At 32.8% G+C, this 72,089-nt stretch overlaps 4 protein-coding genes across 4 annotated transcripts; all 4 read right to left on the reverse strand.

Annotated features, from left to right (window-relative positions):
- Nucleotides 1-13,149: 13,149 nt before the first annotated feature.
- Nucleotides 13,150-13,700, reverse strand: LOC110637728 (S-protein homolog 74-like). Its single transcript, XM_021788031.2, has one exon. The coding sequence runs from the start codon at nucleotides 13,695-13,697 to the stop codon at nucleotides 13,236-13,238; it is 462 nt and encodes a 153-aa protein (XP_021643723.1). The 5' UTR covers nucleotides 13,698-13,700; the 3' UTR covers nucleotides 13,150-13,235.
- Nucleotides 13,701-27,565: 13,865 nt separating this feature from the next.
- On the reverse strand, nucleotides 27,566-28,027 carry LOC131169312 (S-protein homolog 74-like). Its single transcript, XM_058128520.1, has one exon. It carries the CDS (start codon nucleotides 28,025-28,027, stop codon nucleotides 27,566-27,568), a length of 462 nt encoding a protein of 153 aa, XP_057984503.1.
- Nucleotides 28,028-46,141: 18,114 nt separating this feature from the next.
- LOC110637730 (S-protein homolog 74-like) lies at nucleotides 46,142-46,603 on the reverse strand. Its single transcript, XM_021788033.2, has one exon. It carries the CDS (start codon nucleotides 46,601-46,603, stop codon nucleotides 46,142-46,144), a length of 462 nt encoding a protein of 153 aa, XP_021643725.1.
- Nucleotides 46,604-57,234: 10,631 nt separating this feature from the next.
- Nucleotides 57,235-57,696, reverse strand: LOC110637729 (S-protein homolog 74-like). Its single transcript, XM_021788032.2, has one exon. The coding sequence runs from the start codon at nucleotides 57,694-57,696 to the stop codon at nucleotides 57,235-57,237; it is 462 nt and encodes a 153-aa protein (XP_021643724.2).
- Nucleotides 57,697-72,089: the final 14,393 nt, after the last annotated feature.

Here is a 72,089-nt window from a genome sequence, read left to right on the forward strand (position 1 = left end):
TTTGACCCTGAGACTCCTTGGGCCTCTTACTACCCGTGTCTGCTGAACCGGACTGACCAGACCCAGAACCCCTCTTACGTTGCCTATCCTTTCTGGACTGCTCTTCATTTCTGACTCTCTCCACATCAAGGGCTGATGCTACCAACAGAGAGAAATCAGTGAAGTGGTGGGATGTCACTATCAACCTGATGTTGTCATTCAGTCTGTCTTCAAACCTTCTACACTTATTAGTCTCTGTGGGCATCAACTCCAATGCATATCCGCTGAGTCTCACGAATTCTTGCTCATACTCGGAAACTGTAAGTTGCCTTTGTCTTAGTGCCAGGAATTCTCTCTTTCTGGCCTCCATGTACACATGACTGATATATTTCTTTCTGAATTCAACCAGAAAGAACTCCCAGGTGATCTGTGTAGGCTATGCCACTCTCGATACTATCACCCACCATCTATATGCATCCTCCTGTAGCAGTGACAGAGCACACTTCAACTGCTGCTCTGGGGTGCAGTGCAATTGCTGCAATTTCCTCTTTATCCTCTCCAACCAATACTTTACTGCGGCTGGATCATCATCCCTCTTACCTCTGAAGTCAACTGCCCCATACTTCCGCAGTTTCTCTATTGGGGATCTGTGTACAGGTTGCGGCTGTGGGGGTAGAAGTGGCTGTACAAGTGGTGGTGGCTATGGCTGTGGCTATTGTCGACACCATATTTTGTCCGATCCCCAGAATTAATAAACTTTGAAACCGATCCCCAGTACTAAGTCTCCCTTTGACAGCTAACCACATTTCCGATCTCTCTTTGCTAGATAACCACATTTTCGATCTCTCAAACCCATTGTCGAATCTCCTGACCAGTCAAGTATATTCCTGATCTCTGTTGACAAACAAAATTGAACTGACACATCTCACGAATATTCCAAAATTCCATAAAGAGGGACCGGATAGTTAGGGATCGGCTAATTAAAAACAATGTTTGGAAGTATGGATCGGATAAAGACTTGATTGGGAACGATCGGACAAACACTTCAGAGATCGGAAGCAACAATAATAAAATGATAACTGTCAAAATAAAATTTTATTTCCAAAAGCCAGATTACATCATTTGGGCGATCCCAAGAGATCGGATTACATTTCCAAAAGTCAGATTACATCATTTGGGCGATTCAAGAGATCGGATTACATTTAAGGACCTGACTACATCAAAAGCCGATCTCTAGCGATCAGCGGAACATCCCATCTAAAGGGCCTATGTCAAAGCCAGTGTGGATCGATCCAAAGGATGTGTTCAACCAGAAGACCGGCCGACGACATCGGATAGATGTACAGCTTAGATGGCGGTAACAACGACTCTCATGAGAATAAGAGAGATCGTCACCGGTATTATCGCTCGGAATCGAGCCGCTGTCGGAACACCCAGTATGGAGGAAAGTCGCTGTCGGAACACCCAATGCGGTGAGAAGCCGAATAAACTTGGAAGGGCAACCGCCAAGGGTCAGCGGAACATTAGCAGTTTTCTCGGCCAAAATCGGTTCGCTGGTTATACCGATCAAACAACTCGAGATCGGCACGATCAAGGTCCTCGACCCGGATCGGTTAGTTAGTCCAGTTCTCTCACCATCATCAGATAAGGTCATCATAATTCCTCGATTACCGGGATCGTAAATTTTCAGTCGGGGAATAAAGGATCAAAAGCCACAATTGTGGCGGAACTATTTGGAGCAAATGAAGCTGAAAGTAAGAAGGAAGAGAGGAAAATCGAATGAGGAAAGTCTCTTCCATCAGGGGTATATATAGGGGAAAATCGGGCATTTATTGCTAAGCAGAAAATGAAGCGACGCCGAATCGAGGAATTAATGCTTTGACCGGACCGGGCCTGATTAAGGGAAATATTGGAATAATAGAGATCGGAAGAGGGAAGACCGGTATGAAAGATCGGAGAAGGATCATGTTAAGAAGATCGGAAAGGAAGAGAGAGCAGAAAACAAAAGGAATAAGGCGCCTACCGCCGTCGCCATGATCAGAGCCGAGGTAGTTAAAGCGTTGCAGGTAAAATCTCAACCGCACGCCCCAGAATCGCCCGTGACATCGGTGCGAATATGTCATGACAGCGCTGTACCTCCCAATCTCCACCATTGATCCAACTTGTAAGGACGAACCCAGGGCCCTTGGATCAAAGAAGAAGACGACAAAACCAGCGCCTTTCACTCCTAGCCCTTGGATCACCCCGGACAAGAGAATTTGGGACCGTCGGATTAGAGAAGGAAAAAGACAAATATTCTGAAGTGGATCTCGGCCGTCTATTCTGATTCTCTTTAATTCTTGAGCTTAGGATTATGTCCTTTGAAATCTTGACCCTCCATCTCCCTCAAGATAGATCCTGACCCTTCAAGGGGAACACCCGGTCCCTATAAATACCTGCATGAAAAACTGTTTAAAGGACGGACAAAAAAGGAGGAAGTTACTATAGCGGAAGAACTCTGAAATTTAATTCAGATCGTTACTCTGCTTTCATAAGAAGAACTTTTGGAACCAGTTTTCTGAAGTGTTTTCTTAAAAGATTTTGAACACTGAAACTCTCCATTTTCAGCTCGTTCATTATCCCGTAGCGTTCACATTTTTTTTTTCAGTTCCTTGTTATCTTTATTTTCACTTTCATCGCCCATGCTCAATCTCATTTAAACTCGGGTATAATTCTGACTCGATTGCATTTAGTGAAGCACTCTTTGTTCCAAGGCGAACCTTGGTCTCCCGGCTATCAACTTGCAATCTTATTGCGTTTTGTGATTCTCAGTTAGTTCACTAGAATCGACTCCTTACAGGTCAGTATTCATGTTGCCATTTTATTAAGTTTAGTTCTTGTTTTACGCATTTCCATTCTTCTTTCTTTACGTATGTTATTTTCTTTAAGTTCATATCACGCTAGAAAGATACAGAGAAAGGTTATGCTCTAGTTTATTCCCGTGTTGATACCTTTGTTAGTCTTTATCATTTCTGAGCGTAAGTCATCTAGTTCCAAGCGATACATAAGTGGTTGGATGAGATGTGGGTAACGGCAACTTAAGAGTCCTTTTGAAATAATGAAAGGTCTGAATAATAAGCCTGTTCCAAGTGATACATAAGTGGTTGGATGAGATGTGGGTAACGGCAACTTAAGAGTCCTTTTGAAATAATGAAAGGTCTGAATAATAAGCCTGGAAAATGGTAAAGCTGAGTCACTAGAATGACTCAGTAGGTCATAGGGCAAGACGTCATAAGACAGAGTAAAACCAACCCCTGGATAACTAAATGGAATAGATCGGCTACCAAAAATGCTGGTGAGGCGACCATATAGGAAGGTCGGAGGATTGATTTGGAATCCCCTTGATCCTAAGGTACCAATAAGTTAAAGAAGTCTTGCGCAGACCCCCTGACACCTTTGAACATCAGAACCCTTAGCCTTAGGCCCTCTCAATAGGTAAAATTTAGAGAGATCGAAAAAATCCTTATCCGACTACCATTTAATTAAAAGAGATCGGAGGAGGGTTCTTATCCGATTCTCTATCCAAAAATTTTAATAAATATTAAAAGAGATCGGAGGAGGGTTCTTATCCGGTTCTCAAGCTTAAAAATTTTAACAAATATTTTAAAAGAGATCGGAGGAGGGTTCTTATCCGGTTCTCAAGCTTAAAAATTTTAACAAATATTTTAAAAGAGATCGGAGGAGGGTGCTTATCCGGTTCTCAAGCTTAAAAATTTTAACAAATATTTTAAAAGAGATCGGAGGAGGTTCTTATCCGGTTCTCAAGCTTAAAAATTTTAACAAATATTTTAAAGGAGATCGGAGGAGGGTTCTTATCCGGTTCTCAAGCTTAAAAATTTTAATAAATATTAAAAGAGATCGGAGGAGAGTTCTTATCCGATTCTCAATCCAAATCTTTTAATAAATATTGAAAGAGATCGGAGGAGAGTTCTTATCTGGTTCTCAACCAAAAATTTTAATAAATATTAAAAGAGATCGGAGGAGAGTTCTTATCCGGTTCTCAATCTAAAATTTAAATAAATATTTAAAAGAGATCGGAGGAGAGTTCTCATCCAATTTCAAAAATTGGATTCTAATAAAATAGCCCTTCAAACAAAACTAACATACAACAGTAACTCACTAAGGTTGTCTCATTTACTTATGTATCTGGGTAATCCGAATTAGTGAAAAATCGAATATTCCTTTTGTCAAAAGGATTAACATTTCCATTCAAGTCCTCCTAACTAATTTATAAAGAGTGCGAAGTTAAATCTACTTACCCTAATTAAGGGACGAGGTGGGGTGCCTAACACCTTCCCCACCCGTTTACGGACCCCGAACTTAGAATCTCTGTTTTGAAGTGGTTTTATTTCAATTTATCTTCACAAATGGTTTTCTTTAGTTTCCCTCAAAACTAAAGTGGCGACTCCTCATTCTTTTCCACTTCGGTGAGGGTTCGTTCAGGCGACCGCAAAACACCTTGCGACAGCTATGGAGGTGGAGGTGGCTGTGGCTGTGGGATGGCTCTGGTGACCTGAAGGAGCAGTTGTGTCATCTGTTCATAGAAGGCCTGCTGTGCCCTACTCACAACACCTCGAGATGATTCCGCTTTACTACTACTTCGCCCCCGACTAGGAGCAGGTGTGATTGCATGACTCTCTACCTCCTCCTCTATCAGTCCGTGCTCTGAAGGATCTGATGCCATCGATCCTATAAAATAGACAAAGGACAGATCTGCATTAGTGTCACCTCGACTCTATTTAAAGGCCCATGCATGTGATGCACTTTATCTATTTCTAACTATCTAGGTATAGGACCGTCTAAACCTCTGCTCTGATACCACTAAATGTGATGCTCCTTACCCGTCTACTGTATAGCCGAGCAAGAAGTGCCACATTTGGTGTTGGAGCACCCTCTTTTGTTTTATCATATCTATTATAAACTTTTAAAATCATTTAAAAGTAGTAATCCATGTGTAGAATTTCTTTTTATAACTTATTTCTATGGAGATCCGGATAGAGCCTCCTCCATTTTATTAGTATCTGGCGGGTCCCACTAATCACCTGTTAACATGTTCATATTCATTTCACACATTTTCATATCATATTCTCTTTTATCATTTCATTCACAATCATTTATGAGATCTCTAAAGAAATATCATCTATTGCATTCATATAGAAATTTATAGATAATAAATTTCAAGTTTACATTACAATCTCAAAATGGAATACATCATGTGTTTATGTACAATGAACAAAAAGTACAAAATCTAGACAAACATGGGCCCTACCAAAAAGAAATACAACTGTAGAGGTGACTAGTAAACACTGGCAGATCTGATCGGGCTCTGTGTGTGCACTACTACTGCTGCTGGGATTGATCTCCAGTACCTACGCGATGAAAAACCGACGCGCTAAGCATAACGCTTAGTAGTGCATAATTTATAATAAAAATAATTAAACAATTGAATTAATATTTAAAAATTATAATTTCTGGGTCTTTTACATTTTTATTACACTTTGGAAACAATTAACATTATCGGGATCTTTTATGATTACTTATTATATTTTAAGTCTTAATTAATTTTTTATCAGTGCCCAAGAAACCTATAACAGACTATAAGAGCTAGATACACAGGAGTATATGGGTTAAACAGCCATATGTCTACCCTGTATACATTTGTCAGGCACGAGGCTAGTTGTTGGGCACGAGGCTAGTTGTCAGGCTTGTAAAGCCAGAAATAAAGTAGGCACAATGGCCAGTAAGTAGGCATATAGCCTATAGAACAATCATACCAGACATATATTTTTAATTCATGATTTTCTCGGTAGGCAGTACTGCTATCTATAGTCCCTAATTGGTATACCAATTTATCCAAACTAAATAAATAAGTCTAGGTATACTATGGGCAATTAAGCATGATTTTAATTATTTTAGTACTATTCACTGTCACTATTTTTTGGTACTGTTCAGTGGTACCATTAATTTCATATTAATAGGACATTAGTCCCAATTTACATATTAATATCATTTTAATATTTAATTGGCCTTATGAGTATTTTAATTACCATGTATGGCATTTTTCCCATGAACCTTTCTTTAGGTTCATTTTGATATATTATCTTTATCTAGGAATTTGGCTAGGTTAGGATGTCTATTTGGTCACATTTCCTTCATAACAATTGCTCCTCTATGTTTAAACTTGAATTTCAATTATTGAATCACTCAATTCAGGGTTATAGAACTTAAGTTATGGTCAAAATACCATAACTGGTCCATTTGCCTCTAAGCTGTCCAGAATTGACAATTCCCGGTCAATAAACTTTAACCAATCATTTGATCATTTTATGGTCATTTTTAGACTTAGGTTCCTTCACAAGATATGTTCCTCTATGTCTTATGGACTCCCAGGTACAATTTCATAATTTTTCAAGCTTGGTATAGTGAGTTATGATTAATGTATTAACCTGGACTCTTAATCCTATAAAGGCAATAGTCAAACTTCAGGGCAGTATGTTTGACCCTCCTTTTAGGGTCTTTACACTTAGAATTTAGCAAAGGTGTCTAAATCAATGTTGTAGCCCTAAGTATCATGTTTCCAGATCATATTGGCACATCTCAAATGGAATTTCCTAGTGGGAGTTATGGCCAAATAAACACACGGGTATTAAATGGCATTCTGGGTTCAACTTAGCATTTTCCAGATTTCAATTCCTAACTTTGGCTAATATTTTCCCTAGGATGCAATGGGTTTTGGAGCTTGGTCAAAACATAAAAATTGTTGAGCTATGTCTTATAAAACTTTTGGCACTGGTTTCACTCAATTTGCAACTTTGGAGACCAAGTTATGACATTTTTGCCAAAACTGGTCAAGCATACCAAAGGAACAGTATTTTGGTCAATTTCTGGGTTGACAGTTTTAGTAACCCAACTTGTGCTAACAATTTGACTTGGTTATAGGCGAAACTGAGTCATGTGTTCTTCATGAAAAGTGTAGCCCTATATCTAAGCTTTCCATTGATGTAAATTTTAGGTCATTTGGATCAGTTTAGAGAGAGTTATGACCAAATGAGTACTGTTCATTTGGTCATTTTCTGGGTTTCAGTGGTTGGTCATCCGGGTTTGGGCAGAGAATTGGTCATGATTTTGACAGAATTTGAGCATGGTGTCTGCATGAAAAATGGGCTATTTTGAGTCTAATTTCACCTCCAATTAGCCTCATACCAATTGGAGTCACACATTTTCAGTTATGGTTCAATAAAGGGACTGGACTCCTTAAGTATCAACCTGCAAAAAATCAAACACTCCCAATATCTCAATTCCTCCAACTTCCTTACTTCAATTTGCTTACAATACACTTCTATAAGCACAATCTCAACTCAATAGGTCAATTTCAAGCATTTATACAAATTCCTCAAGTATTTACACAAACTCTAGTTTTCAAAGTTTCAATTTTACACAAACACTACACAATCAAACTCCCAAACATTTCAACCCATCACACATTCTCATGGAGCCATTTTTCATCACTTAAAATCAACAAGCTTCAAGTTCCATGGCTACCAAAAATCAAGGGTTCTTTCCTTCAAATTTTCTTTTCAATTTCATACAAATTTTCACTTGATTTAGCATGATACTCATGCTTAAAGAAGAGATTAAAAGTTTAAAGCACTAACCTTTGTGGTGACCCAACTTCAAGCTTCATAAACTTCAACTTTTCTCCTCTTTATGGGTATCTATAGCTTCCTTAAGGTGTGGGGAGGATTTTTAATGAAGTGAGCTATGGGTTTTGGTGTCCGGAAGCTTGGGAAATCAAGCTTGAAAGCTTGACAAAAATGGTGGAGATGGGGAGGATGCAGCCGGCCAAAGAGAGAGGGAGAGAGAGAAGAGGGAGTTGAGTGGAGAAGATGAAAGTGGGTGGGAGTTTGTCTTCTTGTGGGTTATATATTTTTATTTTTGTACTTTAATTTTTTTAAATTTCCATAAGCTTTTCTTTTCTTTTCTTTTCTTTTCCTTTCTTTGCTTTTCCTTTCTAATTCCATTCATAAGTTTTAATTCATATTAATTATTTTAATTCTCTCAAATTTTAAATTTTTGACACTTAGGTCAAAATTCACCTTTGGGGGTGAAATGACTAAAATACCCTTCATGGTGTATATCGGGTTATTTTTTTACTATTTTTATACTAATTAATAAATTCTCTAAATTTTTCCTATATTTTTTTTTGCATATATTTCTTCAATTTATGCCTCCTCACCATAGTTTAGTGTAGTTTCAGACATTTTCACTGTCCGAACAGATATTAGTCGTCGGAACAGTAAAATGTACGGACTATCTATGGTGAGGGCGTTACAATAACTATAAGGCTTCCTTTATTGCCTAGGCTAAAATCATATATTCAGCCTCCGTAGTAGATGAAGCAACTTTAGCTTACAATGTTGCCTTCTAACTGATAGCACTTCCAGAGAGAGTAAACAAATAACCTGTCAGAGATCTCCTCTTGTCCAAGTCCCCTGCAAAATCTGAATCTGAATCTGCAGAGCTAACAACTAAATCACTCATCTTAGCCCTGTTGAACGTCAGACCAATATCTGTAGTGTTCCTTATTTGAGTGTGTTGCCTGCAAACTTCATGCTCTAGATGTTTATGTTTGGGCATGAGGGGTTGCGTTGTCCCACATTAGTTTGGGATGAGGTATTTGAGTGATATATAAGACTTGGACAAACTTTCTTTCCTTGAGCTAGCTTTTAGAGTGGAGTTAGACCTAGTCCATTTTCTATACACAAATTCATGTAGATACTAAAATCAAAAGAAATATTAAAAGACATCTAATAGTTAAATCAAACACTTTCATATAGAAAGCATGCTTTTATACTTTTGTCACCTATATTCCTTTTTTGCGATTTTCATCATGTAGATGATACTATTTGCTTATCTGATGATTTCAATAGATTCATTGGGTTGTTTCTATGTGGAATAGTCCTTTGAATCATTTAAAAACTTTTTTTTTAAAAACTTTTTTTTTTAATTTTTTTACTAATTTTAAAGTTTTAGTTCATATTTGATTGTTTATTTGTGTAATTTGATTTTACAAAATTTATATTTCCATGTCTTAGATTACCTGTTTTGAATTGTTATTTTCTATGATATGCCTTTAATATTTCTAGATTTGGCCTATATTTTAAATTTGTCAAATTATTTATAGATTAATATGAATAATTTTAATAAAATCATTGCTAAATTTGTCCAATTTTCAGCAATGTTTACATTATTTTTCTGTGTTACTATTGTATGAATAGGTGTGATTTTTTTTTACTATATTTTAATTTGATTTGTTAACTGATATATAATAAAAGTTTAGAATTTTCAATGATAAAAGCTAACATATGGATTAAAAAAAATAATGATAACATATATTCCTTCTTTATTCATTTACAGTTGCAGCGTAGAAGAAGAAAAAGGAAATATAGATTCATCTAAGCAATTTCATTATTCTTTTCCCATTTCTCCTTCAAATCCCATATGTTCTTATGAGCATTAAATAATTACATTCCATCTTCTTAAGCTTTCCAAGTGCAAACATTTTCACCACAACCCTTGTAAACAAAAGAAGTCTTAGCCATGAAAACATCAAAAACTGCATGAAAATCCCAGTAGCTGAGATTACAAAGAAAAGTGTAGAGCCAAAATAATTGATTTTCAATTTAAATCCAAATGATTTGTTTGGTTGGAGAAATTGCATACCAATATCATCTTCTTTAGATTTGCAATGGGTGTAAAGGGTTTTATCATGAAGACCATTTTGGATTTGCACATGGTAAGTTCTAAGACCGATGGATAGTTTACACATGCTAGATCCTAAGCCAAGCAAGAAGAAGATGATAAAGATTTGAAACTTCAGGATTTTGTTTTGCTTCATTTCAAGGTTTGGAAAGATACTTTCTTTTATATTTGATTTTGCTTGCCCATTATATTAGATCTTCTCTAATATAAGACCAACCCTGCAGGGTAAATTATTAGGTGCACTTAGTATATGTGTATTTTCACTCATAAAATAGTGAATCCCACTTTCTTAATTTTATGATATATTAGTGCACTATTTTTTAATGCTCCAAGTATACTTTATAATTTCCCACCATGCAAATTGTTCATGAGTTCAGAAGTTGGTAAGGAGATCTGAGGAGTTAAATTATAGGATTAATTACCAAAATAGTGTCAGCAAAATATTTATCAAATAGGGTTGAAAATAGTGTTAAGTCATCTACTCAATTTTTTTTGCCTCCGTTTATTTTTATTTTTAAATCATTATCAATTTTATTTGAATAAATTTTAATGTAATATTGCTTTTTATATTATTATATTCAATATTATTTTTGTTTTCACATTAATTAAAAATTCAAATATGTTATTTTATTATTACTTTAATTTATTTTAGGATAAATTATAATTTGTGCAAAAATCATAGTTATATATTTCTCTATTTTCCCTTTAGTTTTGATTAATTGTGTTTTTAATTTAATCCGTTCACTCAAATTAAATTCAATTTTCCGTTAATCATATATGAAATGATGAAAATAGCCTTATCAAATGACAAAAACTATAATCTCCCTCTGATCTCTCTCCCTCTCCTGTCCAAAATCTCCATATCTTCTATGCTCTCCCTCCCTCTCCCTCTTCCACTCCTGTCCAAAATCTCTCTCCCTCTCTCTCTGAAAATCAAACATCTCAAACGTTCAAAAATCAACTTTGCACAAATTCACAAAAATCTAGATAGAAATTGTATAAACACCCATTGGTGAATTAAAAAAAAAATCTATAGTATAATCGCACAAATCTCAACATAGAAGCTAATATGTTCTAAAGAAAAAAAAAATCCAATTCACAAACTAAATTCATCTTTTTCTTGAATTACACCCAATAAAAATTCATCCCATCACAAATTAAAATCGAAAAAACTGAGGTTAAGGGTTTTTATCAAAAACACAGAAATTTAATATTTGTCATGTTTAATGGACTATATTTGGTTATGCTTTCTATCAAACCCTCCTGACTTGTTTTTTAATCGGACTAGTTATTTTATTTTTTTTACCATAAAAGTGAATAATATTAAAATAGGTAGCCTCTTTCACTTCCTATACCTTAAAAGTGAAAGAAAACTAATTAGGTATCCTTGATTAGCAAATCTCTTTACCGTGAAAAATACACATTGAATTGGATTGTACTTCATCATATTTTGAATCAAAAAAATGTGCTGGTATGAACAGATCCCTTATATTAATTATGTAGATATTTTCTTTATTAACAATTTATAAATTGATAAGGGGTGGGGAATAGATAGAAACACATAGGGATAATTCCTTTATTTGATTGATATTTGTCTATAGAAAGAAGAAGACATGGGATAAACCATCTAAGCAATTCAATTCTTTTCCTAGTTCTTCTTCAAATTCCATTTATTCTTTTTAACATTAAATAAGTAGATTCCATCTTCTTGAGCTTTCCAAGTGCAAACATTTCCACCACAACCTTGTAAACAAAATCAGCCCTAGCCAAGAACGCATTAAAAATTGCATGAAAATGCCCATATTATAGAAGAAAAGTGTAGAGCCAAAAAAATTGATTTTGAATTGAAATCCAAATGATTTGTTGGGTTGGAGAACTTGCATGCCAATATCATCTTCTTTGGATTTTCAATGGGCATTAAGGGCTTTACTAGGAAGACCATTTTGGATTTTCACATGGTAAGTTCTAAGACCGATGGGTAGTTTTCCATGCTAGATCCTAAGCCAACCAAGAGGAAGAGGACAAAGATTTGCAAATTGTTTTGCTTCATTTTTTTGCTTTTTGAGGTTGAAAAGAGACTTTCCTTCATGATTGATTTTGCCTCTTCTATTTATATCAGATCATCTCTGCATACCCATAGTAACACAGAGTGTAGCGTGGAAAAAAATCGACGCACGATCAAATCCTTGAAATTAAACAAGATCTGATCCAAGATATTAAAATAAATAAGATTCAATCTAGAATCTAAGGAGAAAATAAAGTAAATCAACTTTATTAAAAAGAAAAGTACATTAAAAATAAATTTAAAAACTTGTACATAATAAAAATACAATGGTATTTCTAGAGTTCTAAATTCTAATCTAGGTAAGAATAAATTAAAGAGTTTTAATCTAAATAGAAAATATATTTAAAGACCTAAATTGAATAGAAATAATATCTTAAAGTCCTAAATAAACTAAGAAATATAAATAAAACATATCTAAAAAAATAAAGAATCCCATTAGAATTAGGAATCCTTGTGAAAATAAGAAACAAAAGTCTTCGAGTCTGGTATAAATTTAAGCACCGCGTCATTTACCCAAACTTTCGAGAAAATTCAACCTCGAATTTTAATTTCTTGATTGAATAATAATGGAAAGACTATCTCTCACACCACTTAGAAAGCCAACCATGGATATTTTACATGTGTTCAAGTTTTGGTAAGGAAATCCCAGCAATTAAATTATAGTTTATCCATTCTTAATGAGGATAACTTGATATATTCAACCTTAAATATATCTTTCTTCTAACTTCTTTTAAAATTTTTCATCAATAATAATGATTTCTATTTAATCACTAAATTATTAATTATATATAACTCAACTAAATTAGTATGTAGCCTTCATTTGTTATAATTAAACTTATAATAATATTGAAAATTCCTGATGGGTATATATGTATAATAATATTAAAATTTTTCATGAATAATAAAAAAAATGTACGTTTAAAACTAATGAATATTTAATCACTAAATTGTTAATTATATAACTCAATTAAATTGCATAGAGCCTTCATTTTCTATAATTAAAAACTTAAAATCCTGATGTGACAATTTAGCCCATTTCTAAAAATAATTTAAAATACTCGTATGCGATATTTGAATATTAAAATTTGAAATGAATTGATTTACATTCATTTTTAATATAAATTATTGATAACTTGTTGATTTCAAATAATATCATTATATAAAATATTTCAAATCCACAGCTAACCAAGAAGTTCTTAATATTTACAAGTCTAAAATAAATTTATAACTCTAAATAATCAAAGAAAACTGATAATTTTATTATATTCAAATCTGAAATTTCAAATATATATAAACGAGGGATACCAACTTGGAATATTGACTAATTAAGTTGAGACGTTGATATGTTATTATAATTAAGAATGATAGACACACGATGATGACAGATATTCTAATCATTTGTATCCAAATCTCCCTGTTTATGATCAGCTTTAAATCTCCCTGGTTGCCATTCTTGTTTAAAAACGTCTTCGTTCCTTCGAGTATCTCTCAAATAAACTCCATCATCTTTAGCAACCCAAAAGCAATTCTGAGCAGCATCGCACCTATCAACAAGCTTTCCACTAGCCCAAAACACCTTAAAAGCAACATGAGAGTGATCGTCTGGTGCCATATAGCACCAGAAAAGGGTGGTGCCGAAAAAATTCATTTTGAAACTCCAAGAAAATTCTTGCCCAACTGTAAGATTATGGATGCCAAGATCATTATCTTTGGACTTGCAGTGCACAAGCAAGATCTTGTTTTGGCTCAATATATTGGTTACATGAACATGAAATGGATCGAACACTGAGCATTCACTGGATGTAATGAGGAGAGCTAATGCCAAAATAGACAATAACGATGAAGAGCTCATTGTATTGGCTTGCTAGTTATGGCCTATATATGAAGATTAGAGAGCCTATATATATATATATAGAGAGAGAGAGAGAGGATTTCTGTTGAATATTAGTTATATATATCTTCAGCTTTAATTAGCATTTAACATAAATTGATTTTTATAATTAACGGATCCCTTAATTGTTGCACATGCATACGTTAGAGAATTCAAAACGGCAACATTTTATTTGATCTTAATTACTTTGAATAAATGTTAAAGGGTTTTGTATCGCATTTGTCAGGTTCCTTTTTAGACAACTAATTTTCTTATTCTGTACAATGCTCTTGATTTGATTGGCAATCAGATTTAGATTTGATTTGATTTGACACTTTTTTATGAGTAATTTTTGTGCACACTCAATTAATTATTAATTATTATTTTAATTAAAATTATAATGAGTACCATATAATAACACACATATATATATATAATAACACACATATATATAGTAAATTTTATTTATGGGGTATTTATAAATCTTAAAAATATGTTTAGTAGAAGGTAAAAAAAAATTAAAAATTAAATATTATCTTTGTAAGTTTTAATATTTAAATATAGTCACTATTAACTTATTTTCTCAAAATTAACATTTATCAGGTGAAAAATTTATCTAATCTTTTTAAATTTTTGAACAATATTAATAAAAAACTAAAAATTATAAAAATAATAATAACCCTTGTTAATCTCTTAGCAGACACCCCCTTAATATAGATAAGAAATTTCTTGCATTTAGATTATTGAAAATTGGAATTAAAGAATTATGGGATGGGTTAGCATTGCAAAGTTAGTTGTATTATAGAGAATCACTCCCTTTGGAACAAGTCTTTCATAAGAAAAGAATTATATTCTATTAATAGAATTCAATTTATTTTAATTGATCATAGATTTTTTATTTTATTTTCTAAGACGATAAAATTTCATTGAATTCTTTTGTTTAAAATAAATAAATAATGAATTTAAATTGATTTATTTCCTTTATTAGTCTAATATGATTTATTGACAAAAAATGGAAGCCAAGAGAATTAAAATGTAAGCAATTTTTGTTCCAATGAAATTACCAACCATTGGCAATGGAACCTTTTCCGACGACGTAATTTCGTAGGTAAAAGTGGAACTAAATATTGGCAACAAAATTAGCAGCCAAATGAAAAATATATCGATAAAAAATTTGTTAGTAATTATAGATCAACTCTTATTTGGTCAGTAATATTAAAAAGAAAATTAAAAAAATAAAAAGTTTAAAAACTTTTACCTATGAAAATTTTTTGTTGGTAATTATAAATATTTTTCATGGGTAGATACCAACAACCTCATTTTTTATCGGTAATATTAAGAATAAAATAAAAAATAAAATTTTTAAAATAAATTACCTATGGCAATTTGTCATCAATAATTACTAACGAACTCGTATTTAATCGATAATACTAAAAAAAAAAGAAAAAATAACTAAAAAGTTGATCAAATTTTAGCTACAAAAATTTGTCACGACCCAATCCCACGGGTCGGACCGGCATTAGGACTTGTACTGGCATAAAGCCTTCGAGGCCAGTAGTAAGCTTTTCTATTCCCCAAATCCATAATCATGGCTAAAATCTGAGGCTCAACATGCAAATAGAATAAAAATAAAATATTATACTTCTAGTCCGGCCAAACCAACCCAATAACCATTAGATACTAAAGTTAGGGGAGCCCAGCTCAACCCTGATACCACCATTTGCATCCAATTTAAATATCATAAAAAATTTTAAATTTATTAAAAACACCAAAACTTAAATTTACATAGTAATTGACAAGATTATTACTAGTGCTAACACATGCAGAGTTCTAGAATATAATTTTGAAAAATAATAATACAAATACATAACTGTTAATAAACCTGCGAAGTAGTAAGCAAGTTGTTCTGAAAAAAAACTCCTTCTGTAGCATGGAAAAATAGTGTGAACAGGAGTGAGCGTTCGACTCATAGAGTAAGATATTAATTTTACTACAATTTCTATAACTATCTAAGTTTAGTGCATCTCTAAGAATGAAATGCAACATCTTCACACAATTCTAATAAGTCAAATCATAATCACACCAAAGGCAATTTGGAGCACTCACACACCCGTGTGTCAAATCCATACTTACACACATATTGTTAGTAGTATGCCCTAGAGCATATCATTTAGTATGTATCTTGTACATATTTTTATTAATAAAAGGCATTTCCACTTTTCCGTTTACATAATATATTTATGTGTAATAGAAAAGGTCCATTGATATTTTGTTAGAAATATTATTCTTAAGTTGTTAAGAATATGAGTGACAATATTTCTAGCACAAAGTATCATAAATAGGTTCACAATCGAGGATACTTCATAATAAGGACATGACTTATCCAGAAAGATTGTATTCATGTTTGTTGCCAAGTTATTTATATGAGATATAAATAGGATGGAATGGTGAGTCTCATGCCATATGACAAATATGATAGGCACTTATAAATGATAAGTAGGCCGAACCAGTAACACTTATGACAAGCATATGGAGTTTACTCTTGTCAATGTTTTGTCATAAATCATATCAGTGCATATAATCTTTAGACTTGAGATAGCACAGTTATCTTGTATATAGGTAGTTTGAGTTTGATACTGCTTTCATACTTGTACTGTGTATGGGTATATGGGCATCTGTTGGCTCCTACTATTTATATATGGAGGTAGGTGTTGATCAAGATGGAATCTGTTCCTCTAAGTAAATAGAGATAAAATCCTATGTTCATTTAATTGTTCTTGATGTTTCAAGTTCTGGCCGGAGACAGATAGATTTATTCAGAAAAGAGTTTCTGATGAGAAAATCTTTTTAATCAAGAACTGGAATTAAAAGAGAACATAATATTCATAGCAAATGGAGTTTGACATAAACCATGACTCTAGCTTGAGTTAGGATTTTGTAACAGAGAGATTCTAGTGCATGGTAACATATGATTATATGTTTATTTAAGGTAAATCTTATTACTAATTGGGTGGCCATGGCATGCTATGCTAGGTGTTAACCATGGTCTATGAGGTTCATAAAATGATTTAGAGAAATTATTTATGGTAAGAAAGAGTTCTGATGATATTAAGAGTTGATATCATGTCTCATTGCCAATTAGTGATGAGCCTAGTAAGTCACACACATACACAAATTATCACCTATTTAAATATGATTTAATTAATTAATTAAAGAGTTTAATTGATTAATTAAATAGGTTTGGTTTGCAATTAGATTGCAAAGTCCCTAGCATGACTTGAAACCAAATCTAGATTATTGTATGTATAGTATAAGTTAAATTTATATTTAAAGTATTTAAATATGAATTTAATTAATGAGAAATTAATTAATAGAGATTAATTAATTAATTTATATTTGATATAAATTAATTAGAAGAAGAAAAATAATTATTTTGGGTTAAGAACTCAAAATTAAGACACAGGGGCATTTTGGTCATTTCACAGTGTGACACGTGGCACCATGAGATGGTGACACATGGGATTACACATAAGCTTGCCAAATGTTTTTTAATCATGTAAGATGATTAAAATCAAGATTAAATATAGGTTTGACACTTGGCACAATGTGATTGGGTCACTTAAACCTAGAGCTAATCAAAGGGTGACATGTGGCAAGGGTTTAATATATTAACCTAGCTATATAAGTGTTGTTATGAAAAAGAAAAACAATCAGCAGCCACTCCTCTCCTTTGTCACGCCATTTTGAGGCTCTCCATCTATTCTTCTTCATCTCTCATCAATTCAAAGAGATTAGCCATCAATCTCTTGAATTAAGAACACTAGAAATTGTTTCTAGTGTCCTATTTACATCTCTAATCTCTTAAAAGGCAGAACTTGAATTTCTAATTAATAGAAAAAGCTTTAGAAGCTGTTCAAGGGCTGCCATAAGTGTTCTTGGTGTGGACAAACTAGAGGGACAACATCTGGTGTCCTGAAGACAAATCTCAAAGGCGCAGACACGCTGCAGTGCATCAAGAGGTTAGTGTAATCATTCTTGATTTAATCTAAGGTTCTAAAATTAATCTGATTAATTTTAAAATCTTAAATGGCAAATATAGATCCAAAAACATATTAAAAGAGTTTTAATATATTGTTTATCATTAAAATCAAATAGATAAAAATAAATCTTGCATGATGCATGTGACCCTAGGTGAAAATTTTTGAATTCAATGGTATAAACTTGTGTTTTTCACGCTTCCATTCCTTCACATATATATAGGAGCTGATCCCCTATATAACTCTCTTAGTTCTAACCTCTACCAGCAAGATCAACTCAAAGCCTGACTTTCTCTTAATATCCAAATACGAGGGCCAGCGAGATTAACTCGAGTCGTACCTACTCCGACTAATCCATAATAAGGATCAGGTCCTAGCGAAATAAGCTCCAGTCGCGTTTACCTATCCTACCTATATCCATATCACACCACACATACCAAACTCACTTACACAACTCCAAGTTGCCATAAAGCAATATATACAATAAGTCATCAATTACATATACAACACAGGGTGTGCCTAATAATTAACTATGTTTACATATTTATAAGTGATGCATAAGCATGCCTTGAATATATAATAATATTAAAATTATAGATAAAATCAATATCTACTCACTGATTGACCAGAAGCTACTGCGGTAGTTGAGTGGAGAAGGATAGCTGACCCTGATCATCTAAATAAATTATATTATAATTTAATCAGTACTAATTCAAAATAAGACTCTAAAGAGATAAAAGACAGCATAATTTATGCCAAAAATTTGACAGAGCTTCTCTTGCACCTAGGACTTACCCAACTTGTATGATATTCAAATAACACTTTTAAATCACAATTATCACATCCATATCCCATTAACATCATATGGCTCCTCCTAGGCCCTCCAAACCAGGCAATTTTCATAAAATTGAAAAACTATGTTTTAGTCCCTAAAACTAATATTTTGCAAAAATTACTCAAATGAGCTTTAAAAATTCTAAAATTTTGTCCTGCAGTCCTTAACAAGGTTATAAATCTATTGCAACAAGAATCATAATTTTCTAATCATCCATGAATATTTTATGAATTTTATTCTAAATCAGGTATTAGGTAAAAATGAACAACTTGGAGTTCGAGTTTACCTATGCTAATTTTGACACTTAGAATGCATCTAGAATATTTGAAAATGTTAGGATTGACTATAAACACGACCCCTTTCTGGGACAGCCCACCAGAGATAGGGGTAAAAACTCGGTCCCGAGGTCAGTGAGCTATCAACGATTCGATCTCACCTAAATTAAGCCAAAAAATTGTCAATAATTATCTTGAAATTATTTTTAATTTTTGAGAATTTAAAAAGCTCGAAAATCTCACCAAGCAATCTGGGCCGTCCGATGATCGCTCTTTTCAAACGGTGTCCGATCAGAGTGGAGCCGGTCCCATCTCAAAGATTTCATCGCACTGAGTCCATCAATGGTCTCAGATTTTAGATCCAATGGTCGGATCGTCGGGAATTCAGCTGAAAAATCGCTACCTCTACTTTCTCTGTCCTCTTTCTCTCTCCTTGATTCTCGTCGAAAACCACCATGAAATGAGACACTGCTGGTCTGGACGAGAAGCCCGTGGTCCCAGGAGTCGAGCGTGTCACACCTTACCCCTCCGTAAGGCATAGCATGCTCCCGTAGAATACTTAATGAACTACCGAACTTCACCTACCGATAACTCATTAAGTACCCTACAAGGGATTTTAAAACAATTTTCTTACATTTTGGAAGTGGTGAGCATTTTGGTAAGAATTAAAAACCATTTATTCAAAGTTTAAATACTAGTAAAAATTTTTGTCCATTCAAATTTTGTCGCAAATTTTATAAAAATTTTGACAGAGTTCCCTCTGTATTTTGAGAAACCAGTTCTTCAAATACCTGTAAAAAGCACTTCCAAAACTATTTTACAACTCCCAACCTCCAATAATTCACAATTCAACTCAAGTCAATCCATTTCAAAACAGTTTCACAATCCAAGTCAAATTTGTCAACTCAGTAGGTTCAATAATTCCATTCACAAAACATAAATGAAAATCCATATGTATAAATATTAAATTCTGAAGAAAATCTAAAATAATATTATTATAGTTTATTTACAACTGCTCAATTTACATTGATACTTATGACATTACTGATTTACATCAAAATAACCATAAGGGTATAAAATAATACCTGCATACAAAAGGGATCAAAAGATCTTGTCAATTCGCAGCTCACTCTGCTGCTTTCTCCTTGCTTTTATCTGCGACAGTAAATTAAACTATCGCTGAGTATAAACATACTCAGTGGTGCACAATAAAGATTTAAAATGTGATACATAAATCATTTATTGATGAAGCATAATTTAAATACTTCACAATCACATTTCCGAAGTTACAATTTGATCGCAAGGTGGCAACACAAAAGTTCATAAATTCATAATGCGTAATAAATCAATTTTTCAAGGATAAAATGCTTAAATAGGGTTTATTGTGCACAAACCTCAAGCGAGTCGTCCCTTAGCCTCGACTCGTTTCCTCGGGTTCCTTCCCGATATTCTTTTCAACTGAAACACAAAATTTGACAATGTTTCAGTACTAGAACTTAACATAAATCCCAAAATGAATTTTAACTTCGCATTTACCTATTTCTAACGTGTTAAATTCGACGTTCTCGAAATTTTGTGTTTCGGGTTACTATTCACTACACTATTTAAGTCAAATAATTGACTTTCTAAGGATTAATAGGTATGGGAACTCCAACTTCACCCACATACCACATTTTGGTCACCAAACTTGTTGGTTTTGGTCATTTGTTTAAAGCTTAGGTCATTTTGGCAAAATTGCCAATTTTAGTTTTGGTTCTCCGGTTGCACTGTTTCATTGGTCGATCTACTGTTGGAATTTGACAAAACTTCCTTCATAGAAAATGTTCCTTATTGTCTTAAGTGTATTCTCATTTTTGGATCACCTCAATCGGAGTTTTGTAGCTCAAGTTATGGCCAAAATAAGTTTACTGTTCACGTGTACTATTTATACTGAGATTTTGGTGCTGGCAGATTTTTGGTCCAACTTTGGTTAATAATTTGATCAAGTTAAGTTCATAATTTGGTCTCACTTTCTTCATATGAAATGTTGTACTATGTCTTACGTTTCCATCGGTTCAAGAATCGCCTAAATCCGAGTTTTCTAGAGGGAGTTATAGTTATCCAAACATTGCTGCTCAACTGAAAATCTGCAGAGTTGCAGTACAGTAATTTAATTTTGCTCAATGATTTTGAAAGGGTTAATGGCCCAATCTGGGTTGGTGTTCTTCATGAAAGTTTTAGGTCTATATCATATCTAATTGCTGGTAAAATTTCAGGTCAATTTGACCTACCTAGCTCGAGTTATGACCAAATGAACAGTTACTGTTCATTTGGTCAGTTTGGTGCAGGGCAGCCTGCTATCAACTCACTTTGGTCAATTGTTTCACCAACTTTTGGTCAGTTTTTGGTCATGGTTCCTTAATGAAAGTTGTGCTCTTTTATGTCTATTTTCATCTCCAATTGGTGGCATATCCATTAGGCTTGTAAAATTTGAGTTTTGGTCCTTCAAAGTAGGTTTGGTCATGCTGCCAGCAGCATGACCATTGACCTACGAATTTAGCTAAATTTTCCACCATTCCCACACAACTTATTTGGTCATAATTGACCATTAATTCATGTCACAATAGGTTAAACATGCCATTTATGCATTTCTTCAAATTTTAGTTCACTAACCCTAACATTCAAACCCTAATCTCACTAATTCATTGTGTTTAACTACTTTCAAAGCCTTAAACCATAATAACTCAACTACTTAAGGTTCATATACTCATACACACCTTTAAGTCCATCAAATTCATACACACACATCAAAACCCTAGCTGGATGAATTTGTCTTTAATCCTCCCACCATTAATTTCTTTTCATTTTAAGTATATTCCTAGGTTAATTAAGCTATAAACATAACTAAATCAACTAACAATTCAAGTTTAGTTTACTAACCTTGTGTGCAGAATTTCTTCTCCCTTTTCTTCAAATTTTTCTTTCTTTTCTTTGAATCCTCTTTCCTAGTTGTCCAAACAACATCTAGTTATGGTAGGACAATTGGCCATGGTTGGATTTTGGTTCTTCAAGCTCAAAAATGAGCTTTCATGGTGGTTTTGGTGTGGGAGAGAGAGAGTGACGTTTTTTTGAAGAAGAAGATTTGTGTTTTAATTTTTTTTTTCTTTTCTTTTCTTTATCTTATGGAAGACCACAATTCCCAATTTAATAATTCACTAAATTAATTTGTTTATGACATCATTCATGATGTCATCAACTTTGACTTTTCCATCTTCTTCCTCTTTTTTTTTTATTTATTTTTTTCTATTAGTTCTTTAATTTAATTCTCTATTCCGAAATTTTCTTTTCTTCGATTTTATTTGTGATTAGGTCGAGTCACTCTCGGGGTCAATTGACCAAATCGCCCCTCAGGTTCATCCGGTTTACAAATAATCCAATATTTCTTGGCTCACGACCTAATTATTTGGTAGCTTCTTTTTCGTGATTTTCTCTTTTCCACTTTGTGTTCATAAGGGTCCTAAGGACCGCAACGTCACTTTTAACGGTTGAAATTTGAGTTTAAAATGACTTGCATGATCGTTCAGGAGGTCACTCATCGCTGTGACTCTCGGCTCGTTTAACCTCTTATGTTCTGTTTTTCTTATTTATAGTTAACTAATTAAACATTACTAATTATTTGTGTTTATGGCTTCTCAAGTTGTCTTAAGTGTGGCCCTAATCCCATTAATTGTCCGGACCGACACCGGTCACCGGAACAGTGAAATATACCAGGCTATGCAAACGGGGGTGTTACAGAGCGCCACCTTCCTTCCATTGAACGGCCACCGTAGTTGGCCGGAAACGGTCTCTAAAGTCGTCGCCCCTACCCATCGCACACACACTTTCTCTCTTCCTCATTTTGCACCGCTCCTGTCGTCCATTGCCGTTGCTATCGGCGTCGAGGTGTCATCTGTCAGGTGAGAGCTCACTGGTGCTGAAGGTGGCCAGCCGGAGGAGGATAATGAAGGGGAAAGTGAAGGAGAGGCGAGAGAGAGAGAGAGAGAGAGAGAGAGAGAGAGAGAGAGAGAATCGGGGGGGGGGGCATTGTGTTGTTTGATTTTTTGATTTTTTTCAACTTTTAATTACATGATTGATCCTCAAACTTTTCGAGTTTATTCATCTAAGTCCAAAGTGCAATTTTGTGTATAATTAAACAATAAAGAACATGTAATAATAATAATAATAATAATAATAATAATAATAATAATAATAATAATAATAATAATAATATGTTTAAATAAATTCTTAGAAGTGTTTATAATTAAATCCATAACACTAATTTAAATTTCTAAAAAATAGTAGTTTTATTAAAATAACATCCAATTAAAATATCTTATTAAAAACAATATTTTAAATTTAAGAAAAATAGGGTTGTTGCAAAATTTTTCATTGGTAATTACTAACAAACTCGTATTTGGTCGATAATGTTAAGAAGAAAATTAAAAAAAAATCTAAACAAATTTTAGTTATCAAAATTTGTTGTTGGTAATTATCTACAAACTCATATTTGATCAATAATATTAAGAAGAAAATAGAAAGAAAGCTTAAAAGATTTTATCTATGAAAATTTTTCTTCAGTAATTATCAACAAACTCGTATTTGATCGGTAATATTAAAAAGAAAATAAAAAAAAAACTTAAAAATTTTAACCTATGAAATTTTTTTTTTATAATTACCAATGAACTCATATTTGATTAGTAATATTAAGAAGAAAATAGAAAAAAAATATAAAAAATTTTACCAACGAAAATTTTTTATCGGTTATTACCAATAAATTCGTATTTGGTCGATAATATTAAGAAAAAATTAAAAAAAAAAGGTTAAAAGCTTAGAAAATTTTACCTACAAAAATTTTGCATTGGTAATTACGAACGATTTCGTATTTGGTCGGAAATAAAAAATAAAAATAGAAAAAAATTAAAAAAAATTTTAAAAAAGTTACTCACAAAAGGTTTTTAAAGAACATATAATAATAATAATAATAATAATAATAATAATAATAATAATAATAATAATAATAATAATAATAATAATAATATGTTTAAATAAATTCTTGGAAGTGTTTATAATTAAATCCATAACACTAATTTAAATTTCTAAATAATAGTAGTTTTATTAAAATAACATCCAATTAAAATATCTTATTAAAAATAATATTTTAAATTTAAGAAAAATAGGGTTGTTACAAAATTTTTCATTGGTAATTACTAACAAACTCGTATTTGGTCGATAATATTAAGAAGAAAATAAAAAAAAAATCTAAACAAATTTTAGTTATCAAAATTTGTTGTTGGTAATTACTAACAAACTCATATTTGGTCAGTAATATTAAGAAGAAAATAGAAAAAAAGCTTAAAAGATTTCACCTACGAAAATTTTTCGTCAGTAATTATCAACGAACTCGTATTTGATCAGTAATATTAAAAAGAAAATAAAAAAAAAACTTAAAAATTTTAACCTATGAAATTTTTTTTTTGATAATTACCAATGGACTCATATTTGATTAGTAATATTAAGAAGAAAATAGAAAAAAAAATAAAAAATTTTACCAACGAAAATTTTTTATTGGTTATTACCAATAAATTCATATTTGGTCGATAATATTAAGAAAAAATTAAAAAAAAAAAAGTTAAAAGCTTAGAAAATTTTACCTACAAAAATTTTGCATTGGTAATTATGAACGATTTCGTATTTGGTCGGTAATATTAAAAAGAAAATAGAAAAAAATTAAAAAAAATTTTAAAAAAGTTACTTACAAAAGGTTTTTATCTGTAATCACCGATGAACTCATGTTTGATAGGTAATATTAAGAAGAAGAAAAAAAAAATTTTAAGATAATTTACGTATGAAAATGTTTCTTCCATAATGACGAACTAATAGCATTTTGTAGGTAATTCGTTGGTAAATCACCAAAAATATAAAATTTTCATATAACTTTTTAATAAAATTGGAAAGGAGTTGTTTTCCCTATAAAAGGGAAGCTACTTCCCAACATATGGCAATTATGGCATAGCTATTGTGTAAGCCTATTTTTGCCTCACTAGTTGTTTTTTTAAATTTATTTAAATCTTAAAAATTTAAAATTAATTTTATATTAAATTAAAATGATTAATTTAAAATTAATTTTATATTAAATTAAAATAATTAATATTTAATTTAAAAATAATAAAAATTTTAAAAATTGAAAATAAAAATTAAATTAAAAATTAATCAAAAGTATACTTTAAATTATATTAAATTTAAAATGAAATGAAATTAAAAAGAAAAAAAATAAATTAAAAATATGAAAAAAAATTGCCTACAAAAAGTTATCATTGGAAATTACTTACGATAATTTATTATTGTCAGTAATTACTAACGACAATTGTCAAAGTTAAATAGTCGATAATTTACAAGCCAACAATCTCTCACAAAATTACTTGCAAAAAATCCTAATTTATCTACTAAATAATTCATCGATAAATTTAGCGACAACATTTTTTTTGCCGGTAAAAACTAACTACGCTAGAATTTATGGATAAAAAATTTTGTCACTAATTGGTTGGTAATATGAATATATTTGATCGGTAATTTTCATAGCTATTTTTTTAAAATTTCTTGTAGTATTATAAATTGAGAAGGGGGTGGGGAATATATAGAAAAACATAAGGATAATTCCTTTATTTTATTGATGTTTGGCCATAGGAGAAGATGATATAGGATAAACCGTCTAAGCAATTCAATTCTTTTCCCATTTCTACTTCAAATTCCAATTATTCTTTTTAACATTAATTAAGTAGATTCCATCTTCTTGAGCTTTCCAAGTGCAAACATTTCCACCACAACCCTTATGTTATGCACTGCAAAAGTATGTAAACTATAAAAAAATAAAGAAAATATAATAAACAACAATATTTAAGTGGTTCGTCCTCTCAACATAGGACTACATCCATAGGCATGTCATCTTCTACTATCATCAATAAATATAATCATTAATTACAAGTTCAAAACTATATTGTTCATAAATTCAATTATACCCAAGAGAACCCTACTACTACAACACAAATGGTGTCTTCATATAATGCACATCAATCCTTCCTATTGGATTATGTCCTTTTTCCACTTTAGGCTGAAGTCTCTTTCCCTCATGAGACTGCAACTAGCAGGAGCTCCTCATTAATAGGCAAAGCTAAATTCTTAGCAATTGACAAAATCTCTCTCTATGGGCAAAGCTTCTCTTCATGGATAAAGTCTCTCTTTTTATGGAAAAAGCCAAATAACCTTTCCACCATTATCCTATTTATAGTGTTAATACCCTCAATCATAATTTGATTAGGAGTTGCACTCAATTTAGAAATAATACTAAAATAAAGATTCTACTCTATATCAAAAATATTCTATTGAGGAATATTTCTCTCACTCAAATTAGAAAAAAGGTCTTCCAAATCAACTAGAATTTTGGGTTATAATTCTAGTACCTTATAAACAAAATCAGCCCTAGCCACAAATGCATAAAAAAACTGCATGAAAATCCCCATAGCTGAGATTACAGAAGAAAAGTGTAGAGCAAAAATAATTGATTTTGAATTGAAATCCAAATGATTTGTTGGGTTGGAGAACTTGCATGCCAATATCATCTTCTTTGGATTTGCAATGGGCGTTAATGGTTTTACCTAGAAGACCATTTTGGATTTGTACATGGTAAGTTCTAAGGCCGATGGGTAGTTTTCTCATGCTAGATCCTAAGCCAAGCAAGAGGAAGAGGACAAAGATTTGCAAATTGTTTGCTTCATTTTTTTTGCTTTTTGAGGTTGAAAAGAGGCTTCCGTTCATGTTTGATTTTGCCTCTTCTATTTATATCAGGTCATCTCTGCATGCCCATAGAAAGCCAACCATGGATATTTTGCATTTGTTCAAGTTTTGGTAGGGAGATCCCAGCAATTAAATTATAGTTTATCCATTGTTAATGAGGATAACTTGCTATATTCAACTTTAAATATATTTTTCTTCTAACTTCTTTTAAAATTTTTCATCAAAACTAAAATAATGATTTATGTTTAATCAGTAAATTATTAATTATATATAACTCAATTAAATTAGTATGCAGCCTTCATTTGTTATAATTCAACTTAAAATAATATTAAAAATTCCTGATGGGTTTATATATATAATAATATTAAAATTTTTCATGAATAATAAAAAAATAAACATTTAAAACTAATGAATATTTAATCACTAAATTATTAATTATATAAATCAATTAAATTGCATATACCCTTCATTTCTATAATTAAAAACTTAAAATCCTAATGTGACAATTTTGTCCATTTCTAAAAAATAATTCAGAATACTCGTATGCTATATTTGAATACTAAAATTTGAAACGAATTGATTTACATTTGATTTTAATATAAATTATTGATAACTTGTTGATTTCAAATAACACCTAGAATAGATTTCAAATAACATCATTCTTTAAAATATTTCAAATCCACACCTATCCAAGAAGTTCTTAATATTTACGAGTCTAATATTAATTTATAACTGTAAATAATCAAAGAAAATTGATAATTTTATTAAATTCAAATCTCAAATTTCAAATATATATAAACGAGGGATACCAACTTAGAATATTGACTAATTAAGTTTAGACGTTGACATGTTATTCTAATTAAGAATGATAGACACACAATGATGACTGATATTTTAATCATTTGTATCCAAGTCTCCCTGGTTATGATCAGCTTTAAATCTCCCTGGTTGCCATTCTTGTTTATAAACGTCTTCATTCCTTCGAGTATCTCTCAAGTAAACTCCATCATCTTTAGCAACCCAAAAGCAATTCTGAGCGGCATCGCACCTGTCAAAAAGCTTTCCACTAACCCAAAACACCTTAAAAGCAACATGAGAGTGATCGTCTGGTGCCATATAGCACCAGAAAAGGGTGGTGCCGAAAAAATTCAATTTGAAACTCCATGAAAATTCTTGCCCAACTGTAAGATTATGGACGCCAAGATCATCATCTTTGGACTTGCAGTGCACAAGTAAGATCTTGTTTTGGCTCAATATATTGGTTACATGAACATGATATGGATCGAATAGAGAGCACTCACTGGATGTAATGAAGAGAGCTAATGCCAAAATAAACAATAACGATGAAGAGCTCATTGTATTGGCTAGCTAGTTGTGGCCTATATATGAAGATTAAAGAACCTATTTATATATGTGTAGAGAGAATATTTCTGTTGTATATTAGTTATATATATCTTCAACTTTAATTTGCATTTAACACAAATTGATTTTTATAATTAACGGGTCCATTAATTCTTGTACATGCATACGTTAGAGAATTCAAAACGGCAACATTTTATTTTATCTTAATTACTTTGAACAAATGTTAATGGTTTTGTATCCCATTTGTCAATTTTTTTGACAGACAAATAATTTTCTTATTCTGTACAATGCTCTTGATTTAATTGGCATTTAGATTTAGATTTGATTTAATTTGATTTGTCGTTTCTTTATGATTAATTTTTACCTATACAGATGTGTGCGCCAGGCAATTGTTAATTATTATTTTAATTAAAATTATGATGGGTCCCATATAACAATACATGTGTATAGTATTTTTTATTGATTGGGTATTTATAAACCCTAAAAATATTTTTGGTAGAAGGTTAAAAAAATCAAGGATTAAATATTACCTTTTTAAATTTTAATATGTAAAGAGGATAATTATTAACCTATTTTCTCAAAGTTAACATTTAACAGGTGAAAAATTAATCTAATCTCTTTAAGTTTTCAAATAATATTAATGAGGGGTTAAAAGTTATAAAGGTAATAATAACCCTTGTTAATCTCGTGCCAAACGCTCCCTTAATATGGATAAGAAATTTATTGCATTTAGATTATTGAAAATCTATATCTATATATAAAATAAGGAGGTATTCTTAAGAAAATGACACGTGACACTTTCTTTAAAAAGTTTGCTACGTGTCATATTTCACAAATACTCTTCTTTATACTAATTATTATTTAATTTTTAATTTCTCTTTTAATTATGATTATTTTTTACAATACTACCTTAACCTTTATGATTTAAATATAAAATAAGGCAGTATGTTTGACCCTCTTTTTAGGATCTTTACACTTAGAATTTGACAAAGGTGTCTAAATCAATGTTGTATCCCTAAGTATCATGTTTCCAGATCATATTGGCACATCTCAAATGGAATTTCCTAGTGGAAGTTATGGACAAATGAACACACAGGTATCAAATGGCATTCTGGGTTCAACTTAACATTTTCCAGATTTCAATTCCTAACTTTGGTTAATATTTTTCCTAGGATGCAATGGGTTTTGGAGCTTGGTCAAAACATAAAAATTGTTGAGCTATGTCTTATAAAACTTTTGGCACTAGTTTCACTCAATTTGCAACTTTGGAGACTAAGTTATGACATTTTTTCCAAAACTGGTCAAGCATACCAAAGGAACAGTGTTTTAGTCAATTTCTGGGTTGGCAGTTTTATTGACCCAAATTGTGCTAACAATTTGACTTGGTTAAATGCAAAAATGGGTCAAGTGTTCCACATGAAAAGTGTAGCCCTATGTCTAAGCTTTCCATTGATGTAAACTTAGGTCATTTGGATCTGTATAGAGAGAGTTATGACCAAATGAACACGTACTGTTCATTTAGTCATTTTCTGGGTTTCAGTGGTTGGTCATCCGGGTTTGGGCAGAAAATTGGTTATGATTTTGACAAAATTTGGGCATAGTGTCTGCATAAAAAATGGGCTATTTTGAGTCTAATTTCACTTTCAATTGGCCTCATACAAATTGGAGTCACACATTTTCAGTTATGGTTCAAAAAAGGGACTAGACTCCTTAAGTACCAACCTGCAAAAAATCAAACACTTTCAATATCTCAATTCCTCCAACTTCCTTACTTCAATTTGCATGCAATACACTTATATAAGCACAATCTCAACTCAATAGGTAAATTCCAAGCATTTATACAAAGTCCTCAAGCATTTACACAAACCCTAGTTTTCAAAGTTTTAATTTTACACAAACACTATACAATCAAACTCCCAAACATTTTAACTCATCACACATTCTCATGGAGCCATTTTTCATCACTTAAAAGCAATAAACTTCAAGTTCCATGGCTGTCAAAAATCAAGGGTTCTTTCCTTCAAATTTTCTTTTCAATTTCATGCAAATTTTTACTTGATTTAGCATGATATTCATGCTTAAAGAAGAGATTAAAAGTTTAAAGCACTAACCTTTGTGGTGACCCAACTTCAAGCTTCATAAACTTCAACTTTTCTCCTCTTTATGGGTATCTATAGCTTCCTTAAGGTGTGTGGAGGATTTTTAATGAAGTGAGCTATGGGTTTTGGTGTGTGGAAGCTTAGGAAATCAAGCTTGAAAGCTTGACAAAAATGGTGGAGATGGGGAGGATGCAGCCGGCCAAAGAGAGAGGGAGAGAGAAAAGAGGGAGTTGAGTGGAGAAGATGAAAGTGAGTGGGAGTTTGTCTTCTTGTGGGTTATATATTTTTATTCTTGTACTTTAATTTTTTTTTAATTTTCATAAGCTTTTCTTTTCTTTTCTTTTCCTTTCTAATTCCATTCATAAGTTTTAATTCATATTAATTATTTTAATTCTCTCAAATTTTAAATTTTTAACACTTAGGTCAAAATTCACCTCTGGGGGTGAAATGACCAAAATACCCTTCAGGGTGCATATCGGGTTATTTTTTTTACTATTTTTATACAAATTAATAAATTCTCTAAAATTTTTCTATATTTTCTTTACATTTATTTCTTCAATTTATGCCTCCTCACTATAGTTTAGGTGTAGTTCCAGACATTTTGACTGTTCGAACAGACATTAGTCGTCAAAACAGTAAAATGTACGGACTACCTATGGTGAGGGCATTACAATTCTTCCTCTCTAATAGAAATTTCGTTCTTGAAATTTACCTAATGTGAAGAGCTGAGGGAACTGCTACCTCATCATCTCCTCGCTCTCCCATGTCGCTTCTTCTGTATTGTGGTGTCTCCATAAGACTTTCACTAGTGGGATCGTCTTGATTCTAAGTTCTTTCACTTCCCGTGCCAAGATTCTGACTGGTTTTTCTTCATATGTCAAATCAGGTTGCACAATTATCTCCTCTGCTAAAATGACATGTGAAGGATCTGATCTGTATCTCTTGAGCATCAACACATGGAACACGTTGTGAATCTTGTCCAGCTCAGGTGGTAAAGCTAGCCTATAGGCTACTGGACCCACACGCTCAATAACATCGTATGGATCAATAAACCTAGGGCTCAACTTACCCTTCTTATCAAATCTCAGCACTTTCTTCCAAGGTGATACCTTAAGAAACACCTTATCGCCAACCTCATACTCTATATACTTTCTCCTCAGGTCGGTATATGACTTCTGTCTGTCTGAGGCAACTTTCAAATTATCTCTGATGAGTTTCACTTTTTCCTCTATCTGTCTCACCAAATCTGGGCCCACTACCTTTTTTTCACCCATTTCTGTCCAGCATAAGGGAGTCCTGCATCTCCTCCCATACAATGCTTCATATGGAGCCATTTTTATGCTGCCTTGGTAGCTGTTATTGTATGCAAACTCTACCAAAGGAAGATACTTCTCCCAACTTCCTTCAAAATCAATGATGTAGCTTCTTAACATATCCTCCAATACCTATCATATCATGTCATTCATGTCATTTGTGTTAGGTTATTATTATCATTCCTTTAATAATTATAGCAATTCATTAAGTTCTAAGGGTTACCTGAATCACCCTTTCTGACTGTCCATCCGTCTGTGGATGAAAAGTCATACTAAAGTGTAGTTGAGTGCTTAAAGGCTCCTGTATCCTCTTCCAAAACCTCGAAGTAAATCTCGGGTCTCAGTCAGATATTGTCACGACCCAAAATTATGAACCGTGACCGGCGCATAATTTAAGTATTCTTAAATCATGCAAGCCTTATCAGAGTATCTTGAATGAATATATTGTCACTTACTAATCCCAAAAATAGACAAAATCCAAATAAACAAAATGCTGAATAAACATCATAAATATCCCATAGGTAAACTGCGGAGTCTCTACAGATTTCAATAAAAACTTAAACTGTTCAATAAACTAAACTAATTATTAGCCCGAGAAAACATGAATTCGGGCATACCATGAGAACAAATCAAAGTTGTCCCTCTTCAGAAAATGGACTGAATATTTGGATCAGCTGCAGAATTCTACTGATCTGAAATAGATAACAGACAGAGAAAACGTGGTTTGAGCTAGATGCTCAGTGAATGATAATTATAGCACACAACGGAATAGGAACAGGCAGACGCTTGATTAATTTCACAATAAATTTTCTATTCAATAAAATCATGCTCATGCTGTCAAAATCATTAATAAAATAACTTCATAAAACATATATATAAAAGAAATTCATTCAATAAAAATTTTATGGTACAGTGCACCAGGGTGATGATACCCCACATCACCAAAGGCTAGATGGTAAGCGCGCTACCAGATATTAGATACCTTCCTCCTCCTTCATAGATATCAATGCATATGATACTAATGCAAATCATAAATTGCAATGATGCATGACTCGACAATGCAACCTAATACCGTGTTAGTCCACACGGCGGGGCCAGATAACAGAAACAGATACTGGGTACAGGTACCAATTCAAAATAGAAAATCAATTTGTACAAATCAATCAAAATCAATAAAAAATTCCAGATAGCAAATAATAACTGATAGTGCAATTTCAATAGTGTATTTCAATAGTTTCAGAGAGTCAATAAAATCAAATCAACTTCAAATCAATTCAGTAACACATCGGTAAATTTTATAGTCAAATATCAATCAATATAAATACATTTAAGGCCTATTCTCGGAATCCTAATGGGTCTAATGCAGAGATAGTTGACAAAATCAATTATTTAATCAAAATCAAAATAAAATTAAATAATAAAATAAAACTCTAGAAAATCACATATAAAATAATTGTTAAAATATTAATTTAAAATTTCATTTAATAACAAACTTAATGCTAAGAAATTTTAAAAGGAACTAAAATGGTGCCATATACTATAATTACCACTCACCTGGAACCTCCAAAATAATAGCTAGATTCAATAAAAGAGACACAATTTCAGCTGACAGAATGAATATTTGAATCTCCTACATACCCAAAATATAAAAGAAAAATATCAAATAATAATAAAATAAAATAATTTTAATATATATATATATATATATATATATATATATTCATATATTCGGTGAATGGACGTGGACGAAGATACAAAGGTTTATATATGTATATAATCTAAATTGAAGGTTACTTATCTCATAGTAATCATGATCATCCCAATTCAATATCAATGGTCAAAGAAAAAAAATAAATTTCTAGAGTAGTTGTAAGAAATTGAGGAAAGAAAATAAAATTAAATTCACCCATTATTGAATAAAGAATGAGAATTTTTACCTTGAAAACAGAATCGAAGGTGATGAATAGAAAAGTAAAAATTTAGGGATTCTCTGTGCACATCAGATTATAAATAGTAATATATATATATATATATATATATATATATATATATATATATATATATATGTAAATATATAATAATAATTTAAATGATAATGAAAATACATGTTGAGAGTATTTGATAGAAAAAGGAGGTGACAAACAGGTTTTGAGAGCAAAGTTTAGCAGAAGAGATGATTAGGGTATATATATATTTCAAGAGTTCTATTAGATGTAGAATGGGATAAGAGTTATTATTGAATTGGGTTATTCAGATTGCAGATATATATTTAATTTCAAAAATAATATATATATCTAAAAATAAATAAACAGGCTATCCCGTAAAATATATATTATTATATTTTTTTTCTTATAAATATATTAAATTATTGTTAGCTAATTAAAATAAAATAAATAATAAATATATATGGGTTTCCACAGATATGATAGATGTGGGCACTCCATATAGCTGGACTATCTCATCTATGTAAATCTCTGCTAATCTCTCCAGTGAGTAGTCGGCTCTAACTAGTAGGAAATGAGCTGACTTGGTCAATCTATCCACAATCACCCATATAGTATCATGCTTCCTCTATGTCAATGGTAGCCCAGTCACAAAATCCATGGTGATGCGGTCCCATTTCCATTATGGTATGGATATAGGTTGTAACAACCCTGATGGAACCTAATGCTCAGCCTTAACCTGTTGGCATGTCAAATATTTAGTCACAAAATCACCAATCTCTTTCTTCATTCTAGGCCACCAATAATGTGTTTTCAGGTATTAGTACATCTTGGTACTTCCTGGGTGCATAGCATGGAAGCTACTGTGTGCCTCTTGCAAGATACTCTTCTTTAGCTCTTCATTCTCTGGTATACATATCCTGCCTTTATAATACAGGTACCCATCTCCTTTCAACTCATAGTCAGTCTCCTTCCCCTCTTGAGTTCTGCCCATAATAGTTAGCAACTTTTCATCCCTTAACTGTGCTTCTTATATTTGTTGTAACAAACTTGGCTTTACACACAACTCAGCCAAAAGTACCCCATCATGTGCTAAGGACATCCGAGCATTCAATGCTCTCAAAGCCATCATGGACTTCCTGCTCAGTGTGTCAGCCACTACATTTGCCTTCCTAGGATGGTAGTCGATCACACAATCATAATCTTTGAGGAATTCAATCCATCTCCTCTGTCTCAGATTGAGTTTCTTTTGGGTTGGCAAATACTTCAGACTCTTGTGATCCGTATATATGTAGCACTTCTCACCATATAGGTAATTCCTTCACATCTTCAATGCAAATATTATTGCAGCCAATTCCAAATTATGAGTTGGGTAGTTCTTTTCATGTGGCCTTAGCTGTCTGGAAGCATAGGCAACTACTTTCCCTTCCTGCATCAGAACACACCCAAGCCCATTGTGAGAGGCATCACTGTAGATCACATAGTCTTTCTCTGACTCTGGCTGTGTCAACACTGGAGCTTTTGTAAGCATAGCCTTTAGCTTTTCAAAGCTGATTTGACATTTATCATTCCAGTCAAACTTTGCATTCTTATGTAGTAACTTAGTTAGTGGGGCTGCTATAAGGGAAAATCCCTTCACAAATCTCCTATAGTATCCAGCTAATCCCAAAAAGCTTCTGACTTCTGTTACATTTTTAGGGAGGCTTCCATTCAACTATTGCTTCAATCTTCCTTGGATCTACCCTGATTCCATCTGCTGACACAATGTGTCCAAGGAAGGATATCTCATCCAACCAAAAGTCACACTTGGACAACTTGGCATACAACTGCTTTTCCCTTAGTGTCTGTAGTACCACTCTTAGGTGTTCATCATGCTCCTCTCGATTTTTAGAATACACCAAGATATCATCTATAAAGACCACAACAAACCGATCTAAGTAGGGATGAAAGATACGGTTCATTAGGTCCATGAAAGCTGCTGGTGCATTTGTCAGCCTAAATGGCATCACTAGAAACTCACAGTATCCATACCGGGTCCTGAAAGCAGTTTTTGAAACAACTGTTTTCTTCACTCTCAACTGGTGATAGCCTGATCTGAGGTTTATCTTGGAGAATTCTCCAGCTCCCCTCAACTGATCAAACAAGTCATCTACCCTAGGTAAAGGGTATTTGTTTTTCACAGTCACCTTATTCAGCTGCCAGTAGTCTATACATAACCGAAGGGTACTATCCTTCTTCTTCACAAATAGCACTGGTGCTCTCCAGGGTGACACACTAGGGCATATGAAGCCCTTGTCTAGTAGCTCCTATAACTGAACTTTCAACTCTCTCAGTTCAGTAGGTGCCATCCTATATCGAGCAATGGACATTGATGCAATACCCGACATAACCTCTATAGCAAACTCTACTTCTCTATCAGGTGGCAAACCCAGCAATTCTTGCGGAAACACATCCAGAAATTCACATACTGTGGGGATCTCCTGTATGCTTGGGCCAGTCTTCTTAGTGTCAACCACCTGTGCTAAGAAAGCCTCACAGCCCTTTCTTATCAATCTCCTAGCTGCTGTGGCTGATATGATGGTAGAAAGATTACTCGTTTCTTCACCCACAACTGTAATCTCATCCCCATCTGCTATTTGTAGTGACATCCTCTTTAGCCGATGATCTACCATCGCCTGATGACGTGATAACCAGTCCATACCCAATATCACATCGAACCCATAGAATGGTAGCTCAATCAAGTCAGCTGGGAACTCATAACCCTGTATCCTCAGAGGACAACCCTTGTAGACCTTTTTCACCATGACATTATGGCCTAAAGGGTTTGTGACTTATATGTCCTCCTCTAACTCCTCCATCTGTACCCCTCTATCAACTGGCAGTGTGATACACACATATGAATGTGTGGAACCCGGATCAATCAATGAACATACTAGCAGGTCATAAAAAGAAAATGTACCTCTAATGACATCAGCTGGCTCTGGATCATCCTGAGCTATCATAGCATAAGCAAGTGGTGCTACCCTAGTCTCCTGCCTCTGCACTGTCTCTGCAGTAGGCCTCTGTGATGTACCAGCTTTATCATGCCTCGCAGGTCTCCTACCCCTTTGTGCTGCTGGGGCAGACCTCTCTATCTGAGGTGGAGCAATGGGAGCACTAGTGTTCCTCTGTGGACAATCCTTCAGGAAGTGATCCGTAGACCCACATCTGAAACATCCACCCATCAACAATCTGCACTCTCCTCTGTGGGGTCTACTACAATGTACACAAGCAGGTGGTGGGGCTGATCCCTGTGTAGCTGCACCAGGTGAACTACCCACTGATGCACCAGACTGTCCTTCTCCTCTCCTTGGAGCAAACCGAAACTTCTGCTTCTTGCCTCTGAGTCTGACCCAGAGACTCCTTGGGCCTCTTACTACCCATGTCTGCTGAACCGGACTGACCAGACCCAGAACTCCTCTTACGTTGCCTATCCTTTTTGGACTGCTCTTCATTTCTGACTCTCTCCACATCAAGGGCTGATGTTACCAACAGAGAGAAATCAATGAAGTGGTGGGATGTCACTATCAACCTAATGTTGTCATTTAGTCCGTCTTCAAACCTTCTACACTTATCAGTTTTTGTGGGCATCAACTCCAATGCATATCCCCTGAGTCTCATGAATTCCCACTCAAACTCGGAGACTGTAAGCTGCCTTTGTCTCAGTGCCAGGAATTCTCTCTTTCTGGCCTCCAAGTACACATGACTGATGTATTTCTTTCTGAATTCAGCCAGAAAGAACTCCCAGGTGATCTGTGCAGGCTGTGCCACTCTCGATACTGTCACCCACTATCTATATGCATCCTCTTGTAGTAGTGACAGAGCACACTCCAACTGCTGCTCTGGGGTGCAGTGCAACTGCTGCAATACCCTCTCTGTCCTCTCCAGCCAATACTCTACTGCGGCTGGATCATCATCCCTCTTACCTCTGAAGTCAACTGCACCATACTTCCACAGTCTCTTTAGTGGGGATCTGTGTACAGGTTATGGCTGTGGGGGTAGAGGTGGCTGTACACGGTGGCTATGGCTATGGAGGTGGCTGTGGCTGTGGGATGGCTCCGGTGACCCGATGGAGCAGCTGTGTCATCTGTTCATAGAAGGCCTACTGTGCCCTACTCACAACACCTCGAGATGATTTCGCTCTATTACTACTTCGCCCCCGACTAGGAGCAAGTGCGGGTGCGTGACTCTTTATCTCCTCCTCTATCGGTCCTGGAGGTCCGTGCTCTTAAGGATCTGATGCCATCGATCCTATAAAACAGACAAAGAATAGATCTGCATTAGTGTCACCTTGACTCTATTTAAAGGCCCATGCATGTGATGCACTCTATCTATTTCTAACTATCTAGGTCTAGGACCGTCTAAACCTCTGCTCTGATACTACTAAATGTGATGCCCCTTACCCGTCTACTGTATAGCCGAGCAAGAAGTGCCACATTCAGTGCTGAAGCACCCTCTCTTGTTTTATCATATCTATTATAAACTTTTAATATCCTTTAAAAGTAGTAATCCATGTGTAGAATTTTTTTTTATAACTTATTTTTGTGGAGACCCGGAATTAACATCTGGCGGGTCCCACTAATCACCTGTTAACATGTTCATATTCATTTCACACATTTCCATATCATATTCTCTTTTATCATTTCATTCACAATTATTTATGAGATCTCTAAAGAAATATCATCTATTGCATTCATATAAAATTCATAGATAATAAATTTCAAGTTTACATTACAATCTCAAAATGGAATACATCATGTGTTTAGGTACAATGAACAAAAAGTACAAAATCTAGACATACATGGGCCCTACCAAAAAGAAATACAACTGTAGAGGTGACTAGTAAACACTGGCAGATCTAATCGAGCTCTGTGTGCGCACTACTACTGCTGCTGCTGCTGGGACTGATCTCCAGTACCTACGCGATGGAAAATCAACGCGCTAAGCATAATACTTAGTGGTGCATAATTTATAATAACAATAATTAAACAATTGAATTAATATTCACAAATTATAATTTCTGGGTCTTTTACATTTTTATTGCACTTTGGAAACAATTAACATTATCGGGATCTTTTATAATTACTTATTGTATTTTAAGTCTTAATTAATTTTTTATTAGTGTCCAAGAAACCTATAACAGACTATAAGAGCTGGATACACGAGAGAATACGGGTTAGACAGTCATATGTCTACCCTGTATATATCTGTCAGTCACGAGGCCAGCTGTCGAGCACGAGACCCGCTGTCAGGCTTGTAAAGCCAGAAATAAAGTAGGCATAGTGGCCAGTAAGTAGGCATATAGCCTATAAAACAATCATACCAGAAATATATTGTCAGATCATGATTTTCTCGGTAGGCAGTACTACTATCTGTAGTCCCTAATTGGTATACTAATTTATCCAAACTAAATAAATAAGTCTAGGTATACTATGGGCAATTAAGCATGATTTTAATTATTTTAGTACTATTCACTGTCACTATTTTTTAGTACTGTTCAGTGGTACCATTAATTTCATATTAATAGGATATTAGTCTCAATTTACATATTAATATTATTTTTAATATTTAATTAGCCTTATGTACTAGTATTTTAATTACCATGTATAGCATTTTTCCCACGAACCTTTCTTTAGGTTCATTTTGATGTATTATATTTATCTAGAAATTTGGCTAGGTTAGAATGTCTATTTGGTCACACTTCCTTCATAACAATTGCTCCTCTATGTTTAAACTTGAATTTCAGTTTTTGAATCACTCAATGTCTTATGTTTAAACATAACATAACTAGTCCCTTTGCCTCCAAGCTGTCCAGAATTGACAATTCCTGCTCAATAAACTTTGACTAGTCATTTGATCATTTTATGGTCATTTTTAGACCTAGGTTCCTTCACATGATATGTTCCTCTATGTCTTATGGACTCCCAGGTACAATTTCATAATTTTTCAAGCTTGGTATAGTGAGTTATAGTCAATGTATTGACCTGGACTTTTAATCCTATAAAGGCAATAGTCAAACTTCAGGGCAGTATGTTTGACCCTCTTTTTAGAGTCTTTACACTTAGAATTTGACAAAGGTGTCTAAATCAATGTTGTAGCCCTAAGTATCATGTTTCCAGATCATATTGGCACATCTCAAATGGAATTTCCTAGTGGGAGTTATGGCCAAATGAACACACGGGTATCAAATGGCATTCTGGGTTCAACTTAACATTTTTCAGATTTCAATTCCTAACTTTGGCTAATATTTACCCTAGGATGCAATGGGTTTTGGAGCTTGGTCAAAACATAAAAATTGTTGAGATATGTCTTATAAAACTTTTGGCACTAGTTTCACTTGATTTGCAACTTTGGAGACCAAGTTATAGCATTTTTGTCAAAACTGGTCAAGCATACCAAAGGAACAGTATTTTGGTCAATTTCTGGGTTGGCAGTTTTAGTGACCCAAATTGTGCTAACAATTTGACTTGGTTAAGGGCAAAACTAAGTCAAGTGTCCTTCATGAAAAGTGTAGCCCTATGTATAAGCTTTCCATTGATGTAAATTTTAGGTCATTTGGATCAGTACGGATAGAGTTATGACCATACTGTTCATTTGGTCATTTTCTGGGTTTCAGTGGTTGGTTATCCGGGTTCGGGCAGAGAATTGGTCATGATTTTGATAGAATTTGGGCATGGTGTCTACATAAAAAATGGGCTATTTTGAGTCTAATTTCACCTCCAATTGGCCTCATACCAATTGGAGTTACACATTTTCAGTTATGGTTCAATAAAGGGACTGGACTCCTTAAGTACCAACTTGTAGAAAATCAAACACTCCTAATATCTCAATTCCTCCAACTTCCTTACTTCAATTTGCATGCAATACACTTCTATAAGCACAATCTCAACTCAATAGGACAATTTCAAGCATTTATACAAAGTCCTCAAGCATTTACACAAACCCTAGTTTTCAAAGTTTCAATTTTACACAAACACCATACAATCAAACTCCCAAACATTTCAACTCATCACACATTCTCATGGAGCCATTTTTCATCACTTAAAAGCAACAAACTTCAAGTTCCATGGCTGCCAAAAATCAACGGTTCTTTCCTTCAAATTTTCTTTTCAATTTCATGTAAATTTTCACTTGATTTAGCATGATATTCATGCTTAAAGAAGAGATTAAAAGTTTAAAGCACTAACCTTTGTGGTGACCCAACTTCAAGCTTCCTAAACTTCAACTTTTCTCCTCTTTATGGGTATCTATAGCTTCCTTAAGGTGTGGGCAGGATTTTTAATGAAGTGAGCTATGGGTTTTGGTGTGTGAAAGCTTGGGAAATCAAGCTTGAAAGCTTGACAAAAATGGCAGAGATGGGGAGGATGCAGCCGGCCAAAGAGAGAGGGAGAGAGAGAAGAGGGAGTTGAGTGGAGAAGATAAAAGTGGGTGGGAGTTTGTCTTCTTGTGGGTTATATATTTTTATTTTTGTACTTTAATTTTTTTAAATTTCCATAAGCTTTTCTTTTCTTTTCTTTTCTTTTCTTTTCCTTTCTTTTCTTTTCCTTTCTAATTCCATTCATAAGTTTTAATTCATATTAATTATTTTAATTCTCTCAAATTTTAAATTTTTGACACTTAGGTCAAAATTCACCTCTAGGGGTGAAATGACCAAAATACTTTTCATGGTGCATATCGGGTTATTTTTTTACTATTTTTGTACTAATTAATAAATTCTCTAAATTTTTCTTATATTTTCTTTACATTTATTTCTTCAATTTATGCCTCCTCGCCATAGTTTAGGTGTAGTTCTAGATATTTTGACTATCCGAACAGACATTAGTCGTTGGAATAGTAAAATGTACGTACTACCTATGGTGAGGGCGTTACAGTAACTATAAAGCTTCCTTTACTATCTCTGCTAAAACCATATATTCAGACTCCGTGGTAGACGAAGCAACATTAGCTTGCAATGTTGCCTTCCAACTGATAGCACTTCCAGAGAGAGTAAACAAATAAACTGTCCTCTTGTCCAAGTCTCCTGCAAAATCTAAATCTACATAGCCAACAACTAAATCACTCATCTTAGCCCTGTTGAATGTCAAACCAATATCTGTAGTGTTCCTTATTTGAGTGTGTTGCCTGCAAACTTCATGCTCTAGATGTTCATGTTTGGGCATGAGGGGGTGTGTTGTCCCACATTAGTTTGGGATGAGGTATTTGAGTGATATATAAGACTTGGGCAAACTTTCTTCCCTTGAGCTAGCTTTTGGAGTGAAGTTAGACCTAGTCCATTTTCTCTACATAAATTCATGTAGATACTAAAATCAAAAGAAATATTAAAGGACATCTAATAGTTAAATCAAACACTTTCATATAGAAAGCATGCTTTTATACTTTTGTCACCTATATTCCTTTTTTGCGATTTTCATCATGTAGATGATACTATTTGCTTATCTGATGATTTCAATAGATTCATTGGGTTCTTTTTATGTGGAATAGTCCTTTGAATCATTTAAAAACTTTCTTTTAATTTTTTTACTAATTTTAAAGTTTAAGTTCATATTTGATTGTTTATTTGTGTAATTTGATTTTACAAAATTTATATTTCCATGTCTTAGATTACCTGTTTTGAATTGTTATTTTCTATGATATGCCTTTAATATTTCTAGATTTGGCCTATATTTTAAATTTGTCAAATTATTTATAGATTAATATGAATAATTTTTATAAAATCATTGCTAAATTTGTTCAATTTTCAGCAATGTTTACATTATTTTTCTGTGTTACTATTGTATGAATAGGTGTGATTTTTTTTTACTATATTTTAATTTGATGTGTTAGCTGATATATAATAAAAGTTTAGAATTTTCAATGATAAAAGCTAACATATGGATTGAAAAAAATAATGATAACATATATTCCTTCTTTATTCATTTACAGTTGCAGCGTAGAAGAAGAAAAAGGAAATATAGATTCATCTAAGCAATTTAATTATTCTTTTCCCATTTCTCCTTCAAATCCCATATGTTCTTATAAGCATTAAATAAGTACATTCCATCTTCTTAAGCTTTCCAAGTGCAAACATTTTCACCACAACCCTTGTAAACAAAAGAAGCCTTAGCCATGAAAACATCAAAAACTGCATGAAAATCCCAGTAGCTGAGATTACAAAGAAAAGTTTAGAGCCAAAATAATTGATTTTGAATTTAAATCCAAATGATTTGTTTGGTTGGAGAAATTGCATACCAATATCATCTTCTTTAGATTTGCAATGGGTGTAAAGGGTTTTATCATGAAGACCATTTTGGATTTGCACATGGTAAGTTCTAAGACCGATGGGTAGTTTACACATGCTAGATCCTAAGCCAAGCAAGAAGATGATAAAGATTTGAAACTTCAGGATTTTGTTTTGCTTCATTTCAAGGTTTGGAAAGATACTTTCTTTTATGTTTGATTTTGCTTGTCCATTATATTAGATCTTCTCTAATATAAGACCAACCCTGCATTAGGTGCACTTAATATATGTGCATTTTCACTCACAAAATAGTGAATCCCACTTTCTTAATTTTATGGTATATTAGTGCACTATTTTTTAATGCACCAAATATATTTTATAATTTGCCACCATGCAAATTGTTCTTGAGTTCAAAAATTGGTAAGGAGATATCAGGAGTTAAATTATAGGATTAATTACCAAAATAGTGTCAGCAAAATATTTATCAAATAGGGTTGAAAATAGTGTTAAGTCATGTACTCAATTTTTTTTTGCCTCCGTTTATTTTTATTTTTAAATCATTATCAATTTTATTTGAATAAATTTTAATGTAATATTGCTTTTTATATTATTATACTCAATATTATTTTTATTTTCACACTAATTAAAAATTCAAATATGTTATTTTATTATTACTTTAATTTATTTTAGGATAAATTATAATTTGTGCAAAAATCATAGTTATATATTTCTCTATTTTCCCTTTAGTTTTGATTAATTGTGTTTTTAATTTAATCCGTTCATTCAAATTAAATTCAATTTTCCGTTAATCATATATGAAATGATGAAAATAGCCTTATCAAATGACAAAAACTATAATCTCCCTCTGATCTCTCTCCCTCTCCTGTCCAAAATCTCCATATCTTCTATGCTCTCCCTCCCTCTCCCTCTTCCACTCCTGTCCAAAATCTCTCTCCCTCTCTCTCTCAAAATCAAACATCTCAAACGTTCAAAAATCAACTTTGCACAAATTCACAAAAATCTAGAAAGAAATTGTATAAACACCTATTGGTGAATTTAAAAAAAAAAATCTATAGTATAATCGCACAAATCTCAACATAGAAGCTAATATGTTCTAAAAAAAAAAAAAAATCCAATTCACAAACTAAATTCATCTTTTTCTTGAATTACACCCAATACAAATTCATCCCATCACAAATTAAAATCGAAAAAACTGAGGTTAAGGGTTTTTATCAAAAACACAGAAATTTAATATTTTTCATGTTTAATGGACTATATTTGGTTATGCTTTCTATCAAACCCTCCTGACATGTTTTTTAATCGGACTAGTTATTTTATTTTTTTTACCATAAAAGTGAATAATATTAAAATAGGTAGCCTCTTTCACTTACTATACCTTAAAAGTGAAGGAAAACTAATTAGGTATCCTTGATTAGCAAATCTCTTTACCGTGAAAAATACACATTGAATTCGATTGTACTTCATCATATTTTGAATAAAAAAAAATGTGCTGTTATGAACAGATACCTTATATTAATTATGTAGATATTTGCTTTATTAACAATTTATAAATTGAGAAGGGGTGGGGAATAGATTGAAACACATAGGGATAATTCCTTTATTTGATTGATATTTGTCTATAGAAAGAAGAAGACATGGGATAAACCATCTAAGCAATTCAATTCTTTTCCTAGTTCTTCTTCAAATTCCATTTATTCTTTTTAACATTAAATAAGTAGATTCCATCTTCTTGAGCTTTCCAAGTGCAAACATTTCCACCACAACCTTGTAAACAAAATCAGCCCTAGCCAAGAACGCATTAAAAATTGCATGAAAATGCCCATATTATAGAAGAAAAGTGTAGAGCCAAAAAAATTGATTTTGAATTGAAATCCAAATGATTTGTTGGGTTGGAGAACTTGCATGCCAATATCATCTTCTTTGGATTTTCAATGGGCATTAAGGGCTTTACTAGGAAGACCATTTAGGATTTTCACATGGTAAGTTCTAAGACCGATGGGTAGTTTTCCATGCTAGATCCTAAGCCAACCAAGAGGAAGAGGACAAAGATTTGCAAATTGTTTTGCTTCATTTTTTTGCTTTTTGAGGTTGAAAAGAGACTTTCCTTCATGATTGATTTTGCCTCTTCTATTTATATCAGATCATCTCTGCATACCCATAGTAACACAGAGTGTAGCGTGGAAAAAAATCGATGCACGATCAAATCCTTGAAATTAAACAAGATCTAATACAAGATATTAAAATAAATAAGATTCAATCCAGAATCTAAGGAGAAAATAAAGTAAATCAACTTTATTAAAAAGAAAAGTTCATTAAAAATAAATTTAAAAACTTGTACATAATAAAAATACAATAGTATTTCTAGAGTTCTAAATTCTAATCTAGGTAAGAATAAATTAAAGAGTTTTAATCTAAATAGATAATATATTTAAAGACCTAAATTGAATAGAAATAATATCTTAGAGTCCTAAATAAACTAAGAAATATAAATAAAACATATCTAAAAAAATAAAGAATCCCATTAGAATTAAGAATCCTTGTGAAAATAAGAAACAAAAGTCTTCGAGTTTGGTATAAATTTGCACACCGCGTCATTCAATCTCGAATTTTAATTTCTTGGTCGAATGATAATGGAAAGACTATCTCTCACACCACTTAGAAAGCCAACCATGGATATTTTACACGTGTTCAACTTTTGGTAAGGAAATCCCAACAATTAAATTATATTTTATCCATTCTTAATGAGGATAACTTGATATATTCAACCTTAAATATATCTTGCTTCTAACTTCTTTTAAAATTTTTCATCAATAATAATGATTTCTATTTAATCACTAAATTATTAATTATATATAACTCAACTAAATTAGTATGTAGCCTTCATTTGTTATAATTAAACTTATAATAATATTGAAAATTCCTGATGGTTATATATGTATAATAATATTAAAATTTTTCATGAATAATAAAAAAATGTACGTTTAAAACTAATGAATATTTAATCACTAAATTGTTAATTATATAACTCAATTAAATTGCATAGAGCCTTCATTTTCTATAATTAAAAACTTAAAATCCTGATGTGACAATTTAGCCCATTTCTAAAAATAATTTAAAATACTCGTATGCGATATTTGAATATTAAAATTTGAAGTGAATTGATTTACATTCATTTTTAATATAAATTATTGATAACTTGTTGATTTCAAATAACACCTAGAATAGATTTCAAATAATATCATTATATAAAATATTTCAAATCCACACCTAACCAAGAAGTTCTTAATATTTACAAGTCTAAAATAAATTTATAACTCTAAATAATCAAAGAAAACTGATAATTTTATTATATTCAAATCTGAAATTTCAAATATATATAAACGAGGGATACCAACTTGGAATATTGACTAATTAAGTTGAGACGTTGATATGTTATTATAATTAAGAATGATAGACACACGATGATGACAGATATTCTAATCATTTGTATCCAAATCTCCCTGTTTATGATCAGCTTTAAATCTCCCTGGTTGCCATTCTTGTTTAAAAACGTCTTCATTCCTTCGAGTATCTCTCAAATAAACTCCATCATCTTTAGCAACCCAAAAGCAATTCTGAGCAGCATCGCACCTATCAACAAGCTTTCCACTAGCCCAAAACACCTTAAAAGCAACATGAGAGTGATCGTCTGGTGCCATATAGCACCAGAAAAGGGTGGTGCCGAAAAAATTCATTTTGAAACTCCAAGAAAATTCTTGCCCAACTGTAAGATTATGGATGCCAAGATCATTATCTTTGGACTTGCAGTGCACAAGCAAGATCTTGTTTTGGCTCAATATATTGGTTACATGAACATGAAATGGATCGAACACTGAGCATTCACTGGATGTAATGAGGAGAGCTAATGCCAAAATAGACAATAACGATGAAGAGCTCATTGTATTGGCTTGCTAGTTATGGCCTATATATGAAGATTAGAGAGCCTATATATATATATATAGAGAGAGAGAGAGAGAGAGAGGATTTCTGTTGAATATTAGTTACGTATATCTTCAGCTTTAATTAGCATTTAACATAAATTGATTTTTATAATTAACGGATCCCTTAATTGTTGCACATGCATACGTTAGAGAATTCAAAACGGCAACATTTTATTTGATCTTAATTACTTTGAATAAATGTTAAGGGTTTTGTATCGCATTTGTCAGGTTCTTTTTTAGACAACTAATTTTCTTATTCTGTACAATGCTCTTGATTTGATTGGCATTTAGATTTAGATTTGATTTGACACTTTTTTATGAGTAATTTTTTACTATACACACCCAATTAATTATTAATTATTATTTTAATTAAAATTATAATGAGTTCTATATAATATAACACACACACATATATATAATGAGTTTTATTTATGCGGTATTTATAAATCTTAAAATTATGTTTAGTAGAAGGTAAAAAAAATTAAAAAATTAAATATTATCTTTGTAAGTTTTAATATTTAAATATAGTCACTATTAACTTATTTTCTCAAAATTAACTTTTATCAGGTGAAAAATTAACTTAATCTCTTTTAAGTTTTTGAACAATATTAATAAGAGACTAAAAATTATAAAAATAATAATAACCCTTGTTAATCTCGATAAGAAATTTCTTGCATTTAGATTATTGAAAATTGGAATTAAAGAATTATGGGATGGGTTAGCATTGCAAAGTTAGTTGGATTATAGAGAATCACTCCCTTTGGAATAAGTCTTTCATAAGAAAAGAATTATATTCTATTAATAGAATTCAATTTATTTTAATTGATCATATATTTTTTATTTTATTTTCTAAGACGATAAAATTTCATTGAATTCTTTTGTTTAAAATAAATAAATAATGAATTTAAATTGATTTATTTCCTTTATTAGTCTAATATGATTTATTGACAAAAAATGGAAGCTAAGAGAATTAAAATGCAAGCAATTTTTGTACCCATGAAATTACTAACCATTGGTGATGGAACCTTTTCCGACGACATAATTTCGTAGGTAAAAGTGGAACTAAATATTAGCAACAAAATTAGCAGCCAAATGAAAAATATATCGATAAAAAATTTGTTAGTAATTATAGACCAACTCTTATTTGGTCAGTAATATTAAAAAAAAATTAAAAAAAATAAAAAGTTTAAAAACTTTTACCTATGAAAATTTTTTGTTGGTAATTATAAATATTTTTCATCAGTAGATACCAACAACCTCATTTTTTATTGGTAATATTAAGAATAAAATAAAAAATAAAAATTTTAAAATAAATTACCTATGGCAATTTGTCATCAATAATTACTAACGAACTCATATTTAATCGATAATACTAAAAAAAAAGAAAAAATAACTAAAAAGTTGAACAAATTTTAGCTACAAAAATTTGTCACGACCCAATCCCACGGGTCGGACCGGTATTAGGACTTGTACTGGCATAAAGCTCCTGAGGCCCGTAGTAAATCTTTCTATTCTCCAAATCCATAATCAGGGCTAAAATTTGAGGCCCAATATGCAAATAGAATAAAAATAAAATATTATACTTCTAGTCCGGCCAAACTAACCCAATAACCATTAGATACTAAAGTTAGGGGAGCCCAGCTCAACCTTGATACCACCATTTGCATCCAATTTAAATATCATAAAAAATTTTAAATTTATTAAAAACACCAAAACTTAAATTTACATAGTACTTGACAAGATTATTACTAGTGCCAACACATGCAGAGTTCTATAATATAATTTTGAAAAATAATAATACAAATACATAACTATTAATAAACCAGCGAAGAAGTAAGCAAGTTGTTCTGAAAAAAAACTCCTATAGCATGGAAAAATAGTGTGAACAGGAGTGAGCGTTCGACTTATAGAGTAAGATATTGATTTTACATACAATTTCTATAACTATCTAAGTTTAGTGCATTCCTAAGAATGAAATGCAACATCTTCAGACAATTCTAATAAGTCAAATCATAATCATACCAAAGGCAATTTGGAGCACTCATACACTCGTGTGTCAAATCCATACTTACACACATATTGTTAGTAGTATGCCCTAGAGCATATCATTTAGTATGTATCTTGTACATATTTTTATTAATAAAATGCATTTCCACTTTTCCATTTACATAATATATTTATGTGTAATAGAAAAGGTCCATTGATATTTTGTTAGAAATATTATTCTTAAGTTGTTAAGAATATGAGTGACAATATTTCTAGCACAAAGTATAATAAATAGGTTCACAATCGAGGATACTTTATAATAAGGACATGACTTATCCAGAAAGATTGTATTCATGTTTGTTACCAAGTTATTTATATGAGATATAAATAAGATGGAATGGTGAGTCTCATTCCATATGACAAACATGATAGGCACTTATAAATGATAAGTAGGCCGAACCAGTAACACTTATAACAAGCACATGGAGTTTACTCTTGTCAATGTTTTGTCATAAATCATATCAGTGCATATAATCTTTAGACCTGAGATAGCACAGTTATCTTGTATATAGGTAGTTTGAGTTTGATACTGCTTTCATACTTGTACTGTGTATGGGTATATGGGTATCTGTTGGCTCCTACTATTTATATATGGAGGTAGGTGTTGATTAAGATAGAATCTGTTCCTCTAAGTAAATAGAGATAAAATCCTATGTTCATTTAATTGTTCTTGATGTTTCAAGTTCCTGGCCAGGACAGATAGATTTATTCAGAAAAGAGTTTCTGATGAGAAAATCTTTTTAATCAAGAACTGGAATTAAAAGAGAACATAATATTCATAGCAAATGGAGTTTGACATAAACCATGACTCCAGCTTGAGTTGGGATTTTGTAACAGAGAGATTCTAGTGCACGGTAACATATGATTATATGTTCATTTAAGGTAAACCTTATTACTAATTGGGTGGCCATGGCATGCTATGCTAGGTGTTAACCATGGTCTATGAGGTTCATAAAATGATTTAGAGAAATGATTTATGGTAAGAAAGAATTCTGATGATATTAAGAGTTGATATCATGTCTCATTGCCAATTAGTGATGAGCCTAGTAAGTCACACACATACATAAGTTATCACCTATTTAAATATGATTTAATTAATTAATTAAAGAGTTTAATTGATTAATTAAATAATTTTGGTTTGCAATTAGATTGCAAATTCCCTAGCATGACTTGAAACCAAATCTAGATTATTGGATGTATAGTATAAGTTAAATTTATATTTAAAGTATTTAAATATGAATTTAATTAATGAGAAATTAATTAATAGAGATTAATTAATTAATTTATATTTGATATAAATTAATTAGAAGAAGAAAAATAATTATTTTGGGTTAAGAACTCAAAATTAAGACGCAGGGACATTTTGGTCATTTCACAGTGTGGCACGTGGCACCATGAGATGGTGACATATGGGATTACACATAAGCTTGCCAAATGTTTTTTAATTATGTAAGATGATTAAAATCAAGATTAAATATAGGTTTGACACTTGGCACAATGTGATTGGGTCACTTAAACCTAGAGCTAATCAAAGGGTGACATGTGGCAAGGGTTTAATATATTAACCTAGCTATATAAATGTTGTTATGAAAAAGAAAAACAACCAGCAGCCACTCCTCTCCTTTGTCACGCCATTTTGAGGCTCTCCATCTATTCTTCTTCATCTCTCATCAATTCAAAGAGATTAGCCATCAATCTCTTGAATTAAGAACACTAGAAATTGTTTCTAGTATCCTATTTACATCTCTAATCTCTTAAAAGGCAGAACTTGAATTTCTAATTAATAGAAAAAGCTTTAGAAGCTGTTCAAGGGCTGCCATAGGTGTTCTTGGTGTGGACAAACTAGAGGGACAATATCTGGTGTCCTGAAGACAAATCTCAAAGGCGCAGACACGCTGCAGTGCATCAAGAGGTTAGTGTAATCGTTCTTGATTTAATCTAGGGTTCTAAAATTAATCTGATTAATTTTAAAATTTTAAATGGCAAATACATATCCAAAAACATATTAAAAGAGTTTTAATATATTGTTTATCATTGAAATCAAATAGATAAAAATAAATCTTGCATGATGCATGTGACCCTAGGTGAAAATTTTTGAATTCAATAGTATAAACTTGTGTTTTTCATGCTTCCGTTCCTTCACATATATATAGGAGCTGATCCCCTATATAGCTCTCTTAGTTCTAACTTCTGCCAGCAAGATCAACTCAAAGCCTGACTTTCTCTTAATATCCAAATGCGAGGGCCAGCGAGATTAACTCCAGCCGTGCCTACCCCGACTTATCCATAATAAGGATCGGCTCCTAGCGAATTAAGCTCCAGTCGCGTTTACCTATCCTACCTATATCCATATCACACCACACACACCAAACTCATGCACACAACTCCAAGTTGCCATAAAGCAATATATACAATAAGTCATCAATTACATATACAACACAGGGTGTGCTCAATAATTAACTATGTACACATATTTATAAGTGATGCATAAGCATGTCTTGAATATATAATAATATTGAAATTATAGATAAAATCAATATCTACTCATTGATTGACTAGAAGCTACTGCGGTGGTTGAGTGGAGAAGGATCACTGACCCTAATCATCTAAATAAATTATATTATAATTTAATCAGTACTAATTTAAAATAAAACTCTAAAGAGATAGTAGACAATATAATTTATGCCAAAAATTTGACAGAGTTTCTCTTATACTTAGGACTTACCCAACTTTTAAGATAGTTCAAATAACACTTCTAAATCACAATTCTCACATCCATATCCCATTAACATCATATGGCTCCTCTTAGGCCCTCCAAACCAGGCAATTTTCATAAAATTGAAAAACTATGTTTTAGTCTCTAAAACTAATATTCTGCAAAAATTACTCAAATGAGCTTTAAAAATTCTAAAATTTTGTCCTGAAGTCCTTAACAAGGTTATAAATCTATTGCAACAAGAATCATAATTTTCTAATATCCATGAATATTTTATGAATTTTATTCTAAATCAGGTATTAGGCAAAAATGAACAACTTGGAGTTCGAGTTTACCTATGCTAATTTTGACACTTGGAATGCATCTAGAATGTTTGAAAATGTTAGGATTGACTATAAACATGACCCCTTTCTGGGACAGCCCACCAGAGATCGGGTCAAAAACTCGGTCCCGAGGTCAGTGAGCTATCAACGATTCGATCTCACCTAAATTAAGCCAAAAAATTATCAATAATTATCATGAAATTATTTTTAATTTTTGAGAATTGAAAAAGCTCGAAAATCTCACCAAGCAATCTGGGCCGTCCGATAATCACTCTTTTCAAACGGTGTCCAATCGGAGTGGAGCCGGTCCCATCTCAAAGATTTCATCGCACTGAGTCCATCAATGGTCTCAGATTTTAGATCCAATGGTCGTATCGTCGGGAATTCGGCCTAAAAATCGCTGCCTCTACTTTCTCTGTCCTCTTTCTCTCTCCTTGATTCTCGTCGAAAACCACCATGAAATGAGACACTGCTGGTCTGGACGAGAAGCCCGTGGTCCCAGGAGTCAAGCGCCACCTTCCTTCCATTGAACGGCCACCGTAGTTGGCCGAAAACGGTCTCTAAAGTCGTCGCCCCTACCCATCGCACACACACTCTCTCTCTTCCTCATTTTGCACCGCTCCAGTCGTCCATTGCCGTTGCTATCGGCGTTGAGGTGTCATCTGTCAGGGGAGAGCTCACTGGTGCTGAAGGTGGCCAGCCGGAGGAGGATAATGAGAGAGAGAGAGAGAGAGAGAGAGAGAGAGAGAGAGAGAGAGAGAGAGAATCGGGGGGGGGGGTGTGGAGGACTGCTGTGTTGCTGCATTTTGATTTTTTTTTTCAACTTTTAATTACATGATTGATCCTCAAACTTTTCGAGTTTATTCATCTAAGTCCAAAGTGCAATTTTGTGTATAATTAAACAATAAAGAACATATAATAATAATAATAATAATAATAATAATAATAATAATAATAATAATAATAATAATAATAATAATAATAATAATAATAATAATAATAATAATATGTTTAAATAAATTCTTGGAAGTGTTTATAATTAAATCCATAACACTAATTTAAATTTCTAAATAATAGTAGTTTTATTAAAATAACATCCAATTAAAATATCTTATTAAAATAATATTTTAAATTTAAGAAAAATAGGGTTGTTGCAAAATTTTTCATTGGTAATTACTAACAAACTCGTATTTGGTCGATAATATTAAGAAGAAAATAAAAAAAAATATGAACAAATTTTAGTTATCAAAATTTGTTGTTGGTAATTATCAACAAACTCATATTTGGTCAGTAATATTAAGAAGAAAATAGAAAGAAAGCTTAAAAGATTTTGCCTACGAAAAATTTTCGTCAGTAATTATCAACGAACTCGTATTTGATCGGTAATATTAAAAAGAAAATAAAAAAAAAACTTAAAAATTTTAACCTATGAATTTTTTTTTTTGATAATTACCAATGAACTCATATTTGATTAGTAATATTAAGAAGAAAATAGAAAAAAAATATAAAAAATTTTACCAACGAAAATTTTTTATCGGTTATTACCAATAAATTCGTATTTGGTCGATAATATTAAGAAAAAATTAAAAAAAAAGGTTAAAAGCTTAGAAAATTTTACCTACAAAAATTTTGCATTGGTAATTACGAACGATTTCGTATTTGGTCGGAAATAAAAAATAAAAATAGAAAAAAATTAAAAAAAATTTTGAAAAAGTTACTTACAAAAGGTTTTTAAAGAACATATAATAATAATAATAATAATAATAATAATAATAATAATAATAATAATAATAATAATAATAATAATAATAATATGTTTAAATAAATTCTTGGAAGTGTTTATAATTAAATCCATAACACTAATTTAAATTTCTAAATAATAGTAGTTTTATTAAAATAACATCCAATTAAAATATCTTATTAAAAATAATATTTTAAATTTAAGAAAAATAGGGTTGTTGCAAAATTTTTCATTGGTAATTACTAACAAACTCGTATTTGGTTGATAATATTAAGAAGAAAATAAAAAAAAATCTGAACAAATTTTAGTTATCAAAATTTGTTGTTAGTAATTACTAACAAACTCATATTTGGTCAGTAATATTAAGAAGAAAATAGAAAAAAAGCTTAAAAGATTTCACCTACGAAAATTTTTCATCAGTAATTATCAACGAACTCACATTTGATCAGTAATATTAAAAAGAAAATAAAAAAAAACTTAAAAATTTTAACCTATGAAATTTTTTTTTGATAATTACCGATGGACTCATATTTGATTAGTAATATTAAGAAGAAAATAGAAAAAAAATATAAAAAATTTTACCAACGAAAATTTTTTATTTGTTATTACCAATAAATTCATATTTGGTCGATAATATTAAGAAAAAATTAAAAAAAAAAGTTAAAAACTTAGAAAATTTTACCTACAAAAATTTTGCATTGGTAATTACGAACGATCTCGTATTTGGTCGGTAATATAAAAAAGAAAATAGAAAAAAATTAAAAAAAAATTTAAAAAAGTTACTAACAAAAGGTTTTTATCTGTAATTACCGATGAACTCATGTTTGATAAGTAATATTAAGAAGAAAATAAAAAACAATAAAATTTTATGATAAATTACCTATGAAAATGTTTCTTCCATGATGACGAACTTATAGCATTTTGTCGGTAATTTGTTGATAAATCACAAAAAATATAAAATTTCCATATAATTTTTTAATAAAATTGGAAAGGAGTTGTTTTCCCTATAAAAGGGAAGCTACTTCCCAACATATGGCAATTATGGCATAGCTATTGTGTAGGGCCTATTTTGGCCTCACTAGTTGTTTTTTTAAATTTATTTAAATCTTAAAAATTTAAAATTAATTTTATATTAAATTAAAATGATTAATTTAAAATTAAATTTATATTAAATTAAAATAATTAATATTTAATTTAAAAATAATAAAAATTTTAAAATTTGAAAATAAAAATTAAATTAAAAATTAATCAAAAGTATACTTTAAATTATATTAAATTTAAAGTGAAATGAAATTAAAAAGAAAAAAAATAAATTAAAAATATGAAAAAAAATTGCCTACAAAAAGTTATCATTAGAAATTACTTACGATAATTTATTATCGTCAGTAATTACCAACGACAAGTGTCAAAGTTAAATAGTCGATAATTTATAAGCCTACAATCTCCCACAAAATTACTTGCAAAAAATCATAATTTATCTACTAAATAATTCATCGGTAAATTTAGCGACAATATTTTTTTTTGTCGGTAAAAACTAACTATGCTAGAATTTGTGGATAAAAAATTTCGTTAGTAATTGGTTGGTAATATGAATATTTTTAGTAGGTAATTTCCATAGCTATTTTTTTTAAATTTCTTGTAGTATTATAAATTGAGAAGGGGGTGGGGAATATATAGAAACACATAAGGATAATTCCTTTATTTTATTGATGTTTGGCCATAGGAGAAGATGATATAGGATAAGCCGTCTAAGCAATTCAATTAATTTCCCATTTCTACTTCAAATTCCAATTATTCTTTTTAACATTAATTAAGTAGATTCCATCTTCTTGAGCTTTCCAAGTGCAAACATTTCCACCACAACCCTTATGTTATGCATTGCGAAAGTATGTAAACTATAAAAAAATAAAGCAAATATAATAAACAATAATATTTAAGTGGTTCGCCCTTTTAACATAGGGCTACATCCATAGGCATGTCATCTTCTACTATCATCAATAAATATAATAATTAATTATAAGTTCAAAACTATATTACTCATAAATTTAATTATACCCAAGAGAACCCTATTACTACAACACAAATGGTGTCTTCATATAATGCACATCAATCTTTCCTATTGGATTATGTCCTTTTTCCACTTTAGGCTGAAGCCTCTTTCCCTCGTGAGACTGCAACTAGCAGGAGCCCCTCATCAATAAGCAAAGCTAAATTCTTAACAATTGACAAAATCCCTCTCTATATTGAGTGACAGCTCTGCCTCATGGGCTGAAAACCACTCTCCATGGGCAAAGCTTCTCTTCATGGACAAAGTCTCTATGAAAAAAGCCAAATAACCTTTCCACCATTATCCTATTTATAGTGTTAATACCCTCAATCATAATTTGATTAGGAGTTGCACTCAATTTAGGAATAATACTAAAATAAGGATTCTACTCTATATCAAAAATATTCTATTGAGGAATATTTCTCCCACTCAAATTAGAAAAAGGGTCTTCCAAATCAACTAGAATTTTGGGTCATAATTCTGGTACCTTATAAACAAAATCAGCCCTAGCCACAAATGCATAAAAAAACTGCATGAAAATCCCCATAGCTGAGATTACAGAAGAAAAGTGTAGAGCAAAAATAATTGATTTTGAATTGAAATCCAAATGATTTGTTGGGTTGGAGAACTTGCATGCCAATATCATCTTCTTTGGATTTGCAATGGGCGTTAATGGTTTTACCTAGAAGACCATTTTGGATTTGCACATGGTAAGTTCTAAGGCCGATGGGTAGTTTTCTCATGCTAGATCCTAAGCCAAGCAAGAGGAAGAGGACAAAGATTTGCAAATAGTTTTGCTTCATTTTTTTTGCTTTTTGAGGTTGAAAAGAGGCTTCCGTTCATGTTTGATTTTGCCTCTTCTATTTATATCAGGTCATCTCTGCATGCCCATAGAAAGCCAACCATGGATATTTTACATTTGTTCAAGTTTTGGTAAGGAGATCCCAGCAATTAAATTATAGTTTATCCATTGTTAATGAGGATAACTTGCTATATTCAACTTTAAATATATTTTTCTTCTAACTTCTTTTAAAATTTTTCATCAAAACTAAAATAATGATTTATGTTTAATCAGTAAATTATTAATTATATATAACTCAATTAAATTAGTATGCAGCCTTCATTTGTTATAATTCAACTTAAAATAATATTAAAAATTCCTGATGGGTTTATATATATAATAATATTAAAATTTTTCATGAATAATAAAAAAATAAACATTTAAAACTAATGAATATTTAATCACTAAATTATTAATTATATAAATCAATTAAATTGCATAGAGCCTTCATTTCTATAATTAAAAACTTAAAATCCTAATGTGACAATTTTGCCCATTTCTAAAAAATAATTCAAAATACTCGTATGCTATATTTGAATACTAAAATTTGAAATGAATTGATTTACATTTGATTTTAATATAAATTATTGATAACTTGTTGATTTCAAATAACACCTAGAATAGATTTCAAATAACATCATTCTTTAAAATATTTCAAATCCACACCTATCCAAGAAGTTCTTAATATTTACGAGTCTAATATTAATTTATAACTGTAAATAATCAAAGAAAATTGATAATTTTATTAAATTCAAATCTCAAATTTCAAATATATATAAACGAGGGATACCAACTTAGAATATTGACTAATTAAGTTTAGACGTTGACATGTTATTCTAATTAAGAATGATAGACACACAATGATGACTGATATTTTAATCATTTGTATCCAAATCTCCCTGGTTATGATCAGCTTTAAATCTGCCTGGTTGCCATTCTTGTTTATAAACGTCTTCATTCCTTCGAGTATCTCTCAAGTAAACTCCATCATCTTTAGCAACCCAAAAGCAATTCTGAGCGGCATCGCACCTGTCAAAAAGCTTTCCACTAACCCAAAACACCTTAAAAGCAACATGAGAGTGATCGTCTGGTGCCATATAGCACCAGAAAAGGGTGGTGCCGAAAAAATTCAATTTGAAACTCCATGAAAATTCTTGCCCAACTGTAAGATTATGGACGCCAAGATCATCATCTTTGGACTTGCAGTGCACAAGTAAGATCTTGTTTTGGCTCAATATATTGGTTACATGAACATGATATGGATCGAATAGAGAGCACTCACTGGATGCAATGAAGAGAGCTAATGCCAAAATAAACAATAACGATGAAGAGCTCATTGCATTGGCTAGCTAGTTGTGGCCTATATATGAAGATTAAAGAACCTATTTATATATGTAGAGAGAGAATATTTCTGTTGTATATTAGTTATATATATCTTCAACTTTAATTTGCATTTAACACAAATTGATTTTTATAATTAACGGGTCCATTAATTCTTGTACATGCATACGTTAGAGAATTCAAAACGGCAACATTTTATTTTATCTTAATTACTTTGAACAAATGTTAATGGTTTTGTATCCCATTTGTCAATTTCTTTTACAGACAAATAATTTTCTTATTCTGTACAATGCTCTTGATTTAATTGGCATTTAGATTTAGATTTGATTTAATTTGATTTGTCGTTTCTTTATGATTAATTTTTACCTATACAGATGTGTGCGCCCAGGTAATTGTTAATTATTATTTTAATTAAAATTATGATGGGTCCCATATAACAACACATGTGTATAGTGTTTTTTATTGATTGGGTATTTATAAACCCTAAAAATATTTTTGGTAGAAGGTTAAAAAAATCAAGGATTAAATGTTACCTTTTAAATTTTAATATTTAAAGAGAGTAATTATTAACCTATTTCCTCAAAGTTAACATTTAACAGGTGAAAAATTAATCTAATCTCTTTAAGTTTTCAAATAATATTAATGAGGGGTTAAAAGTTATAAAGGTAATAATAACCTTTGTTAATCTCGTGCCAAACGCTCCCATAATATGGATAAGAAATTTATTGCATTTAGATTATTTAAAATCTATATTTATATATAAAATAAGGAGGTATTCTTAAGAAAATGACACATGACACTTTCTTTAAAAAGTTTGCCATGTGTCATAATACACAAATACTCTTCTTTATACTAATTATTATTTAATTTTTAATTTCTCTTTTAATTATGATTATTTTTTACAATACTACCTTAACCTTTATGATTTAAATTATTTTTTCTTTTAAAATTTAATTTTTAAAAATTAAGAAAATGCAATATTTAAAAATTATTTATATTATTTTACAAATACTAATTATTATTTAATTTTTTTATTTATCTTTTAATTATCATTATTATTTATAATACTAGCTTAACATTTATGATTTAAATTATTATTTTCTTTAAAATTTGATTTTTAAAAATTAAGACCATCAAGTACAATATTTAAAAATTATTTATAATAAATTCATTTATGCAAAAATATTATTTGCCATTTGTTACCCTCCAAAATGATAATAATTGTCACACCTTATCTCTTATAAGGCATGATATGTTTACGTAGTATACCTAATGAATTACCGAACTACACCTACCAATAACCCATTAAATGTACTACAAGGGATTTTGAACAAATCATAACTTTTTATCTTATCTTTGTTTTGCGAAAAACTGCGTGGTGATAGTTAAAACTTTAGCAAAACCCAAATATATAACCTGTTGAAAGTATAATATAAGTCAAGTCAAAGATTTTCTTCAATTCATTTCACAAACATAAAATTATTACATTTACATTTCAAGTAAACATTTGATTTTCAAAAGTTTCATTCATTAGAGATCATGAACTTAACATTATCAAAATCTAGAATTACATAAGTTTCAAAATAAAATACAGATATTTACAAACTCAAAATGTTATAGCAATATAATGCTTTTTAATACAAACTGCTCAATATCTGTACATCATAAATATAGCTACAAAATACATCAAAAGAATTACAGGGGTATACCTAATGTAAATATCAAAAGTCAATACAAAAACTGCTCACAAGTCTCTTACTCGACAGCCTTCTCCTTTCTCTTACCTGCGACAGTATAAAGAAGCTATCACTGAGTATATCACTCAGTGGTGCACAACTAATAATTTTAAAATTTATAGTAAAACACAACTTGTCAAAATATAACAAATTACATTTTCCATAATCATGAAACATCACCATAATTTCTAACTCCATAAGAACCATTTATTGAAATCACCTTTCAATGAAGAGATCATAATTCACAATTCATAAATCATAAACCATAAGTGTTGCCAATATCAACACACAGTTTAGACCATGACATAAAATTTTACGATCGATGCCGTGTTGTACACATGACAAAGCAAATCAACCTCACTAACCGTTATTAATGAGGGAAGGGCTAGCTAGCTAATGAGTACTCATATAGTCTCACCCCACTAACCGTTATTAATAGGGGACATAATCATAATCAAATATCAAACTCCAAGTAGCTGTTACTACTGGGGAGTTCTGAAAGGGACTGTCATGCTAACTGTGGTTTTAAAATAATTTTCAAAAGTTTCTCAATCATCAATCACATTTTCAAACTAATAAACACATTCAAATCATCATAAAACCCATATAGAGGTGACCACACTCAAATTTCTCAAATGCAAGAGAAAAACTATATCTCATTCAAATTAAAGTCATTCAAATCAATTTACAAAGTTAAAAACAAAGAAAAATGTTAGTTGTGCACAAACCTTAAATGATCTCCTTTTTCTTTACTTACTTCTCCTTGTCCGTTCCAACCTCTTTTTCTATTGAAAACACACAAATAGTATGTCTCAATACTCACCTCAACTATTGCCAAGTGTAGACACCATATTTTGGCCGACCTTCAAACGCAAGGACCTTTTTAAATTGAAACTTTATTATTCGTTCTCGATCGATGTCCCAATCACTAGGTAGCTTTTCCGAACTTATCGATTGCTCATCCCTGGAACGTATCGATCTCATGCTCAAGTTAGATTGCTTTTCGATCTCTTGGTCTTTATCAGATGAGTTTGAGTCAACATTGGGTCTCCAGACCATCCAATCTTGCCTATTGATATTCTCCGATCTCTCTGTACAAATATTGCAGAACTTCATTTAGCTAATGTTGTGATCGGGCTTCTCGCTTGAATACCCCAGATATTTCTTAAAATGAAGTTAAGGTTTCTATCCGGTCTAATAATGGTTTCGATCTTAAAAGTTCAAGTCAATGTCAAATCTCTGCAATTCTAATATTTTAATGTTTCATCCGGTATTTGGTCATGACTTAGTCTGATCTTATATTCACGTGTAATGTTTTTCCAATTTTTATCTTCTGATTAATAGTCGCTTTCAAGTTTAATGTTCAACTATATTTAATCAATTAAATACTTAGACAATTTGGTTTGGACGCTTTCCGATCTCATCAAGAAATTGAACAAAAAAACTTCAATTTATTTCAAAATAAAATGTACAAGTCATTCGTCAAGAGGGTCTCCCCCAGCCTAATCCCCGGGTACATTATCAGTTCTCTCATCCTCTCCATCTCTCTCAGGCTCCTCCTCACTCTCCTCCTCACCCATAGAGACAAGATCCACCATCCAGGAGAAGTCTTTTTTAGGATAGCACCTTACAAGCTCAGCCAGAAGATCGCCATGTGCATTCACATAAGCGCTAGCTTCCCTCGTCATGGCCTCTTCTTCTTTCACTTTGATATCCTCGGTAAGGCGAGTGACATCGGCAGTTCGGCAGGCTCGAGCTTCTTCGAGTTCTCACTCTAGTTCGGCTATCTTATCCTCATAAGATTTCGTCCGACCCTCAATCTCGGCAATGTAGTCATGAGCAGACGAAAGTTGAGATTTGGGGGAAGCCGCGTTCTGGACCACCTTTAGAATTTCCTGTCTCAAGAGATGAGTCTTTTCTCTGATTATATATTGATTCACAAGGCTCTCTATGCTCAAGCTCATCATCTGAGCCAGGAGATCATCAATGCTATCTGCAGTCAGCCTATTTCGGTTGTCTTGAAAGTAGATGGTGGCACCCAAAACTTTAGCCAGGCCAGGATTCCCTCAAACTGAGTGATTCTTCTCTAGCGAGTGAATGATGACCTGGGCACCACGAGAAAGAGTCCTCACAGCAGGTTGGGAAGACCCTCCCTTCGCACTTGAAAAAATCGATGGAGGTGGTGGTTCATCTTATCGAGGAGGGGAAGGAGCAATCTCTACCTCTGGGATTGGCTGTCCCAAAGGTCAGGACGAAGAGCCCGGCACTTCTGTCGAGTCTCGCCCTGGTGTCTAGGATACCGTAGCAATCTTTATTTCTTGCACTTTCTGGGTGATCTCTCTTTTTCACTTGCGGCTCTCCTTCGCGCCCTTGCCTCCAGCCATACCTGCACGAAAAATAAGTTAGTGAGATCACCTAAGTCAGGAGGCTAAAGATTTAGGTTATACTAATCCCGGGTCCTAGGTCAGAGAGCTGCAGCTCATAATCTTCATTGGCAATCATCTGCATTAGCCACCACTTCAGTTCGGCCATAACTGCATCTAGACATGAATACTTGTGAGTGGCCGCCTGATCCTTCAATTCCTTTACCATGACATCCTTGTCTCTATTTAGGGCGATCTTTTTCGGAACTGAAGGGATCAAGTATTGCCAATTACGTGGGATACCCTCAAAGCCGTTTGAAATCTTACTCCTCAATATAAAGAACTGGTTCTTCCAATTCTTCAACGAAGAAGGGAGATCGGTAAAAAGCCCACAGTGCGACTTGGCTTGGAAAAACCAATACTCGTCGTCCTTTCGTTGAGTGAGCCTATGCAACTCAGCAAAAACCTTTGCTGTAGGCTCGAGCTTTTTAGCTCAGCATAAGCCTCTGAAAGCCACCAGAATCCACCAAGAGTTCGGGTGCACTTGGGCTACACATACTTGATGAAACTTCAGAACGGCTCTAAAGAATTCGTCCAGGGGGAACCAAAGCCCGACCTTAAATTGTTCTTCATATACCATGATCATGTCGTTTTCTTCAAAGAAATGATCAGCTCGGTGATTGCCATGACATCTGATGAGCTCGAAGGAGTCAGTCCGAAGGTTATATTCTTGACTGATGGACTACAGATCAGTTTCCTAGAGAATCGATGGTAACTCATCCACGAGAAGGTTTTCTTTCCCTGAAAAAGATGTTGGTTTTGATACGGTTGCCCAACCAGGGGCTGAGATAGAGGTTGTAGAAGGTTCAGGTCACCCACTCAGCCTGACCACCTCAACTTCGTCCAACGTCCATGAAATATGAACGGAGGGAGGACTAGCAACTCTCTGACCGTCAATACTGCTCATTTTCAGAAAACAAAAAGAAATTAACTAAGAAAAGATCGAAACCCTTACCAGAGTATAAATCAGAGCCTGAAAACTTTAGAAAATGAGAGGAAGTGTTGAAATCGCTACGGGAAGGTCTAAAAATGACATAAGGAAGCAAGTGACTCACCTTTCTCCTATTTATACCCGTCTGAGCATTAAATGCTCACGAAGTCCCAAGTGACGCATCGGTTAGCAGAACCGGGCTGCTTCCTTGACACGTCGCAAGAAGGTTCCAGAAACATAATTAAAAATCGAATAAATGAGATCGGTCAACTAAGGTCACTGGGTTAAACAAATTTCCAAACCCATGGGTCGGTGAATGGCAATTCGTCTTGGGATTAGATTGGGTACACTTATCAGAGATAAAAAAAAATAACCAATGCAATAACGAAACAAAAACATTCAAATAAAAATTTCATTTCATTTTCAAAAGATCTGATTACATCATCTGGGCAATCTCAAAAGATCTGATTACATTATTTGGGCGGTCTCAAAAGATCGGATTACATCATTTGGACGATCTCAAAATCAACACTACATTTTACCTAGCTTAAGACTACTTCGAAGCCCAGAATGCTGGCCTATGTCAAAGCCTAGTCTTATGGCTAAATCAAAAGATGTGTTTGATCAGAAAGCTAGTCACAAACATTGGATAGATGTGCAGCTCAGATAGGGTGACTATGACTCTCATGATATTGAGCGGAGTCATCGCCGATGTCATTGACCAGAACTAAGCTGCAGTTGGGATGCCCGATATGGTTGGAAGCCAAATGAACTTCAAGAGGTAGTCACCGACATCAAGATTGAAATTAGCAGTCCTCTTGTTCGAGATCGCTCTACCGATTGTACCGATAGACTGATTCGAGATCGGCACAGCCGTCACTTTCGATCTTGATCGGTAAATTAGTCTGATTCCTTCACTGTCATTAGATGATGTTCTCATAGCTCTTCGATCGCCAGGGTCATAGATTTTCAGGCGAGGGGTGAAGGAAACAGTAAAAAAAAGATCAAAAGGGCCATTATAATTAGAATTATCACCTGAAAAGCTAGAATTGGGGAAGGGGTGCATTGAAAATAAACTAAAAAAGGAAAAGTGAAGTATGAAGGTGATTTCCTATTACTGCATATATATAGAGCCTTGGCATTTATTGCAAACAAAACCCAAAGCGGATGCATCGATAGCTGAAGAATTTATTGCATTGACCAATGCAAGTTAGATAGAGAGGAAAGATCCGGAATGAGAGAGATCGAGAAATAAGAGGGGACCTGATGTAAGAGATAGAGATCAGAATAATGACCCCTAAAGGGGATGGTCATAATGGGAAGATCGGAAGAAATAGGAGATGACCAAAAGAGATCGGAAGAAAGAAGGAACGACCTATAGAGATCGGAGAACGCAGAGGGGTTAAATAACTTCCAATTAACTCTCTTCATCGTCAGATCTAAGTTAGTTAAAGCATTTGCAGGCATGATCAGATCCTCACCACGCATCTCATTTGCAAGGATGCCCTCCTAGCTGCCAGACGCCAATGCAATTAAAGCAGCCCTGTACATCTCGATCTCCACCATTGATTATAATTGTAAGGATGGATCTAGAGCCCTTAGATCAAAAGCATATGACAGACGCTTTTTATTCCCAGCCTTTGGATCCATTTCGTAAGGCAAGACCCTGGACCGTTGGATTAAGAAGAGAAAGGACTGATATTCTAAACGGAATCCCGACCCTTCATTTTGATTCTCTTTAATTCTTAGACATCAGATTATGACCTTTTGAATCTAAGCCCTCCGTCTCCCCTTGGCAAGATCCTGACCCTTCATTATGAGCACTCGTTCCCTATAAATACCTGCATGCAACACTGTAGTAAACAAACAAAGGGAAAAAACAGAAAGAAGGTGGTGATTATCGTGGAAAGAATCTGGATTTTGATTCAGTCTTGCCATTTTGAGCTTTCAAAGTATTGAGAAACTTTAGAAACCAGTTTTCTGAAGTATTTCACTAAAAGGAGCTCTGAACCCTGAGATTTTCATTTTCAGTGCCTGTGCACCACCCTCTGAAACCATCTTCATTCTGCCTCATTCCCACCACTCTAGTATCTGTGCATTATCTTCAGAGTTCAACTTCGTTCTGACCTATTCCCATTACTTCGGGTAAGTTCGAGTCCTTCGGTCGTCAGCTTTCACCTCTGTAAGACTTGTGGATATCGGAGTCAGCTCCTTTGTCTCCTCAACTTCCCACAGGTAAGCGTCTAAACTGTTATTTCGTCGAATATCCTTATTTTGTTTTCTCCAGTTTTCTTTTAAAATTTCTTTTACATCTAGTCGCAGTAAATCTCAAAATAGATTATCTAGGCCAATAGTTATTTCCTGCGTCTTCTTTTATTTCATTCGTAAATTCTATTTATCGTCACTTAGTTTTCATTCCCTTCAAGAGTATACATTCAATTCATAGGCAACTTGTAAATACTTTGAAGAATATAGACAGTGGTATTTTAACATGAGAGTTTTGGGTCAGAACAAATGAAAAATGACAAAGAAAGATAGGTGTAATAAAAGGTCGAATAGATTGGAAACAAGAATAGGTCAAATAACCAAGTTATGAGATCGGGCCTCGGAACGAACCCAGGTGAAAAGACAATAGATCGGGAATTAAAATATATTCGGATCCCGGGCGAGTGGCAAAAAGAGATCGGATCAAAGAATTCTGATAAGACAATCACGTAGAAGATCAGCAAGTAGTTCAGTCTTGCATCCACCATCTAGTTATAAGGTCCCATAGGCTAGGAAAAGCCTTACGCGGGTCTCTTGTGTCCTCAGTACTCTATTCCCACAAAAAGGGGTCAAGAAGGGCCCTTTACCAAAATCCTTAGTTCCAAGTTCTTACAAAACGCCATTCTAATAAACACATTAAGAGTTCGGGGGAGAGTTCTTACCCAAACTCAGTCTAATTTTTAATGCAACACACTAAGGATTCGAGGGAGAGTTCTTACCCGAACTCAGTTTAATTTTTAACGTAAACACATTAAGAGTTCGGGGGAGAGTTCTTACCCGAACTTAGCCTAATTTTTAATGCAATACACTAAGAGTTCGAGGGAGAGTTCTTACCCGAACTCAGTTTAATCTTTAACGGAATATACTAAGAGATCGGGGGAGAGTTCTTACTCGAGTTCTCAAATTAAATTCTTAATACACTAAGAGATCAGGGGAAAGTTCTTACCTGAGTTCTCAATTTAAATCCTTAATATACTAAGAGATTGGGGGAGAGTTCTTACCTGAGTTCTCAACTTAAATCCTTAATACACTAAGAGATCGGGGGAGAGTTCTTACCCGAATTCTCGGCCAAAGTCTTAATAAAATATGTAGAGATCGGGGGAGAGTTCTTACCCGAGTTCTCAACTTAAATTACTAATACACTATGAGATCGGGGGAGAGTTCTTACCCGAATTCTCGGCCAAAGTCTTAATAAAATATGTGGAGATCGGGGGAGAGTTCTTACCCGAAATCCTCCACTTAAATTTTAAGCAGAATACATTAAGAGATCAGGAGAGAGTTCTTACCCGAATTCTCTTAGCTTAAATTCAAACTAAAATGTCACAACTTTAATATTTGAATTAACCCCCAATAAAAATCCATTACACAGCACCTATTCACTGAAGGGTCATCTCTTGTACTTGTGTTCATGGGCAGCCCTAAATAGTGAAATACCAAATATTCCTTTTATCCGCACAAAGGATTAGCACCATCATTCTACCCCTAAATTATCAATTTATAAAGAGCATAACATTAAATCTGCTTACCCTCGTTGAGGGATGAGGTGGAGCGCCTAACACCTTCCCCACCTGTATACGGATCCCGAACCTAGAATCTCTATTTTTGAAGTGGTTCTTAATTTGGTTTTATAAATGGTTTTCTTTAATTTTCCTCAAAATTAAAGTGGCGACTCCTCACTTTTTCTACTTTAGTAAGAACTCGTCTGGCGACCGCAAAAACCCTTGTGACAGCTTGGAGACTCCGCCGGGGAATTATCACCTTAACCTTGGTTTAGAGGTCCAAAAGCAGATATAATTTTATGCTCATATAAATTAAAACCGTAATTAGGGGGATTAACTTACAAAATTCGAAAGTCTTGATATATTAATTGCTATTATTCTTTCTAACCATTTTGCTTATTTTGATTGTCTTATTTATTACAGCAATCTTCGTCTAAAAAAAAAAAACTCCCCCATATAGGGAAGAGGTAAATATGTCCCTTCACACACTGATTACTTACACAATATCCTCACACACTTCAGCCCTATACCCGGGCTTTCTTATCCTTTTAGGAAATAGGACGGAGTCATGTAGCGGTACCCGTGGGTTTTACCCCATTAGTATCCGTGAAGGCTTCTGCTCAGATTGGAACTTGTTCTATCTACTGTGATATCCGTGGAATTCTCCCGTTAGTATCATGGTGGTGGAATGGGGCTCTACTGTTTACAGTAGGGACAATTTGGGAACTTGTGGCTTTAGAAAATTAGACCTTGAGCTAAACTATCACATTAACTGAAAGCTATAGCAAACTACCTTGTAAGATAGAACTATCTAATTAGATAGTACTTACCCGGTATTAGGACTCTCCCTGTTTTAGGACAAAAGGGACATACTTGATTTCACCTTACTCTGTTTATATTTTTAAATTTTCCTTAAGTAACATGAGGGTAATTTTGAATCATATTGTTAAGATGATCTAAACACCTTCCTACTTCAATAGGTGTATAGATATTGCCACGCCAGCAGTATAATTCAAGATTACTTGAATTTATTCTGCTAATGTATTTTCCCTGCAAGCATTATAAATTGGAATCTGTAAAGGATAAACGGAAACTTTAATATGGCATCCTCGAGTTAGTCAACTGAGAGAGTTCCAAGGCAGGAACAGAATGCTAGACAATGGTCCAAAATGCTTCATAGTTCAGAGTCCTCATAAATTGATGACATAGGGGCAGATATTGGCCTATTACCTCCATTGGATCTAAGTAAGGTTGAGATTAGAATGACTGGTCTTGAGGATCTATCCAGCAGTTGGAAATCACTTCCCGATCATGTCAAAGTAAAGTTTGAGGAAAAGTATGGGAGGATTGCAACTTTGATATGGGTCAGAGTACAAGTTCCCGCATTAAAAGCCATGCTATCAACTTGGAATCCCAGGTACAGGGTATTCTCCTTCAACAATATTGATACAACTCCCACTATGGAGGAATATCAGACACTGCTAGAAATCCCTTATGTGGCGCAGAATCGGATTTATCCACACCTCGGGCATAGGCAGACCTGGAAACGGTTCACGCATGTGCTTGGAATCTCTGCAGAGGGAGCAAAGGCAAAGGAAACAGTTAAGGGAAGCACACATGGGTGGTATTAGACTTACATCAAAAAGCATTTGGATCTGCATATCCAGAGTAAGCAATGGGAATGGGCTTCGTTGGCACAAGCTTTGGGAATTTACGGCCTGATCTTGTTTCCCGGGCTTTTGGGAGTTATAACTCACAGCGTCACGGAAATGTTTTGGGCAGTAGAAAAGCAAAATGTCAACCCAATACCTGCAATCCTCGTAGAGACCCTTTTGACTCTAACGTATTATCGACGACAGGGTAAGGGGACCATCAAGTGCTATTCCCAATTGCTACATCTTTGGATCCTCAGCCACATCTGTCCTTTGGAAACTAAGGGATTAACCTAGTATCCCAACCAGCCTCTTATCGGAAAAATGGCTAAATTGGCAATAAGTCCAAAGAATGAACTACAATGGCAACAGCAGATTCTAAGCTTCAACAGTCACAACTATTGTTGGAGGAAGTTATGGAAATGTGACTTATAGTAGACCAATTTTCATGTATAAGTCATGCCTAAATTCTGCCTGGAAGTGACATAAAAGATTGCCTAAATTCGGAATTGCATGACATGAAAACCCAGAATTTTGACCATATGAACAGTAGCCAGTATTTTGTCCATAACTCACTCAAAACAGGTCCAAATGACCTGAAATTTATATCAATGGAAAGCTTAGACATAGGGCTACATCTTTTGTGAAGATCATAGAACCCAGAAATGCCATTTACTAAGTCAAATTGATTACCCAAATTAGGTTACAAAAACTGCTAGACTTGAAATTTACCTAAAAGTGACCCAGAATTCGTCAAATAAGTGCAACTTGACCAGCATTAGTAAAATGACCATAACTTGATCCAAAAAACCCCAAATGACATGAAATCAGTGCCAAAATGTCACTAAGACATAAACCTATAATATTGCTCTTTTGACCAGGACCAAAAAATAAAGGAAAATAAGTCAATTAGCTAGGTCAAAGTAGTGCACCAAATCTGAAAATTGTAATAAAATGCAATAAGCTTTAAAATGAAATTGGTAACATATACCAACACTTGAGGACTATAAAATGTGACATATTGGTAACATTAAAATTAATTAACCTAGTGTGTATTAAAGGTTAACATTGTAGGTTGACTAACGAAATGAATTGAAGTGAATAGTACCAAAAAAATTTAATTATTAGATTTTATTATTAGAAATAATATAACAGAGTACTGAAACACCTTAAATTGTGTGTTTCAGTTAGAAAAGACACTGAGAAGGGAAAAGACCCACTGAATCAAGGCCAAGAGGTGACTTATCAGAGGTTTGTGCACAACTAGTTTTTAATCGATTTTGTTTTGAATATTTCATATGATTAAATAACGTTATTTTCCTTATGTATTATGTTTATCAAGTATTAGATTTAATTCAATGATTATTGAAATTGTTATAGTATGTATGAATTTCGCTTTGTGAAATGGTATTTCAACAATTATTGAGTATTGTTGTGGATTGAATAAATTAGTTTTTGAAAAGTTGTGATAAAATATGTTTTGAATTGTGATGAGCATAAAAATTATTGGATATTAGAATTGACATTGAATTGAATTGTGTTGTGATTTATGCTCACAAAAAGGACAAAAAGATTCATGATATTATTTTATATTTCACTATAGATGCTTGACTAGGTTATTACCCGTCTCTCTTATTTGTTGAGAAGACAATGGAGTTAGCTTTATTTTGATTACCATGGTACGTCCACAGGCTTAAATTTTCCTCTTATTAGAGGTTAGATCTAAGTTTTTCATGGCCCTTTCGGAAGTTTCATTATTGTGGTGTGTACTGTGCACGATGATTCGACCTTTCTGATCATAGGGAGTTAGAATCCCGATTCGACCTCCCCGACCATGGGGAGTTAGAATCACCCCGGAGATGGCCCTTTCGGATTAGTCTTGCATAGTTAGTGAGATAAAGAATGGTTTTTGAATAGTAAAGAATTTCGATTTCAAATGAGATTTATGCATAATTAATTTTATTGGAATTAATCTTTATTTCCATAACTGCTGGAATTGCTTTAAATGTCCAGTTGTGATTTGATAAATTGAATTTCTTGCTTAAAGTCATTTTAACAAATGATTTATATTATTGACAACGAATATTTTGATTTTTGGAATTTGATGAATATCCAGATTTTCAAATTATTTGCTGTAATTTTGCTAAGGTGTATTGTACTATGTTTTAAGTTATAGTTGTGCACCACTGAGTTCACCACTCAGCGATAGCTTTGTATGCTGTCGCAGGTGAAAGTAAGGATAGAGCAACTGAGTGAGAATTCCTGTAGCTGCGCCTTGAAGACACTTTCATATCAGCTCCAGGTATATCATAGGTATACCCATGTACATAGGTTTTGATGTATACATGTAATAATATGTATGTAACTTATTTGACCAGTTATATAAAAACTCTTATAAAATATTTTGGTATGTAATTAAATGCAAATTATTGTAATGTAAATTTGAGATTTCATTTACCTGTATAGTTTTATAATATTAATTTTTGAGTCTTATAATCAATGAAATATTCTTTTATGATGAGGTTGGTTTGAAAATGAATTGATTTGATTATTGAGATTGAATTGTGAGATGAAATGAAGTTTATTGGAGTTGTATTTGAGAAAACATATTGGGAGTATTTTCCTTTTCAGGTTTAAAGAACTGTTTTCTCAAAATACAGCAGGCACTCTGCCAAAATTTTGAAAATTTTTTGTAATACCAGATTTTAATCGATGATTTATCGATGACCAAAATTTCACTTAAAGGCTTTTTAAGAAATATTCAATGTTCCCACTACTATTTAATTTCACGAAAATTGTTTTTAAAATCTCTTGTAGTATATTTAATGAGTTATCGGTAGGCGAAGTACAGTAATTCATTAGGTGTACTATGGGATCATGTTATGCCTTACGGAGGGGTAGGGTGTGACATGTTTAGTGGTATCAGAGCAATGGTTTTAAAGTAAATTTTGAACTGTGAATTTGAAATCTTTTTGTCAGTAAATACAACTGCTCAAATGTTTGATACATATAGTACATTTGCATCATAAATATAAACTAATGGAGAGAAATCTCCTTGTGTTGGTTGTACAGGAAATAGAAAATCCTGTGAAAAGATATGAAAGAGAAGAATGAGATAATAGAACAGTCTGTGATGACGGAAGTACAAGGTGAGGCCCCAGCTTCATAGAGTGTCGAAGGCCTGACTGTACCAGTTTCACCGATACAAATTACCGTACAAATAGCTCAGCAAATGGCCACTTTCTTTCAATGAATGGCTGATACACTGTCAGCTCAAGTTCAAGCACAAACCCAACCCCCACAAGGCAGTGTGAAATAGAGAAGAGGGAGAAACCTATGGGTCAGAACTCGAGCAGTAATTTGGGAAAGAGAAAAGAATTTGAGGAGTCCCGAGCTCAGGGAGATGACATAGGCGGATCATCAGGGTAGAGGCCACTAAGATTTAGACGTTAAATAACCAGAAGTGCCTATTCTGCCCGTATCTGCCATGTTTGTGGCAAGTTACATGGGGATATTTGTCGTAAGGCCACTGGAGCCTGCTACAATTATGGTGAACATGGACATTTCGCTAGAGATTGTACTAGAGCACCTCGATCTGCTCTCCGGAGTTCACAGACAGACGATCTGAGTCGAGATAGAAATAGAGTTGGTACTCCTCATAACCATAACACAGTGAATCAACCCGAATATAGTAGCGCACTAGTCAGAGCGTCCACTATGCACCAAGGAGAAAGAGCAGAAGCTTCGAATATAGCTGCTGGTAAGTTCTTAAGTTTTAAAAAAATAATTAGTTATTATTTGATCCCAGCACTACTTAGTTGTATGTTAGTGTTAGAACTACATGTTCTGTTGCTATTCCTTTACATGGGAATAAATTTTGATG

This window comes from Hevea brasiliensis, chromosome 10 (assembly GCF_030052815.1).
Source record: "Hevea brasiliensis isolate MT/VB/25A 57/8 chromosome 10, ASM3005281v1, whole genome shotgun sequence".
In the NCBI taxonomy this organism is placed as follows: domain Eukaryota; kingdom Viridiplantae; phylum Streptophyta; class Magnoliopsida; order Malpighiales; family Euphorbiaceae; genus Hevea; species Hevea brasiliensis.

What these genes read in the sequence shown, in the direction of transcription:
- LOC131169312 (XM_058128520.1), bottom strand. Translation starts at nt 28,027, where the DNA reads ATGAGCTCTTCATCGTTATTGTTTATTTTGGCATTAGCTCTCTTCATT.
- LOC110637730 (XM_021788033.2), bottom strand. Translation starts at nt 46,603, where the DNA reads ATGAGCTCTTCATCGTTATTGTCTATTTTGGCATTAGCTCTCCTCATT.
- LOC110637728 (XM_021788031.2), bottom strand. Translation starts at nt 13,697, where the DNA reads ATGAGCTCTTCATCGTTATTGTCTATTTTGGCATTAGCTCTCCTCATT.
- LOC110637729 (XM_021788032.2), bottom strand. Translation starts at nt 57,696, where the DNA reads ATGAGCTCTTCATCGTTATTGTTTATTTTGGCATTAGCTCTCTTCATT.